The 72,089-nt window shown below is 40.5% G+C and overlaps 1 protein-coding gene, 1 long non-coding RNA gene and 1 other non-coding gene across 4 annotated transcripts; 2 read left to right on the top strand and 1 right to left on the bottom strand.

Annotated features, from left to right (window-relative positions):
* Nucleotides 1-38,483: 38,483 nt before the first annotated feature.
* On the bottom strand, nt 38,484-39,632 carry LOC145626949 (uncharacterized). Its single transcript, XR_014111205.1, has 2 exons — nt 39,303-39,632; nt 38,484-38,645 (listed from the first exon to the last, which is right to left on the bottom strand). It is a non-coding gene; the product is annotated as an uncharacterized LOC145626949 (long non-coding RNA).
* Nucleotides 39,633-41,527: 1,895 nt separating this feature from the next.
* LOC145626948 (uncharacterized) lies at nt 41,528-54,411 on the top strand. 2 transcript variants are annotated; one of them, XM_081679387.1, is made up of 3 exons: nt 41,528-41,974; nt 44,221-44,499; nt 53,155-54,411. In XM_081679387.1, the coding sequence occupies exons 1-3, from the start codon at nt 41,648-41,650 to the stop codon at nt 54,262-54,264; spliced, it is 1,716 nt and encodes a 571-aa protein (XP_081535513.1). In that variant the 5' UTR covers nt 41,528-41,647; the 3' UTR covers nt 54,265-54,411. The 2 variants fall into 2 exon arrangements, with proteins under 2 accessions (XP_081535513.1, XP_081535514.1); XM_081679388.1 differs by lacking the exon at nt 44,221-44,499 and having other exon boundaries at nt 41,529-41,974.
* Nucleotides 54,412-63,504: 9,093 nt separating this feature from the next.
* Nucleotides 63,505-63,610, top strand: LOC145629612 (small nucleolar RNA R71). The gene has a single exon (XR_014111776.1). It is a non-coding gene; the product is annotated as a small nucleolar RNA R71 (small nucleolar RNA).
* Nucleotides 63,611-72,089: the final 8,479 nt, after the last annotated feature.

The following is a 72,089-nucleotide window of genomic DNA, read 5'->3' as shown; positions in this document are numbered from 1 at the left end:
AGAATTATTAGTCCTCCTGACAATATTGAAAAATATACTCCAAATTGCTTTGTGAGGCGAAAGAAACGCTTCTCTAAGATGGGACGCCATGAGTGGAATAGAGTCTTTGCCTCTTGCAATTTTGCTATCAAGTTGGTAATCCCTTGGTGGAAAATAGAGAAGATGGTTAGTGTCAACAAGCAATCTTTCTGTCGTCTTCCAAGCTTAACCAATATGACTTTTTATTATCCCTGCAGGGTAAAAAGGCAATACGGTCTACTTCAAATAATTCCTTCTGGGGATCTTCGTCGTCCCTATGAATTCCCTGTTTCACAAGAAGTAGAAAAATTTGACACATATTGGAGTGCTAGGCCTCTAAAGTAAGTGATTACCCAAAAGCTTCCTCCTTCCTAGCCCAATGATGTGAAGATATGGCTTCTTAATTAGCCTTCAAAGGACATGAAGAAAAATCAGAGTAAAACCGATGTGAAGAATCGTCTAGGTGACAAAGTGATTCCTGTTAAGGAACGTTTGGGTGAAAAGATTGAATTCAAAACACCTGTGATGCCTAAGAAGAAAGACTCTACAAAGGATAAAGGGAAAAGAAAAGCTGACACTTCAGAAAAGAAGGTTTGGGTGGAAAAGAAACATGGAGTCCTAGCTAAGGGAGAAACCATTTACTCTAAAATTGAATGTAGGTCCTCTAAAGGATGCCTACTAGGTAAGTCATGGATGATGAAGAGGATGTAGATAAAAATTGGAAAAGGGCAAATAAAGAGAAGAAAGATTGAAGCATTGCTTAACTTCCAATTTATTAGACTTAGTTTTAAATTTAAAGTTAATTTGTTTTATTAAGCTTTTATTTAAATTCCATCAATAATATAATTTTAATTTTATTTTATTAATGAAATTTAAGTTTTTTAATTAAAATTTCCCGAAAAACACCAAAATTTGCCCAAATACTCCCAGAAGAGCGGCGCCGCCGTTTTACAGCTGTCGTTAGGCATTGTTGTCTGTCGGTCAGCGACAGGCGCTGTCGCTTTGCACTGCAGTCTGTTGTCCGGCGACAGACTTCTTAATGTGGCGTTGCTATTCTGTCGAATTTCTTTTTAATTCTGGGATGCAAGGTTTGCAAAAAGTAAAGTGGCCGCACCTTGTAAAGGGTTGCATACGTATCTTTCCTAAGGAATCAGGCCAAACGTAGCTCTCTAGAGTGTCCTACTCAAGTAATTATGGGTAGTACTTTTTAAGTTGGTTAAGGTTCGTCATGTTTGAGAATTCATTGCCATCCATGTCAGTTAATTTTGTTGCACCTCTTGATAGGATGGTTTTGACAATGTAGGGTCCGGACCAATTAGGCTTAAATTTGCCTCTTGGATCCAAGACATTTTCCTTAATACTTTTAACACCAAGTCTCCTAGTTTGATGTTTCTTGTCTTGACCTTCGTATTAAAATGCCTAGCCATACGGGTTTGATAGCATAGGATATGATGTAGATCTTCTAGTCGCTTTTCATCAAGTAGAATCAGCTCTTCATACCTTGCTCTAGTCCATTCGACTTCATCGAGTTTCCTTTCTAGTGCAATGCGTAGAGATGGTATCTCTAGCTCTACAGGTTGTACAACATCCATTCCATAAACTAAGGAGAATGGCTTATTTCCTGTTGATGTGCGAATTGACGTGCGATAACCCAAAAGTGCGCAATGGAGTTTGGCAGGCCAATCCTTGTAATTTTCTGTCATTTTCTCGATAATAGTCATTAGATTATTATTAGCTGCCTCAACTGATCCATTTGCTTGAGGTCTATAAGGGGAAGAATGATGGTGTTGAAATCCAAATTTTTGTAACAATTCTTCATATTTAGCTTGAAAGTGAGTTCCATTGTCACTTATCATCTCATGTGGGACTCCGTATTGACAAATGATATTCCTTTCGATAAAGAGTGCTACATGTTTCGTAGTGAGTTTAGCATATTGTAGGGAATATTTCAAGCATTACCCCAAACTTGAACCCCACTGTGATCATACACTAAAGTACGGTGGCGTCCAAAGGGAAAGAAGATAGAGCAAAAGAGTCACCAACAAGTTTTAGGAACTTGTAAACTGCTCACGAGGTAAAGGTTACACCCCTTAACGATCCAGGAGATCATCAACTCCAATAGGTCTAGAACTATGACTGGTAGTTCATAGTTCGGGGATGAAGGTACAAATCCAACCTAAAAGAGATTGAACATGCCCTAATAATAGGCCTCTACTTTATTCTGATCGTATTCATGTGCGCTTTCTGACTAACATGCAATCAATAGGATAGGATTAACCCTAAACCTGTTTATCTATGTTGGTTGAATATTAATGCACAAATAAATCTATTATTGGCAATCACTTGAATTATAATCAAATTAACCTTAAACAAGATTATTAATTATCTTATTAAGCGTGATTACAAGTACAAATTCCCTTTAAACATGCAATTAAAGGGGTGATCAAGCAATAACAATAAATATAATAAAGCAACATAATTATCACAATAATCATAATAAAAATCATAATAATAATAACAATCATAATCAAGTTAAAGCATAATAATAATAATAATAATAATAATAATAATAATAATAATAATAATAATAATAATAATAATAATAATAATAATAATAATAATAATAATAATAATAATAATAATAATAATAATAATAATAATAATAATAATAATAATAATAATAATAATAATAATAATAATAATAATAATAATAATAATAATAATAATAATAATAATAATAATAATAATAATAATAATAATAATAATAATAATAATAATAATAATAATAATAATAATAATAGCAAGATCCTAGGCATGATACTAACAATATTAATAACAAACCCTAGCATGTCACTAAACACCAAAAATCAAATATATAGCCCTAACATGATACTAACATGAATATTAGGAAGAGAATAGGAAGCATCGCAGGAATCACAATTGTCATATTTGATATTAGAAATTATAGTTGTTACCCTAAACATTATACTAGGAAGATCAAAACACCCTAACATGACTTCTATATCACAATATCAATAAATCAATTAAAGCACTTACTTGGATGCCTCGTATCTCTTTCTAATAACAAAATACACGTGTTAGTAATTTCAAAGAAAATAATAATCAAACAATTAAATTAAATAATTGAAAAAGAGATTAGGGACCAAACCCTCATAAATTAAAACCTTTCACGTCTAGGGCAAATGCAACTTCGAACTTGGCTAGGTGTTTCCAGATCTTGTGAATGTGGAATTTTGTATGCAAAAAGCTAGTTTAGAAAAGAGAGAGAGAGTAACCAAGAAATTCTTGACGAGAATTGGTGATTGAAAACGGAGGTTTTAGGAGGCTACTTATAGAGAAAATCAGCCGAATATAATAAAATAAAATGAATCAGAGTTTTGAAGCGAATAAAACACGACCGTAGCGCCAAACACACGCGTGGCGCCAAATGCTGGAGTGCAGCGCCAAACGCTGGAAATAAATTTCCACGCGTTTTATTTTTTTGATAAAATTTAGCCGTACGAGAGGGCAAAATCGTATTTTGCTTAAAAACACTTCTTTTATTTTAATTAAAACTCTAAAAAGTCAACTAAAGTCAATTTATCAATGCTAATTAAATTAGGAATGAAAAGAACCTTCTAGAAGAATCTAGAAGACTATAATCAATTCTAATTGCATTAGGAATGATAAATCAATATTAGGCCCTCCTCTAGATCATTGGGCCGCATATAAATATCAAACCGGGCTTAGTTTAGTAATTTGGTCATAACTTCCTCATTATTCATCGGAATTGGGCTTATTATATATCGTTGGAAAGCTCTTTTCGAACCTGACCCAACTACACTATTATTGAACTCATATCATGGACCAAACTAAACTGTATTGGCTGTTTTCTTAAAATAGGTAAGAAAATAAATATTTTCAAAAACATAAAGAAGAGATATTTTAATAAAAAATCCTCATCTCTAGACATTTCACACTTTCGCTTTATTCGAAATCAAATGACGTGAAAGGTATTCATCACTGGGTTTGGTTTTGGGGAGACACATTTGGGTGTCTACACATATGATTGTGCTTTAACCCACTTTGTGAAGTAATCAATTGCTACTAGGATGTATTTGAGACCTCCTGTCCCATGAGGAGTAATTTTACAAATAATATCAATTCCCCATGTAGAGAACGGCCAGGGTGAGGTGTAGGTGTAAAGTAGAGATGGAAGAACATGTTGTAAATTGGCATAAGTTTGACATTTAGGGCATCTTTTTATATATTGGTGACAATCCCTATTCATGGTAGTCCAATAGTACCCTTCTCGCGTTATCTTTTGGGCTAGCATCTTGCCATTAACATGGGTTCCACAAATGCCTTCGTGGACTATCCTCGTAGCTCTTTAGGCATCCTTCTTCCCTACACATAAGAGAGCTCATCCCTTAGCTACCCTTTTATGTAACTCGTTGTCTATTAGTACGTAATGGGAAGCCAAGAGTCTTAATGCTCGTTTTGCTCTTTTGTCAGCATGAGGATATTATCCTTTGGTGACGTAATTAAGTATATCCGTATACCACGGTTCTTCTTCTTCTTTATCTTGGACTACTTCGACATCTTCGATGGCTTGAATATAAGTCGGTTTATGCCTTTTCTCTATGGTTAAAGGCATTTGCTCAATTTCCGTAGGAATCCTAACAATTGAGGCTAGTCTTGCCAAGGCATCAGCAAATTGGTTTTCCTCTCTAGGTAGATAGGTGTATTCTACCTTTTCCAACTTATTGGTGAGAGTTTCCAGATAAGTTTGGTAAGGGGCTAGACTTTCACTCCTTACTTTCCATCTTTTAGAAATCCTGTTGATGATTAATGAAGAGTCTCCGAATATTCGTAATTTCTTAACTCCCAATGCCAAAGTTGTTTCAAGGCCTACCACGCATGCTTCATATTCAAAAGCGTTGTTGGTAACGTTGAAATCTTGCTTTATAGAGATTGGAACGTGCTCTTCTTTAGGTGATACTAATAATACTCCAACGCCACATCCCTTTTGGTTTGAGGCTCCATCAAAGTATAGAGTCCAAGTATCATCTTCTGTGACCATCAAGTCTTCGTCTGAAAATTCATTGTCATGCATCGGCGTCGAATCTTCTATTGGGAAATCCGCTAGGAAATCCGAGACAACAAATCCTTTGATAGCCTTTTGAGGCATGAATCTTACATCGAACTGGGCTAAATTGACTATCCACCTTGATATGCGCCCATTGAGTGTATATTTTTCGAATAGATACTTAAGTGGATCCATTTGAGAAACTACAAAGACTGTATGCACGAGCATGTAATGTCTTAACTTGGATGTGGCCCACACCAATGCGAGGCACAATTTCTTAAGCGGTGTGTAGCGTACTTCCTACTCGAGCATATTTTTTCTTAGATAGTAGATTGCATTTTCTTTACCTTCTACTTCTTGTGCAAGAATAGCCCCCATTGTCTCCTTGGTGACTGTTATGTACAACCTAAGAGGGATCCTTGGAAGTGCTGGTGCTAACACGGGAGGATTTGCGAGATAGGCTTTTATCTTCTCAAAGGCTTTTTGACACTCATCGTCCCATATAACTAGCACATTCTTTTTGAGTTTCTTGAATATTGGTTCGCATATCGTTGTTAGCTTCGATATGAACCTACTTATATATTGCAACCGGCCAATAAACCCTCGAATTTGTTTTTCGGTTTTGAGCGGTGGCATTGACATGATCGTCTTGATCTTGGTTGAGTCTATCTCTATTCCCCTAGAGCTTATGACATATCCCAAGAGCTTGCCTGAGGTGACTCCAAAAGCACACTTTGATGGATTCAACCTCATGTTGTATTTTCTTAACCTTTCGAAGAATTTTGTCAAGGCTATTTGATGTCCTGAGCGATCTTTTGATTTCACAATCATGTCGTCTACATATACTTCAACCTCCTTGTGCATCATGTCATGGAGTAGAGCGGTCGCTGCTCGTTGGTAAGTAGCATCCGCGTTTTTCAACCCGAATGGCATTATCGTGTAACATAAGTACCCCATGGTGTTATAAATGTTGTTTTCTCCATGTCTTCTTCTGCCATGAGAATTTGATTGTATCCCGCGTATCCATCCATAAATGAGAGAAGCGCGTGATTTACTGTATAATCTACCAAAATATCGATGTGTGGTAAAGGGAAGTCGTCCTTTGGACTTGCCTTATTTAAATCTTGATAGTCGACACACATTCTTACCCTTCCATCCTTCTTTGGAACTGGGACCACGTTGGCTACCCATTCGGGGTATTTAGATACCTTAATAAAACCTGCAGTTATTTATTTTTGAACTTCTTCTATTATTTTAAGAGCAACGTCGGGTTTCATTCGACGCAACTTTTGTTTTACAGGTTTCATTCCTGGAATTAACGGTATGGTGTGTTGAGTTGTTTCTCTATTAATGCCTGCCATATCTTCATATAAACAAGCAAATACATCAATATATTCTTTAAGTAGATTAATTAAATCGGTTCTTTCTTGTTCATTAAGTGTTAATCTGATTTTAACTTCTCTTTTAATGGTTGAATCATTTGAGATATCAACCGTCTCAGTATCCTCAATTATCGGTGTTTTCTTTTCAAGTGTTTCCATTGCTTTAATAATTTCTTTGTCATTTTCATTGTTAGTTAAGAAATGCTCGTCATCTTGGGTTAATGAAAAACACAAGGAGTAAGCGGAAGAAGACATATTATTGAATTCTGAAATCATTACATCGAAAAGGAAAATGACCTCCGGGACTTGATTACTAACTATCCTAGGAGTAGAAATAAAAGAAATAGGAGGTGCTACAGCTAAAGACTTGGAAGACTCTACAGGAAAAGACTCTGACTCTGACTCTGACTCAAACGACTATTCAAACATCGGTCCTTGCCGTGTTGTTATGGAGATTTTCCTTCCACTTGGAGTAGTCACCTTGACCGTCTTGCGCCATCCTTATACTAATCCTTCCGCTGGAGTGATGAACTTTGAAGGGTCAAAGTTCTCGCTTTGTAGGACCGTTTGGATGAGCAAGGAATTATCCTCTACATATCTCGGTTCATCTTTTTCTCGCCCAAATAGTAATCCCATGACATTAAAGTCAAAGCATGGGGGTGTTTTCTCCTTGTGAATAGGAGTTGGGATCTCATCTAAAAAGTAGCAATCCAGAAAGATTTCGAACCCCGGTTGCCTTATGCCATTTACAACAAAAGGTTTGGGAAATTCATAGCATGGATAGTCCTCTCCTTCTCTTATAAACTGTCCATTGAGAGTAAGAGAATACTGATCCATTGAGATTGCTTTCTTTTGGGTGCGAGCGTTCCTACGCGCCTTAGACCTTTCCTGGGCTCGCTTAAGATCTTCCCGAGTCAGTTCGAAACCAATTCCGAAAGTATCAAACTTTGGGAGGCCAGGTAATTCCATTTGTTTTGCTATTTCCTTTTTCTTTCCTAGAGTTATTCTAGGAAAGTTCCCCTGTCTCTTAAGAATAGCATTTACAGTCATATTGAAGTGGGGGTCGTGACAAAGAAGGGTCCTTTCATCCTCCTCGATTAAGGAAACCTCTTCATTAAAGCCCCACAAGTCTTCATCATCCTCATCGTGCTCCACATTAATGATCGGATTTTCAACAGCTTTAATCCTCATAGGTGAAGCATCGATTGTGATAGGGATTCCTCCAACTATGGCTTTTACCAGCTGGTGAAGAAATGAAGGGACGTCCTTGAGGTCATGAAGCCAATGGCGTCCCAACAATAAGTTGAATGAAGCTTTAATATCTACCACTTGGAAGATGGTGGCATGTTCTATTGCTCCTGCCGTTACATTCATAGTGATTTTACCAAGAGCTTGGCAACGAGTATTGTCGTAGGCTCTTATTCCTTGTGTTGACGGGGTTAAGTCTTCATCCCTTATGCCTAACATCCTTGCAGTTCTGAGTGGACAGACATTAATTGCTGATCCATTGTCTACAAGAGTCATTGGGATGTTCATCCTCTTGCAGGCTACTGTGAGATTTAGTGCCTTGTAATGCTTGTCACCTTCTGGAGGTAAATCTTTGTCAGAAAAAGTGATCAAGTTGATAGGACTAGGGAGATCACTCATAAGGAAGTTAGCCAACCCCTCGGGAGTGGTGTCGGAATCTATCCCTATCTTATCCAAGTCATTCATTACTGCCAACCTATGTTCTCGAGACATAGCTAGAAGTTTCCATACGTTCATTTCGGCCTTGGTCTTTTTGAATTTCTTGACAATGTTGTTGTCTTCTATAATAGGTATGGGAACTTGTTGCACGGTAGGCATGGGTTGTGTAGAGATGGGAGGTTGCATTCTCCCAGATCTTGTGAGGACGTCTATGGGTGAGTCCTCTTCATCCCAAAAATCACCTATTGAATATGACATTGAAAGTAGAGGTTCTTCCATGTCCTTAAGGTAGACATCTTCATCATCGCTGTCCCAAACCCCATTAATGATTATGTCTTGTTCTTATGGGATTTGAACTAGCTTTTTATCATCAATCATCTTCTGAATTAAATCTTTGAATTTAAAACAGTTTTTAATGGTATGTCCCCCTGATTGATGGTATGGAAAGTAGAACCTCTCTGTCCTCTTTAGAGATTCAAATGGTCTCGGTTCGAGAGGTTTGACCTTACCATTCTCGGAAAGAATTTTGAACATTTTAGCGTAGGAGGTCCCAATTGGAGTATAAAGTTTATTACTCTTCTTGGGTGTGTCAATTACTTGGAGAGGGAATGCTTTTTTCTTCATAGGTGGAACTTTAGCATACTTGCTCTGAAGTTCCTCTCCTTGTTTCTTTGCTAATTCAATAGCTTCACGTAGTAAGTCTATTCCCTCCCACATTGACCATATAAGAATTCACACTTCTTCCTTAGTTGCTAATTCTGGAAAGTCATCCATGGCATCGAAAAAGGTTTCCTCCTCTTCTTCGATAGCATGAATCTCTTCGATAGGTTTGATGAGAGATGAGGGATTAACATGGTTTTCCTCATCAGAGATGGCCAAGGAATTAGAGAGAGGTGCATTGTTGATGCTTGGCTTCTTACTTGCAGGAGGAAATGGTAGTTTGTTGTTATCAATAAAATCTTAGATAGCTTCCTTGAGCTTCTAACAATTCTTAGTGAGATGGCCCCTACCTTGGTGATATTTACAGTGTGCATTGGGGTTCCAATTAGCTGTCCTCTTTTGTCTTTTCAACTGGTGGGTCTCCAAATAGTTCAATAGGAGTTATAAGACCTTTTGCATTCAGTCGATCGAATGCGATGTCATAACTCATACCAATAGGTGTAAAGTTCCTCCTAAATGGTTTCTTTTGTCCTTGGTTATTCATAGCAAGGACTTCACTCAAATTAAAGGTGCTAACATTATTTGAGTGGGTGGTTTTGGAAGAAGAAGGATTGTCGTTCTTCTTGCCTTTCCCGCCACTGTTGGAGTTATTGTTAGCAGCTTTTTGTTTGGCAAGGTCATCTTCTATGTTATACCAATATCATAGACGGTCTTGAAGGTGTGTAGATTGTTTTGATATTTTAGATGCTTGGTGTTTGGGGTAATTTTACCCTGCCACGTGGTCAAACCAGAAAGTGACACGTGTCACCCTAGGATTAGTCCAAAATGGACCAAGCCCTATTTAACACGTGTCATTCCAAAGAAATGGGAAAAAGGCGGCCTTCATGGCCCAAATCCCGAGAAAGATGCAATGCGGCGGAGCCCACCAATGATTAGGGCTTGATGACCTAATCAGGGGCACAATTCCCGAGGACCCTATAAATAGGGATATTTCCTCCATTTAGAGGCACGATTTACCATTTATTAGACACTTACTCTTTGAAAGAGACATCTTGAGCTTGGAATCCGAGCAGATACCCATCTAAATTTCCACACCTTTTTACTCCTATTCAATTTACTAACATTCGTTATTAGACACTTACTCTTTGAAAGAGACTTTGAGACGTAACTCTCCCGAGAGACAAAAACACCCAAAACATTTGGCGCCGTCTGTGGGGAGAATACCTCAAATATGGTTCAAGAGTCTGTACCACCTCCTGATTCAAACAATCCCCAACCTATTACCCGACCGCGTAATACAAGCATTCCTCAACCGGGTAGTTCAAGCATTCCTCAACCGGTACATCAGCCGGAGGTCTTTACTAACCAAGATGATGAGGATGAGGATGATGATGTGGAGACGTATGTGGCTAAAGATGGCTCATTCATTTCATAGTACACCTGTTTTGGGTGTTTTTGTCCCTCGGGAGAGTTACGTCACGAAGTCTGATCCGGCTGAGCTGCACCTGCAAAATAACGGAGACTCCGGGTGGTTGGAGCTCCGCCTCCGATGGTCAAGTTAGTAACTTGAAACGGAATAAAGAGAACGGAAATTTAGGGGGGTATTTGCTCGGATTCCAAGCTCAGGTGTTTCTCTGATGTGAGAGAATGCTAGTGTAATAAATGGTAAAACGTGCCCTCAAAAAGAGGGACATCTCCCTATTTATAGGGTCCTTGGGAATTGTGCCCCTGATTAGGTCACTGTACCCTAATCAGTGGTGGGCTGCGCCGCTTTGCGGCTTTCTCGGGATTTGGGCCTGAAGGCCGCCTTTTTCCCTTAATTTCTAGAGTGACACGTGTCAAGCAGGGATTGGTCCACTTTGGGCCATCCTGAGGCTGACACGTGTCATCCTCTGATTGGACCACGTGGCGGGGTAAAATTACCCTAAACATTTGCCCCTCACAGATGTGACGTGGCACGCCACGTGGCATCTATGACACATGTCACGCTCCGGTTGGTGGTAATTTTACCATTAAAGAGTAACCGTTCACCTTCCGAGTAAATTACGGAAATGCCCCCGTATTTACCCTCTATATATAGCCGTTTTACCCTCATGATTTTGTACGTTTACAAAAACTTTCTAGAGAGAAAAACTTTGAGAGAGCAGAAGTCATCCGTTTGAGTCAGACACGAGTAAGAAAGTTTGTTCTTCAACGACCCAACCGGACCCGCCTACCTTCAGATATCAAATCCAAAGGTACCGTCTCTGTCTCTCTCATCTCTTTTCTTTTTTCACCGCTTGTACATATTTCTTGCAATAAATGGATGCATCACCAACACACACGGCACAGCCTAGGTTAGAATCCAGCCGGTCACCAGGGACGGCTGAGTCTAGGACTGGGAGTGCCGTCTCGGGGTGTTGGGACCACCCTTTGCCTTGGATTCCGACCAGTTATGTGTCTGTGCAGGATATCATGGCTCGGACAATGCAGACGGAAACTAATCAAAATTACAAGAGCGAAGGCTCAGGCGGCCAAACGCCTGAGGGAGAAACGTCCGGTCAGGGTGACCAGACGGCTCTGGAGAGATCCCCTCCGCGCGCCCCTTCAACCCCTGCTGACTTTTTTTTGGAAGAGTGCGACCAAGGCGGCGACGAGGCCGTCTCTGCCCCCTTGGGCTAAAGTGAGGAGGAGACGGAGAGCGACAGCTCCGCCTCTACCTCTGAGAGTAGTGACGATTTACCCCCGCTTTCGGATAGCGAGGAGGAAGAAAGGAAAAGGTGGAACGAGAAGGATGATCCCTTCAGCATCCACGTCTCCTCCAAAGACCGGATCCAAATGGAGGAGAACTTAAAGAATTTTACCCAAATACACCCACTAGGAGACGGGTATAGAATCCGGGTGCCGCCTGAGAATGGCACCATCGCCTGGGAGAACGATGAACAGAACGCCAACAGCTATTTTGGCTGTTATGAGGCGGCATTCAAGGCTGGTCTCCGCTTTCCCCTTCACCAGGCGGTGAAGGCAATTTTGAGAGGCTACGGCCTTGGAGTCTGGCAACTTACCCCCAACTCTTGGACAAACATTCTGGGGTATGTTGCCGCCTGCGAGTTCCAGGGGCTTAACCCCGGCTGGGAGGCTTTTGCTAGTATGCACTATCTTAGCAGAAGCCCAGGCGGCTGGAGGGCGTGGTACACTCTAACCACGCAGCCTTAGTATATGATGACCATGGACAAGGTCTCAAAGTTCGATGGCTGGAAGCACAGGTTCTACCTGATGTCAGCCCCAACCAGACGGGAGAATTATGAATTCTGTCTGTACAATAAGAAGCCCGACTTGTTGGGCAGGAAGTGCGCTCTTCCCCGGATCCCAGAGGAAGATTTTGACAATATAATTGAGGTACACTTTTTCGGCCTCACAGACGCAACTCTATCAACCGGGGAAACAATAAAAGTCCCCAAGAACTGGATCCCCAAGAGCGCCTGGTTCAGGGATGAGTGTTTCCTAGCCGCCTGCGGGCTAGGGCACATGTTTAAAAAACGTATGCGCCTGAGTTTATATCCGTCTGTAGTATTTTTCTATCGAAATTGATTTATGATATTGACCAATTTCTTTCTTTTTACAAAAGAAGCATTAAACATGTTGCAGTCGGAGAAAACACCCAAGCGGTCTTCTGCAACCATCCGCAAAGATCTTGCGGAGAAAGCTGCGGCTGAGGTCAAGGCCAAGGTATTAAGCGCCTGACCCTTTCTTAAATTGATTTTAAAAGCTATTTTGCCCGGATGCTAACTTTGACTTTGGTTATTTTTCGCAGGGGGGAGAGGTTGGGAAGACGTTTGAGAAACAACTCAAACGGGCTAGGGAGAAGACCCCAGCCGTTCTCAACAAGATCAAAAAGTCCACCTCTGCGTCAACTCCTGGCGCCTTAGCCGGGCATCAAAAGATGCGGATAGCGGGGCGTAACGAGAAGATAGGCGGCAACTTGTGCCTTAATCTCGTCAACCCCTTATCAGCAGCCGCGGGGTTCACCACGCCTGCAAGCGGTTCCCGCTTGGCTGGATCTGAAGGTAAGAACCCTTTTGAATCCCCGCTTGAGCTGGGGTGGCCTTTACGGGTGAAATCCCACTCTCAACAGACGTCATCTTCAGACGGCCGGCAACAAATAGGTGCTGCTTTAGTTTCGCACTCATCACGTATTGATTGTGGTGCAGATCAATCTCCCCGCTGGCCAGACGTCCAGAAGCATGCCAAGGCCATGCTGGAAGCCGTCCAGAAGAGGGATAAGGACAATATCCCTGGGATAGAGACGTTCAATCTTGAACGCATTCTGTCCCTTCTGGCTGAGGTAAGAAACTTGTCAATTCAATTTTATTTTTTCCAAGTGTTTTATCCCGCCTGCAATACTTATGCCGCCTGACTTTTTGCAGGCCATGCTGCGGGTGGACGGGCTCAAACGTCCTTATTCCCGCAAACGGGAAGAGGTAAAAAGGGCCAAGAAGTCCGCCATAGACGCTGATAATATTGCTTTACACTCGACTATCGTAAATGAACTTGAAACTAAAGCAATAATTATGACACAGGCGTCTAGAATCCAGCAGTTGGAGTCAGATCTGAAGACGGCCAATCAGCGGGCGACGGATGCTGAGACGGCTAAGAAGGAGGCGGAGGAGGCCCAGAGGAAGGCGGACGAGAGCGCCAAGAAGGCTGATGAGGCGCTCAAGAAGGCCTAGACGGACCTTGGCACACTTAAAGGTGTTTCTGAAGAGAACACCAAACTGAAGACCAATGTTCAAAGGCTGGAGAAGGAGGCTGCTCAGGCTCAGATAAACTTTGCAGCAACCCTGAAGGCGGAGAAAAACCGCCTTGTTGCTGAGAGTGATGCTGACAATGACGCCCGTATGAAGATTGCCTGGGCTGCCTTGTACCCAGACGCGGATTATAGCATCTGGGCACTGGCGCATAGCTATGCCGAGTAAGTGGTGTACTTGAGAGAACAAGGCGAGCCAGAGCCTGCCTCTTTCGAAGCCTGGGTCAACTCCAACAACGAGCCGTCCGCGCTTGAGCTTCCTGGTCCTGGTGAAGCACAAGAGATACCCTCAGATGATGAGGAGAAGGAGGAGGACCAGGAGGCACCGTCTGCAGGCCAAAAGTGACCATTCAGTGGCAGTATGCCAATCTCAGCTTTTTTTTTTTTTTCTTTTATTCAGCGGCTGTATGCCAAAACTTGCTTTTTCCGGCCTGCGTGCCGAGTATCCTTGTATTTACTGGCTAAGGAGCCGAGTTAATTAACAATTTCTTTCTCCCGGACGGGGTCCGGTTAACATTTGATCCACTACAACCGTTTGGTTGGGTGGACTTTTATGAAATGCACCGACTGAGTCGGTTTTTATCATTTTGCATTTGAATTTTTATTTTGTGCAAATTTTAACTTTCATTTTTTCCTAACTTATCAAAAGCATGCGGCGATTTTTTGCCTAACTAACCAATAGTCTGGCTGTCCTTGCCCCTGGACGGCTGTGTGATTGGTTTCAAGTGGAGTTGGTTGATTGACTTGAAAACGTCTGATGCTGCAAAGAGCATGATATGTTTGTAAGTCAATCAATCACAGTAGTGATTTCCCCAAACCAAGTGCACAGCCGTACACCGACAGGCGTTCCAGTTACTACCCAGACGGTGCTTATCCGTCTTGGTAGAGATTTCATAGCCATTGCACGACTCATTTGCCCCAATTGAGGTAGGAATTGCAATTTTGAAATAAATAACGTAAGTGAGTTCTTCAGTCGATAACCGACTGATGCCCCAGGGCATCCGGTATTCGGCAACTTGACCATTCTTTACAGGTCATTTTGGTCAGACGGCTATGAGTTGACCAATTTGGTCGTTCAATTTTTGCCGTCTGCATTGGTACGTAGAACCGACAAATAGTCTGTTCTCTGCGACGATTGCACCCGGAGGGGTGTCGCCGGACGCCTTTGTCCATGTTGGGACAGGCGATTTTATAAAATGAGCAACCATCCGGCCATTTTAGCCTCTGGTCTTGTTTGAGACCGGTTGTATAGCCACTAAACGTTTTTGTGCTTAGTTTTTAGTCGAAGTATTGAATTTACACTAAGTATCGAACTTAGTTGTTTAAACAAACGAGTCTGTCTGGGTATTACCCAGACGGACAGGCAATTATTTAATCTTACCAGGTATCAAACTTGGTTTGGTAAAAGAAAAATTCGTCTGAGTATTACCCAGGCGGATAATCAAACTTAGTTAAAAGAACAAAGTATCAAACTTAAATAGACAAGAAATCCGAATATCCGAGTATTACCCAGGCGGTCAAACAAATGTAACCTTTACTAAGTATCGAACTTAGTTAGGTAAATGAAAAATCCGTCTGGGTATTATCCGGACGGGTAATCAAACAATAACTCAATTTTGCAAACAAAGCCTGAATCTTCATTAATTGACTCATTGTTTACAAAAAGTTTACATTCTCAGAAGTAGTACTTTTTTAGATTGTCTACATTCCAAGTTCTAGGCAGGCGCCTGCCGTCTGGAGTTTCCAGACGGTAGGTGCCATCTCTCACTTCCTCATAGATCCGGTAGGGGCCTTCCCAATTTGGGGTTAGCTTTCCCAGCTCATTTGCCCTACCGGTTGCCTCCATTTTTCATAACACTAAGTCGTCAACTTTCAAGGGACGCTTGTGTACTTTTTTATTGTAGGCCCTAGTCATTCTCAGACGGTAAATCTCATGACGCAAGGCGGCATTGCCCCTGCGTTCTAGGAGTGAATCCAATGCCAGGCGCATTGCTTCCCAGTTTGCCTCTTCATCATATAGCATGACTCTGAGAGTCGGCTTGTAATGTTCGATGGGCAAGACGGCTTTAGCACCATAAACCATGAGAAATGGGGTTTCACCGGTTGCCCCTTTTGCTGTTGTCTGGATGGCCCATAGGACATGAATTAACTCTTCTGCCCATAGGCCACCGGCTCTTTCTATTTTCTTCTTAATGCCATCTGAGATGAGTTTGTTGAAGGCTTCAACTTGGTCGTTTGCTTGGGGCCGGCCAACAGATGCAAAATAGCTTGAGATCCCCTGATCTCCCAACCAAGTTTTTAGCTGAGGCGTCTCAAACTGAGGACCATTATCAAACACCATAGACATAGGTACCCCATACCGGGTGATAATGTTCTTCCAAATGAAGGAAATTACATCTAAGGTCTTGATGTTTTTAACCGCCTCAGCCTCCACCCACTTGGTGAAATAATCCACAACCACCAAGATGTAGCGTTTTCCGCCTGGAGCAGGCGTGTAAGGACCTAGAATGTCCATGCCCCATTTTGCAAACGGGATTGGGCTGTGGATGGCCGTCAGATCAGTAGCCGGACGGTGAATAAGCTTGCCAAATTTTTGGCATTTGTCACATTTCTTCACCAATTCCTTGGCGTCTGCCTCAAGAGTGGGCCAAAATAATGTCGTCTGGCTCTGACGGCTAGGGACCTGCCGCCTATATGAGAGGCGCAGAATCCCGAGTGCAAGTCTTCGAGAACTTCTTTCCCCTTTTCTGGGGTGACACACTTCAACAAAGGCTTCAGAAACCCCACCTTGAAGAGTTCTCCATTTTTCAACTCGAAGCTTGCAGCTCGCTTTTTCAGGACGGCTGCTTCCTGTGGCGAATCAGGAAGTGTTCCGTCTGAAAGATAAGCCCGGATGCCATCCATCCAGGTAGAACTTCGGTCCAGAATTCCAATGGGATCCTCATAGATGCTTCTCTTTTTAAGAACTTCCCAAAAGACTGACCGAGGCGTATCATGGCAGGCGGAAGACGCCAGCTTTGACAATGCATCCGCCTGGTTGTTTTCCGACCTAGGCACTTGACTCAGACGGAATTCCTCAAGTGCCTTGGTCTCTTCTTTGACTGCCTGAAGATATTTAATCATAGTCGGATGAGTAGCCTCGTAGCTTCCCTCATACTAGCTAACGACCAATTAAGAATCAGAGTAGGCGTCAATTTTCATGGCCCCTGCCGCCTTACACATGCGAATGCCGGCTAGCAGGGCTTCATATTCCGCCTCAGTGTTAGAGGCTTGAAATTTGAAGCGTAGTGCATACTCAAATTTGTCCCCTTCAGGAGACTCGTAAATTACGCCTGCACCACAGCCATTCTTAGTAGAGCTCCCGTCTACATACACTTTCCAAACCTGATCAAGATTATCTGGAACCACTGGACGGGTCATTTCAACAATGAAGTCGGCAAACGCCTGACCTTTCACTGCCTTTCTTGGTTCGTAAATGATTTCAAGACTTTGCATTTCAATAGCCCATTTCAACATTCTCCCGGATGAGTCCAAGGTAGACATTGGCCGCTTGAGTGGCTGGTCGGTGTAAATCACCACCGGGTGTGCCAGAAAGTAGGGCTTCAATTTTTTGAAAGCCATATACAGAGAAAGGCCAAATTTTTCAACCATGGGATACCGGAGTTCAGCATTTTTAAGAACATGGCTAATGAAGTAAACCGGGAGCTGCACGCCGTCTCGCTCAGCAAGGAGAACAGCACTGAGGGCATGATCTGAGACGGCTAAGTACATGTACAACGTCTCCCTAGGTAAAGGACTGACCAACCTAGGTAGAGAATGTAAATGCTCTTTCAACCTCTCGAATGCCGCCTCAGCATCCTCCCCCCATTCAAATCTGGTTTTCTTCCTGATTGCTTGGAAGAAGTAGAGGCACTTGTCGCCTGACCAGCTGAGGAACCTCCCCAGGGCGGCCAGACAGCCGGTGAGTCTCTGCACTTCCTTGACAGAACGGGGTGACTTCATGTCTATCATCGCCTGTATCTTTTCAGGGTTAGCCTCTATCCCCCTTTGATCAATCAGGAATCCGAGAAACTTCCCAGACTCAACACCAAAGATGCATTTCTTAGGATTTAACATAACCCTATGCCGCCTGAGGGTGGTGAATGTTTCTCGGAGATCAGCAAGGTGATCCGTCTGTAGCTTGGATTTGACTATCATGTCATCAATGTACGCCTCCACATTCCTCCCAATCTGATTAATTAAGACCGTATTAATCATCCGTTGGAAAGTGGCAGGCGCATTTTTCAAGCCAAACGGCATCACAGTATAACAGAATAACCCCTGATCAGTGACGAAGGCCGTCTTCTCTTGATCTTTCTTCAACAGGGGTATCTGATGGAAGCCGGAGTAGGCATCCATAAAGCTCATCAAGGCGTGACCGGCTGTAGAGTCGACTAGACTGTCAATCTTTGGAAGCGGGTAACTGTCCTTTGGACACGCCTTGTTGAGGTCTGTGTAATCAACACACATGCGCCAGGTCCAATTCGGTTTCTTAACAAGGACCACATTGGCCACCCAGTCGGGAAAATTACAGGGCCGGATGAACCTGGCGTCTAGCAGCTTTTTGACTTCGGCAGCTGCCGCCTGACTTCTTTCCTCGCCGTGGTTTCTTTTCTTTTGCCGGATGGGCTTCTTTTTGGGGTCCACGACGAGTTTGTGGACAGCGAGATCCGGGCTGACGCCTGGCATCTCTTCTACTTCAAAGGCAAAAATGTCTTTGAATTCCTTCAGCAGAAGGTGCAAGCTTGCACCCAAAGTAGCTTGAGCAACCGTCCCAACCTTTACAGTACATTCTGGACGGCTTTCATCCAGAACGAGATCAATACTTTCACCAGCCGGTTGAGGGCGGAGCTCCTCTGACCGTTCACCGGTCAGTGATTGCTATTTTTTCTCTTTCTTCACCTCCACCAGCAGAGGTGCCTTTCTTTTCTTCCCGGCTGCTGGTGGGACAGGCGTAGGGTCGGCATCCTTGACATTGTCAAGGTCTATTGGTTCCTGGCCGTCTGGGGCCATAGTGTCTCTGACGGCTGAGAGATAACACTCTCGGGCCGTCTTCTGATCCCCATTCAGGGAACCCACAGTGCCGTCATCCCTCTCATACTTGATGAGCATGAGAGATGGGATGATTACTGCATTGGCTACGTTGAGGGTCGGCCGGCCAAGGATAATGTTGTAGGCGGTCAACTCCTCAACAACCAAGAATCTGACGACAATATGTCGTCCTTGGCCCTTCTCTCCCAGCCGGATGGGTAAGTCAATTCTTCCGGCTGGGTAGACTATCCCACCCCCGAAACCAACCAAGGGGTGGGTGACCGGATGCATGCTGTTGACGTTATATTTCAGCTTTTGCAAGCACCGGAGGCTGATGATGTCTGAAGAGCTGCCGGTGTCAATAAGGATTCTTCCAACCAGTTGGTTGGCAACCTTACATTCAATGACAACCGGGTCATCATGCGGACGGTGGACACTGCCCCTATCCTTCTCAGTAATCAGGACGTCTGGGAAGGAGGTGCTTGCAGACGCCTGCTCGTCGTCATCCTTGTCCATCTTCCGAAGATGGCTCTTGGTGCCCCGGATGGTAGGGCCACCACAGGAGAACCCGCCTGCTATTGTGTAGACCGGCTCCTTATCGATATCCGAGCTACTAGCAGGCTGGGGGGTAGTCTTGGAGGACTGACCCTTGTTTTTCTTTTTTGCCCCGCCTGGGGACTTAGAAATGTAGGACTTCAACAGCCCTTTGTCAGCCAGACGGTCCAACGCCCACTGAAGACTGAAGCAGTCATTGGTGTCATGGCCGACCTCCTCATGGAACTGACAGAATTTATTTTTGTTCCGTGACTGGACAGAACTCTTCATAGGATTCGGATTCTCAATGGACAGCCGGTCCTTTACCTCCATGAGGATGGAGTTGCAGTCTTTATTAAACTCGTACTTTGGGACGTACGGTTTAAACTCTTTCTTTTTCTTCTGGGACGGCTGGTCAGAGTCAGTAACCGCCCAGACTTCTTTTCTTTTCTTGCTCTCTTCTTTGTTTTTGGCCGGCTGAGCAGACCGTCTGTCTTTCTGTTTGTCGGACTTCTTAGAGTCCGACTGGTTACCAGGCGAGCAGAGGTCGGTAGCTTGGATGTAGCTTTCCGCCTCCCTCAGGGCCGCCTGTAAGGTGAAAGCCCCTTTTCTGACTAGGTCGAACTTAAAAGTCGACCCATCTCTCAGACCCTTGAAGAAGTCTGTAAAAGCTACCTCGTCAGACAGTCCTTGAATCTGAATTCTGATCAGATTGAACCGCTTGACATAGGAGCGCAACCCTTCTCTCTCTCCCTACCTAACAGTGCTCAAATCAAGGCTTGTTTTCTTAGCAGGGATGTTCATTGAGAAGTTGGAAGCAAACAGGAAGGCGAGCTTCCTAAAGCTATCGATGGACCCGGCCGGCAAGTTGCCAAACCATTGTTGGGCAATGCCCTTCAATGTAGCCGGGAAGCACCGACACCAAATGGCATCATCCAACCCCTGCAGATACATGAGGTTGGTGTAAGCCATAAGGTGGTCTTCCGGGTTGGTGGTACCATCATAGGTACCGACCAACACATTCTTAACCTAGGCCGGCTGGGCCGCCTCGGTTATCTCCCGGGTGAACGCAGAGGGCTGTTCACCCAGGCACAGCAGACGAAGCTGCCAGTCCAATGGCTGGACATTTGGATATGCCGCCTGACCTCCAAAGAAGGCCGGCTGCATGAAGTGAGGAGGATACTGTCCGTAAGCCTGAGTAGGCACATACGGTACAGCTCCAATCATGTGAGGGCCAGAATGGACGGTATTACCGCCGGTCTGGCTCTCATGCAAGGAGGGTGCACTCCCTGCAGAAATGTTGTTGAAGCTGTCTGGAAAGTTCGACGTTGAAGCCGACTCAGACAGCGATTGGTTTCTCTTCCGGTTAATGATCTCCCGGGCATCAAGAGTTGATTTTTTACTTCTCACCGGCTGCTGAGTCCGGCGAGTGTTATTGGTGTTCTTCCCAGGAAGGAGAATTTTTTACTAATCAATGGTCCCGGCTGCCTTCTCCTTTGGATGAGGAGTAGGCTGCCGATCTCTGACTGACTTCCCCTTCTCTGGAGGAGTCTTCTTCGCCGACTGACCTTTACTTGGGCCAGCCCGGCTTTTGGTGATCAGCTCTTTAATTTCACCCTTGAAACTTGTCATGAATCTCATGAGTTCGTCTCGGGTGACAGGGGCTGATCCAGCTGCCGTTTGGGTTTCCCCTTCCGGCTGCCCAGTGGGTCTGCTCGGACCCGCCTGGGAGGCACCCCGCTCCAGAGTCTCTCTGGGTCGGATGCGCTTGATTCTGAGGGAGCCGTCTTCGGCTGTAAAGGTTTCGACCTGAGGATCTTCATCCTCCTGGTCTGTAAAAACTTCTGGATCATCGTCCAGACGGTTAGGGGGTGGTACAGACTCTTGAACCATCTTCGAGGTACTCTCCCCACAGACGGCGCTAAATGTTTTGGGTGTTTTTGTCCCTCGGGAGAGTTACGTCACGAAGTCTGATCCGGCTGAGCTGTACCTGCAAAATAACGGAGACTCCGGGTGGTTGAAGCTCCGCTTCCGACGGTCAAGTTAGTAACTTAAAACGGAATAAAGAGAACGGAAATTTAGGGGGGTATCTGCTCGGATTCCAAGCTCAGGTGTTTCTCTGGTGTGAGAGAATGCTAGTGTAATAAATGGTAAAACGTGCCCTCAAAAAGAGGGACATCTCCTTATTTATAGGGTCTTTGGGAATTGTGCCCCTGATTAGGTCACTGTACCCTAATCAGTGGTGGGTTGCGCCGCTTTGCGGCTTTCTCGGGATTTGGGCCTGAAGGCCGCCTTTTTCCCTTAATTTCTGGAGTGACACGTGTCAAGCAGGGATTGGTCCACTTTGGGTCATCCTGAGGTTGACACGTGTCATCCTCTGATTGGACCACATGGCGGGGTAAAATTACCCTAAACAACACCCGTTCCAGAGATCAGCTAGAACGTGATGCAAACTAGGCGGGTCGAATCAGGCCCACTGGGAGGCCAAAAGAGGAAACCCAGAAGGCCAGAGGATCAGCTCCGATCACCCGGGACGAGCTTATGACTTTTATGAACTCCTTCAAGGGTGAAATTAAGGAGATGATGAACAAAAACAAGGCTGGCCCCAGCAAGGGACAGCCGGCTAAAAAGAAACCTCCATCTGGGAGGAAGAAGTCGTTCAAGGACAAGCAACCTACTCCTCACCCTAAGGAGAAGGAGAAGACAGCCGCAAGACTTGACTGGACCAAGATCCTTTTGCCAAAGGGTCCTTAGAGGCACGCCCGGCACGAGCAGCCGGAAGCCATAAAGAAAACTGTTTCCGACGCTCGACAAATCATTGAGCGGAGGAGACACCAGTAGCTATCTGAGTCAGCCTCAACCTCGAGCTTTCCAGACAACTTCAAACAAACTTCTGTAAGGAACTCACTGTCCTTACGTGAGAGTCAGACAGGCTGCAAGTCCGTCCACACCGACCCTCAGATGATGATAGGGTCTGTCCCATTTGCACCTCAGGCACAATATGGGCAATATGGCTTTCCATTTATGCAGCCACCTCCCTTCGGAGGTCAGGTAGAATTCAACAACGTCCAACCTTTGGACTAGCAGCTCCGACTGCTCAAACTTTGTGAACAACCTTCTGCGTTCACCAGGAATATAACCGAGGCGGCACAGCCGGCCAAGGTTAAGAATGTGTTGGTAGGTACTTATGACGGTACCTCCAACCTAGAAGACCACCTAATGGCATACACCAACCTCATGTGTTTACAGGGGTGGGACGATGCCACTTGGTGTCGATGTTTCCCGGCTACATTGAAAGGCATTGCCCAACAATGGTTTGGCAACTTGCCAACCGGCTCCATTGATTGCTTTAAGAAGCTAGCCTTCTTGTTTGCCACAAACCTCTCAATGAACATCCCTGCTAAGAAAACGAGCCTTGATTTGAGTACCGTTAAGCAGGGTGAGAGAGAAGAGATATGCTCATATGTCAGGCGGTTCAACCTGGTAAAAATCCAGATCCAGGGGTTGTCTGACGAGGTAGCATTCACAGACTGCTTCAAGGGTCTGAGAGACGGGTCGAACTTTAAGTTTGACCTCGTCAGAAAAGGGGCATTTACGCTGCAGGCGGCCCTGAGGGAGGCGGAAAGCTATATTCAAGCTACCGACCTTTGCACGCCTGGTAGCCAGTCAGACTCCAAGAAGTCTGACAAACAGAAAGAAAGTCGGTTTGCTTAGCCGACAAAAAAGAAAGAAGAGAGCAAGAAGAGAAAAGAAGTCTTGGCGGTTAGTTCTGACCAGCCGTCCTAGAAGAAAAAGAAAGAGTTTAAACCGTACATCCCCACGTACGAGTTTAACAAGGACTCTAACTCCACCCTCATGGAGATAAAGGACCAGCTGACTATTGAGAAGCCAAATCCAAAGAAAAGTTCCGTCCAGTCAAGGAACAAGAACAAATTCTGCCAGTACCAAGAAGAAGTTGCCCGTGACACCAACGACTACTTCAGCCTTCACAGGCGTTGGACCGTCTGGCTGACAAAGGGATGTTAAAGTCCTACATTTCTAAGTTCAAAGGGACTAATAAGCAGAACAAGGGGCAGTCGTCCAAGACTCCCCAGCCTACTAGTAGTTCGGACACCGATAAGGAGTCAGTCTACATCATAGCATGCGGGTTCTCATGTGGTGGCCCTACCATCCGGGGCACTAAAAGCCATCTTCGAAAGATGGACAAGGATGATGATGAGTAGGCGTCAGCTAGCTCCTCCTTCCCAGACGTTTTGATCACTAAGAAGGACATGGGCAGTGTCCGCCGTCCGCATGACGACACGGTCGTCATTGAATGTAAGGTCGCCAATCAACTGGTCGGGCGAATCCTTATTGACACCGACAGCTCGTCGGATATCATCAGTCTCCGATGCCTGCAAAAGCTGAAATACAAGCTCAGTAGCATGCATCCAGTTACCAACCCCTTGGTTGGTTTTTGGGGTAGGATGGTTCACCCAGTCGGTAGGATCGACTTACCTATCCGGCAAGGAGAAAAAGGAAAAGGACGACATCTGGTCGTCAAATTCTTAGTCGTTGAGGAACTAACCGCCCATAACATCATTTTAGGCCGTCCAACCCTCAACGAAGCCAAGGTTGTGATCATCCCTTCTTTCATGCTCATCAAGTATGAGAGGAATGATGATTCTGTTTGCTCCCTGAACAGGGATCAGAAGACGGCTCGGGAGTGTTACCTCTGTGCCGTCAAAGATATTGTGGCCCCAGACGGCAAAGGGGAGGAGCCAATAGACCTTGACAATGTCAAGGATGCCAGCCCAACCCCACCAGCAGCCGAAAAGAAAAGAAAAGTTGCTCAGCTGGTGGAGGTGAAGAAAGAAAAAAATAGCAATCACTGACCGGAGAACGGTCAGATGAGCTCCGTCTCCAGCCAGCCGGAGAGCACATTGATCTCGTTCTGGACGACAACCGTCCAGAGCGTACTGTTAAGGTGGGGACAACTGCTTATGCTAAGTTGGGTGCAGACTTGCACCTCCTGCTAAAAGAATTCAAAGAAATTTTTGCCTTTGAAGTGGAAGAGATGCCAAGCGTCAGCCCGGATCTCGCTGTCCACAAACTCGCCGTGGATCCAAAAAAGAAGCCCATCCGGCAAAAGAAAAAAAATCACGGCAAGGAAAGAAGTCAGGCGGCAGCTGCCGAAGTCAGAAAGCTGCTGGACGCTGGGTTCATTCGGCCATGTAATTTCTCCGACTGGGTGGACAATGTTGTGCTTATAAAGAAGCCGAATGGTACCTGGTGTATGTGTGTTGATTACACAGACCTCAACATAGCGTGTCCTAAGGACAGTTATCCGCTTCCGAAGATCGATAGTCTGGTCGATTCTACAGTCGGCCACGCCTTGATGAGCTTCATGGATGCCTGCTCCGGCTTCCATCAGATACCCCTGTGGAAAAAAGATCAAGAGAAGACGGCCTTCGTCACTGATCAGGAGTTATTTTGTTATACGGTAATGTCGTTTGGCTTCAAGAATGCACCTGCCACTTTCCAACGGATGATTAATACGGTCTTCGTTAATCAAATTGGAAGGAATGTGGAGACATACATCAATGACATGATAGTCAAATCCAAGCTACAGACGGATCATCTTGCTGATCTCCGAGAAACATTCACCACCCTCAGGCGGCATAAGGTCATGTTGAATCTTAAGAAATGCGTCTTTGGTGTTGAGTTAAGGAAGTTTTTCAAATTCCTGATTGATCAAAGGGGGATAGAGGCTAACCCCAAAAAGATACAGGCGGTAATTGACATGAAGTCACCCCGTACTGTAAAAGAAGTTCAAAGATTAACTGGTTGTCTGGCGGCATTGGGGAGATTCCTCAGCCGGTTAGGTGGCAAATGCCTTTACTTCTTCCAAGCAATCAGGAAGAAGACTAGGTTTGAATGGGGGGTGATGTTAAGCGGCCTTTCAAAAGCTGAAAGAGCACTTGCACTCCTTGTCGAGGCTCATTAGTCCTCTGCCTAGAGAGACGCTGTACAAATACTTAGCCATCTCAGATCATGCTCTCAGTGCCGTTCTCCATGTTGAATGAGACGACGTTCAGCTCCCGGTCTATTTCATTAGTCATGTACTCAAAAATGCTGAAATCCGGTACCCAATGGTTGAAAATTTTTGTCTTGCTCTGTATATGGCATTCAAGAAGTTGAAGCCTTATTTTCTAGCACATCCGGTGGTGACATACACCGACCAGCCACTCAAGCGGCCAATGTCCACCTTGGAGTCATCCGAAAGAATGCTAAAATGGGCTATTGAAATGCAAAGTCTTGAAATCACTTACGAACCGAGAAAGGTAGTGAAAGGTCAGGCGTTTGCCGATTTCATTGTTGAAATGACCCGTCCGATGGCTCCGGATAATCTTGACCAGGTTTGGAAAGTGTATGTAGATGGGAGCTCTACAAAGAATGGATGTGGTGCATGCGTGATCTATGAATCTCTGGAAGGAGACAAATGTGAGTATGCACTATGGTTCAAGTTTCAGGCCTCAAAAAATGAGGCAGAGTACGAGGCCCTGCTAGCCGGATTCCGCATGTGTAAGGCAGCAGGGGCAGAAAAAATTGACGCCTATTCTGATTCCCAATTGGTCATTAGCTAGTATGAAGGTACATATGAATCTAACCATCCGGCAATGATCAGATATCTTCAGGCGGTCATAGAGGAGGCTGGGACCCTTGAAGGGTTCACCCTGAGCCAAGTGCCCATGTCCGGCAACAACCAAACGGATGCCTTGTCCAAATTGGCGTCTTCCGCCTTTTGTGATACGCCTCGGTCAGTCTTTTGGGAAGTTCTTAAAAAAAGAAGCATATATGAAGAGCCCATTGGAATTCTAGACCGAAGCTCTACCTGGATGGATGGCATTCGAGCTTTCTTAATAGACGGCACGCTCCCTGATTCGGCACAGGAGGCAGCCGTCATGAAGAAGCGAGCGGCAAACTTCGAGATGAGAAACAGAGAACTCTTCAAGGCGGGGTTTTTGAAGCCTCTTCTAAAGTGTGTTACCCCAGAAAAGGGGGAGGAAGTTCTTGAAGATTTGCATGTGGGATACTGCGCCTCCCATATAGGCGGCAGATCCCTAGCCGTCAGAGCCAGGCGACATTATTTTTGGCCTACCCTTGAGCTAGACGCCAAAGAGCTGGTGAAGAAATGTGATAAATGTCAGAGATTTGGCAAACTTATTCACCTCCTGGCTACTGATCTAATGGCAATCCACGACCTAGTCCCGTTTGCTAAATGGGGCATGGACATTTTAGGTACTTATATGCCTACACCAGGCGGAAAACGCTACATTCTAGTGGCTGTGGATTACTCCGCCAAATGGGTGGAGGTGGAGGCGGTCAGGAACATCAAGATTAAAGGATGTCATCTCTTTTATTTGGAAGAACATCATCACCCGGTTTGGGGTTCCTATGTCTATGGTGTTTGATAATGGCCCTCAATTTGAGACGTCTCAGCTCAAGACTTGGTTGGGAGATCAAGGGATCTCAAGCTATTTTGCATCAGTCGGCCGACCCCAAGCAAACGGCTAAGTTGAAGCCTACAACAAACTCATCTCAGACGGCATTCAGAAAAAGATTGAAAGAGCCGGGGGTTTATGGGCAGAAGAATTAATTCATGTCTTATGGGCCATCCCGACAACAGCAAAAGGGGCAACCGGTGAAACCCCATTTCTAATGGTTTACGGTGCTGAAGTCGTCTTGCCCATTGAACATTACGAGCCGACTCTCAGAGTCATGCTTTATGATGAATAAGCAAATTGGGAGGCCATGCGTCTAACATTGGACTCTCTCCTAGAGCGCAGGGGTAATGTCGCCTTGCGTCATGATATATACCGTCTGAGAAAGACAAGAGCCTACAACATTAAAGTGCACAAGCGCCCTTTGAAAGTTGGCGACTTCGTGTTACGGAAAATGGAGGCAATCGGTAGGGCCAATGAACTGGGAAAGTTAACTCCTAATTGGGAAGGTCCCTACCGGATCTATGAGGAAGTTAGAGATGACACCTACCGCCTAGAAACTCCAGACGGCAGACGCCTTCCTAGGACTTGGAATGTAGACAATTTGAAAAAGTACTATTTCTGAGTTGTAAATTTTTGTAAACAAGAAGTCTATTAATGAGAAATTGCCTTTTGTTTTCAATTATTATTTCCTTTTTTTAATTTTAAGACCGTCTGGGCATTACACAGACGGCCCAATTGTTGAACTCTCTAAGTTTGAAACTTAGTAGAAAATTCATCGCTCAATTTACATGAGGCCACTAGCCAGATAACTAAACAAGGCACAAAACCGCTTAGTGGCTATACAGCCGGTCTCAACCTAGACTAGAGGCCAATGGCCAGATGGTTGTTTGTTTTATAAAATTGCCTATCCTAACATGGAAAATGGCGTCCTGCGACACCCCTCCGGGTGCAATCGTCGCAGAGAGCAGCCTACCTGTTTGCTCTACATACCTATGCAGACGGCAAAGATTGAACGACCAAATTGGTCAACTCATAGCCGTCTGACTAGAACAATCTAAAGAACGATTAAGTTTTCAAAATACTGGATGTCCTAAAACATCAGCCGGTGACCGACCGAAGTTCTTAGGCTTTTCATTCCAAATATGCATAGACTTTCCCGTTGGGGCAAAAAGAGTTGTGCAATGGCTATACAACCGTCTTGGAAAAGACATGAGGCTCCAGATGGTTATACATTTTTACAAAATTCGCCTGCTCCAATGAAAAATAAGGCATCCGGTAACACCCCTCCGGGTGCAATCGTCACACAAAAGCACTCTATCAAAGAGTTCATGTACGCATTCAGGCGGCAAAAAATGGACGACCTCATTGGTCAACTCATAGCCGCCTGACTTGGGTAATCTAAGGAGCGACCAAGTCTTCGGGAATCGGGTGTCCAAAAAGACACCAGCCGGGGACCAAGTCTTCGGGAACCGGGTGTCCAAAAAGACACCGGCCGGTGACCAACCTAAGTTCTAACCTAGATTACCTTCCGAAATTATACAAGTCCTCCCAATGGGGTAAAGGACATGGAAAGTATAATTGGATTGCAAACCCCCCAGGCGGCCACCTGCCTCCTGTCCTATGAAGGGACAAGCGGCTATTCGCCTCCTGCAATTTTCTCAAACGGTCTTTTTCAGTCTGGTTGGAAGGCTGGAACGCCTGTCGTTTGGACGGCTGTGTACTTGGTTTGGGGAAATCACTATTGTGATTAAATGACTTGCAAACATATTGTAATCCCCCGTATTTTTAAATATTTTATAAATGAAATTTTATTTTATTTATAATATTTATTTGTACTTTTCCGGAATTTAATTACAAAAGTTTCAAATTATTAATATTGGTCAAAAATTATTTTAGCACAAACTATTTTATGAACCTATGTTCTACAATTCATGATCATACAAACAAAGCCTAGTCCATTTCATTTACCTAATTGGCCCAATAATTTTATGAGGCCCAATCTTCTTACTTACCCTACAACATTCTCTCCTATAAATACCCCATTAATCCCCAAAAATTTCCCACACCAAAAGGTTAGTCTTATTTTCTCTCTCCTTTGTTTTATTAATTTGTATAATTATAATTATTGATTTATGGATTTTGATTTTATTGTTTGAAAGTAATTTAATTAGTATCAAGTTGTATTTTGATGACTAAACTTTATAATTTCAGATTTTATAAGTATCATAATTTTCAGATTTTGTAAATTTTATAATCTAGGGTTTTTAATTATTGAAAATCATGATTTTAGGGTTTTTATGAACAATTGATTTAGGGCTTTTATAGTAATGATGTTTTGAAATTTTGGTGATTATAAATAATGATTAGTTTAACTTAATTCCAGATTATTTTGAACATGTAAATTCGTGTTTTAGTTTTTAGATTTTCGTTCGTTAATATTAATCCCGTTTTAATCCCGATCAGATTCTGAACTCATCCGATTTTGATAAAAAAAAAATAGTGTTTTACATGTGAAAACAACGTTTTAAGAAAGACTCACTACCTTTGGTAGTGAGCACCACCCTCTCATGGCCAAATTCAGCCTCTAAATATGATTTTCGGGCAGTTTTTGATTTTAACGAAGTTTTTTTTTTACTTAAAATATTATCCTTGAGTTTGATTAATAAAATTAATTATGTTTAAAGTTAATTAAACATAAATATATGTTTTTATTGAAGTTTTAAGTGTTGGAAATAGTTTCTAAGTACTACTTTTAATGTTTTATAAAGAGGGTTTAATCACCCATTAAAAAGGGAGATTTTTAGGGGTTTTTATATAATTTTCAGATTTTTATTAGACTTTAAACTTGCTGTAATTTCATGTATAAGAGTGTATTTTAAGGTTTTTATGAAGAAAATTTAAAGAACTATATATAAGCCTTTAATTTTAACTAAAGGGAAGATTTTAAAGTGTTGTTTGATTTGGATTTTGAAGGTTTTAAAGTAAGTTAGTATTGCTGTAAATTTGATTGATTGGGTATTGATTGAGATGTTATTATTTGGCTTAGGAGAGGAGTTTATTGAAGGTGATTTTTAGTTAGTAAAGTGGCATACCAATTCGTTTGCTCTAGGTACGTACAAGTTACGAAACCTTTCTTTTAGGTGCATGTTTAAGGACGACGGATCGAGAACTTAGTATCATGTATAGGGATGACTGAGTTAAATTGTTTGGTTATACATTGTGAATTTCGTATAACGTGCACTATTTTATATTGCAAGTATTATTTGTGCTCTAATTATGCAAGGTGCGCTTAGAGGCAAAGGTATATTATTGGTGTAATGATTAATTTATTACTCATTCATGATTATGCAAGCAGGATGAGTAAAGGAAGAATTTAAGTCTTCTAAGACGAGGTTAAGGTTTTGGGGTGCCTTATGCACTCAAGGTGTTTATACACCGAGGTAGTAAAGGAATAAATAATAAATGTTGCTTGCCACTAATAAATCAAGAATTGAAATTGAAAAGTTGTTTTACTTGATTGAATTGATATTGGATTGATTGTATTGCTATGCATATGAGTCATCACCAAGTCTAAACCTGTAAATCACATAAAGTGCAAGATGGATGAGCAATAAAACTCTGGATTGGTGCACTTCTGGAGTAATGACAATCAGGGGTTGGGGTACATGGGGTATTAGCCGTGTACTTTTCTCGAGGCCGTCTGATCTACGAGTCTCTTATTTCAAATATTTTTCAAAACTAGGAGTTAGGTGAGATCTCATACTAACTACGGTCACGGAGTCGCGCCCGTGGTCGTTGGATGTTTATTGATGTTTCCGAAAGGAGACATGGGGTTTTTCTTTTATTGATGTTCCAAATGGAGCATGGGTTGGACAACCTTGTCTATTGCGTAATCCAATGAATAAAAATAATGATTTACCTATTATTAATTAATGGAGTCTTAGTAATATAAATAGTTGAGTCGTGTGTTGAGTCTATAATTTAATGATGCATGATGATTGATTATTAGTAGCATGTTATGGATTTCTTAATTTATTTTGCAGCTTGTATGTACTCAGCTTTGCTGATTGCGTGCTTTGTGTGTCTTTCTTTGGTCATGGCCTTCGCATTTCAATGACCCTGTGACGATCCAATTTTTACACTTGTAATATTGGGGAGCAGAATTACCACAGGTTCTTACACATGCAGCATTCATCAGGGTTGTGGGATCTTGAGTAGAGAGTTGATTGTTTGCATTTTATTTCTTTTGCAAGTTTGAATTTATTTTAATTCGATTTTATTTGACACTAATTCTTTTGGGTTTGAATTTATTCGAACACTGGAATTAATCACTTACTACTTTTATTGGGTTTTGAATAAGGGCTTTAATGGTTCCAAGTTGTATGAATTAATTTGGTTTCATTCGTTGGTTTTGAAACTTATTTATAACTGATTTAGTTTTTCCGCTGCTATTTTCTGATAAAGCCTTAACGTTTGAACACGTGGCGGTAGCACGCCAGTAATTCTCTTGAATGTTGTTTAGGGTCCTCACAAGTTTAAAGAGAGAATTATTGGGGTGTTACACATATCATGCTCTTTAAAGCATCAGATGTTTCCAAGCCAATCAATCGACTTAAAGTTGAAACCAACCACACAGCCGTCCACGGGCAAGAACAACCGGATTATCAATTGTCGCATGCTTTTCATAAGTTAGGCAAAAATATCAAGTATACATGCAAAACTAAAAATGCAAAATTCAAACGCAAAATGATCAAAACTGACTCAGTCGGCACATTCATTAAAATCTACCCAACCAAACGGTTGTGGTAGAGCATTGTTAACTGGACCTCGTCTAGGAAGTGAAGCAAATTATCAATTAACCCGGATCCTCAGCCGGTAAAAACAACAAATACTCAGCACGCAAGCCGGAGAGAAAGTAATTTGACATACAGCCACTGAACAAGAAAAAATAAAAATGGCATACTGCTGCAGAAAATCATTGTTAAGCTACACACGGGTCCTCATGGTCGTTATTCTCTTCTTCTTCAGAAGGAATTTCATGCGCTTGACCTTGGACGGGATTCTCAGGCTTTGGCAGCTCAGTATTGGCCCAAACTTCAAAGGAATCCGGCTCTGGCTCACCCTTCTCTTTCAAGTATACAACCTCCTCAGCATACTTGTGAGCAAGTGCCCAGACGCCGTACTCCTTGTTTGGGTACAAGGCCTTCCAGGTAATCCTTATTTGGGCATCGTTATCAGCCTCACTCTCGCCAACCAGGTGCTCTTGTTCCACCTGCAATGTTGCCGCAAAGTTAAGCTGCGCCTAAGCTACCGCGTCCTCTAGCTCTTTCACCTTGGCCTTGAGATCGGTGTTCTCTTGGGAAACACCCTTGAGCTTGTCCAGCTCCGCCTGAGCCTTGCCAAGTTCATCTTGAGCTTTTTTTAGCATCGTCTCAGCATCGCCGCCCTTTTGCTTGGCTGCCCCCAAGTCCGTCGCAAGCTGCTCAATCCTCGCCGCCTGTTTCATTATCGTGGCTTTAGTCTCAAGTTCATTTATTGTATAGGAGTATAGAGCAACGTTGTCAGCGTCTCTGGCTGACTTATTAGCTCTCTTTACCTCTTCTCGCTTGCGGGAGTAAGGACGTTTGAGATCGTCTACCCGCAACAGAGCCTGCAAGTACAAATCACGTTAGATATGCAAGCGGAATAAAGCTTGAAGTTTAACTTCTTTACATCTCACCTCAGCCAGAATGGACAAAATGCGTTCCAGATTGAACGTCTCTATCCTAGGGATATTGTCTTTGTCCCTCTTGCGGACGGCATCAAGCATGGCCTTGGTATGCTTCTGGATGTCTGGTCAGCGGGGAGAGTGATCTACACCACAATCAACATTTGATGAGTGCAAAATATAGGCGGCACCAATCTGTTGTCGACCGTTTGAGGAAGAAGTCTGTTGGGTGTGGGATTTCACACGCAAAGGCCACCCTAACTCAAGCGGGACTCAAATGGGTTTGCCTTACCTTCGGGGGGGTCGTGGCAGGAGCCACCCACAGGCGCTGTAAAACCTCCGCCTGCGGACAGAGGGTTGGCAAGGTCAAGACCCAGGCTTCCGCCTATCTCCTGAGTCTTCCACCCAATGGAAGAGTGACACGTGTCAAAGATGCCACGTGGAATGCCACGTCACATCTGTGAGGGGCAAATGTTTAGGGTCATTTTACTCTGCCACGTGGTCCAACCAGAAAGTAACACGTGTCACCCTAGGGTTAGTCCAAAATGGACCAAGCCCTGTTTGACACGTGTCATTCTAAAGAAATGGGAAAAAGGCGGCCTTCATGGCCCAAATCCCGAGAAAGCCGCAATGCGGCATAGCCCACCAATGATTAGGGCTTGATGACCTAATCAGGGGCACAATTCCCAATGACCCTATATATAGGGAGATTTCCTCCATTTGGAGGCACGGTTTACCATTTATTATACACTTACTCTTTGAAAGAGACATCTCGAGCTTGGAATCCGAGCAGATACCCATCTAAATTTCCGCACCTTTTTACTCCTATTCAAGTTACTAACTTGATCGTCAGAGGCGGAGCTCCAACCAACCGGAGTCTCCGTTGTTTTGCAGGTACAGCTCACGCCAGACTAAACTTTGAGACGTAACTCTCCCGAGGGACAAAAACACCCAAAACACTTGAGTACTTTTCTTGGAGGTTTCTGATGAATAACCTCACAGATTCCTTTTCACTTGGTACTTCAATCATCCTAGCAGAGGTTTCTCTCCATTTATTGAAGAAAGAAGTGAAACCTTCATTTTCTTTTTGTTTAAGTATTTCAAGTTCCCTATGATCAGTTTCAACTTGAATATTGCATTTATACCTATCAATGAAAGAGTTTACAATTGATTCCCAAGTAGAAGTTTTCTCTTTGTCAAGGGAGAAGAACCATTGTTGGCAAACGGTTTCAAGAGATAAGGAAAGTAGAGAATGAAATACTTTTCTATCAATACCCTTAATATTCATTATTGTCTCAAAAGCTCTTAAATGAAAGTAAGGGTTATCAGTTGCCTTGAATTTCGGGAAGTCGTTGGCATTGAACTTTTGCGGAAGAAGGTCCTTGTCCACCGAGACCCCTTGTGAACTAATGCCCTGGAACCTGTAATCATTAGATATCTTGCTCAAGCTTTCTTGCATGAGCTCTATTTGTTGTTGCTTCACAGGGTCATTAATTTGGAGGGTTAAGGTTTTTAGCTGTTCAATAACATCAGCCATTTGCTTCTTGAGCTCATTAACTTCTTCTTGACTCGTCATTATCTTCTTGGCTTTCCTTTTTCGAGCGATTGGTTTGTCAAAAAGTTGTACTTGAAAGAAAAGGTTGTCTCTGATCAAACTCCCTTCCTTTTTTGACCACGCGCTGTACATTAAACCATTTTTATTTTAATGACTTGACTCAAATTGACTTTGACTTTATGGGTTTATAAAGAAAAAGAAAAAAGCAAAAATAGGGTGTATATTTTTGGGAATCAAGTATATGGGCTTAATTGGAGGATTAATATCCTACTTACCCCCCTAAAAAAATGATGGAAAACACGCACATACAAGACTCTCTTAGACATGGTCAAAGTGTACATACATATTAGTGTGTGCTTTATTTGTGAGTGCAAGTGACATGCTTTGACTCTTATGTAAGACCATGGGACTTAGTGTCTAGACTCAATTAAGGACTAAACAAAGGTACTGTTATTAAAAAAAAATCGAACTGATTAGAAAATTGTTTAATTAGACGCGTCGTGACAACTCGAGAAAAATGCTGAACTGTCGCCAAAGCAACAAGACTATCGCCGCACACTGCAGTGCAGCGCCAGACGACAGGGTTGTCGCTCGGCGTTGCAGCCTAAATTTTTGCGCCATTACTAGAGCATTAATCTGGGACTGCTTTCAGTATTTTTACCCTACGGGACATGCCTAAAGTCATACTAAGTCAATTCTGATTAAATTATTATACTCTAATTACTGAAATTAATTAATTAGGCAAAGTCCTTTTAGTCATTAATTAGTTTATTTAAGGCTTAAACACAAGTCAAACAAACGGTAAGGAAAAACACATAGAGTATGCACAACAAATAATGCACAATTAGGCAAGTAAGCACAATATGATGCAATGAGTTTGCAACCTAACCATGGCTCTAGTTCTCTAAAGTTCAGGATATGGGTTAGTCAAAGAGAGTCCGGATGCACCACGCGGAAGCCTTACCTTTGGAAGGGTTGGCTCGAGTGGATGGGACCCCGCGAGTTAAAACTCGATTCCATGGTTTGGTGAATTCAACATTCTCGGATGTACCCTTTATTGCATAGAGCGTTCAATCAGGTAGATGGAGCATGAATTCCCAAAGGGTTATGTCCATATGTAGAACACATATGGGTTTCAGAAAAGTGAGAAAAACTCAATTAGGAAGTAGAATCGAGCCAACAGTGCTAAAAATGGTCAAAATTAGAACTCATATTTCTGGCTCGGTATTGGAAGAACGCAGCGCCAGCCAACAGAGACTGTCGCCGCAATATAGCCCTGTCGCCTGGCGACAGAGCCATATTATCGGCGACATGCTCTGTTTGCTAGACGCCAGTTCCTACATGCCTCAGGAGCTTTATGTGTTCGATAAAATTTTCCAGTTTTTCGCAGCATTTTTTCGATCCTAGTTGTGAAAGATATTCCTCAAATTTCCTACGTGTAAAAATCCTATGTTTTTAACTCATTACGGATGGTCTTTCCAATGAGATCTTTTTTATGCATATGACAATAATGTTAATCAAAATTACGCACATGAAATACTTATAACTTTTCGAGTCTCATCCACTCATTCTAAATCATTGCCGAAATAAATTTCAAGAATTAAAATAGAATTCCTCCCCAGCAGAGTCGCCAAAAATTGTAAGGTATATTTCAAGCATTACCCCAAACTTGAACCCCACTGTGATCATACACTTAAGCATGGTGGCGTCCAAAGGGAAGGAAGCTAGAGTAAAAGAGTCACCAATAAGTTTTAGGAACTTGTAAACCGTTCACAGGGTGAGGGTTACACCCCTTAACGATACAAGAGAGCGTTAATTCCAATAGGTCTGGAACCAAGACTGAAAGTTCGGGGATGAAGGTACAAATTCAATCTAAAAGAGAAAGAACCTGCCCTAATAATAGGCCTCTACTTTATTCTTCTCGTAATCATGTGCGCTTTCTGACTAACATACAATCAATAGATTTACCCTAAACCTGTTTAATCTATGTTGTTTGAATTTTGATGCACAAATAAATCTATTATTGGCGATCACTTAGATTATAATCATATTAACCCTAAACAAGATTATTGATTGTCTTATTAAGCGTGATTACAAGTACCAATTCCCTTTAAACATGCATAAAAGGCGTGATCAAGCAATAACAATAAACATCAAGCAACATAATAATAACAATAATAATTACAATAATCATGAATCATAAAAATAATCATAATCATGTTAAAGCATAATAATAGCAAGACCCTAGGCATGATACTAACAAGATTAATACCAAACCCTAGCATGTCACTAAACAATAAAGATCAAAGTTTTAGCCCTAACATGATACTAATATGATATTAGGAAAGAATAGGAAGCATCACAGAAATCATAATTGATATAAGCAAATCACCCTAAATATAATACTAGGAAGCAATAAAACATCCTAACATGATACTAGGAATCAAAATAACAACCTAAGCATGATTTTTATATCAAAATATCAATTAAACAATTAAAGCACTTACTTAGATGCCTCGTATCTCTTTCTAATAACAAAATACACACGTTAGTAACTTCAAGGAAAATATAAAATTAAACAATTAAATTAAATAAAGATTAAGAAAGTTTAGACTAGATTTGGGACCAAACCCTCAGAAATCAAACCTTTCACGTCTAGGGCGAAGGCAACTTCAAACTATGCTAGGTGTGTCTAGATCTTGTGAATGCGGAATTTTGTATTTGAGAAAAGGCTAGTTTAGAAAAGAGAGAGAGAGAGTATCAAGAATTTCTTGATGAGAGTTGGTGATTGAAAACGGAGGTTTTAGGAGGCTATTTATAAAGAAAATCAGCCGGATTATGATAAAAAAGAATCAGAGTTTTGAAAAGAATAAAACACGACGCTGTCGCCAAACACGCCCCTATAGCCAGATGACAGAGCCTGTCGCCAAGCGACAGACGTGTCGCCACGACGCCAATCCTTTCGTCAGGCAACAGACTGTAGTGCCGCGCTGCAATCAGTCGCGTTTTCTTATTTTGATAAAATTTAAGCATACGAGGGGTAAAACTGTAATTTCCTTAAAAAACTTCTTTTATTCTAAATAAAACTCTTAAAACTCAATTATCAATGCTAATTATATTAGGAATCAAAAGAACCTTCTAGAAGATTCTAGAAGACCAAAATCAATCCTAATTGCATTAGGAATGATTAATCATAATAGGCTCTCCATTAGATAATTGGGCCGCATATAAAAATCAAACCGGGCCCAGTTTAGTAATTTGGCCATAACTTCCTCATTATTCATCGAAATTGAGCTTATAATATATCGTTGGAAAGGTCTTTTTGAGCCCAATCCAACTACACTATTATTGGACCCTTGATATGGACCAAAATAAACTGGATTGGCTATTTTCATGAAATAGGTTTTCAAAAACATAGAGAAAGAAAAGAATTAAAAACTAACCGCAACACTAGACTTTCCACACTTTCACTTCATTCAATTATGATTCGACGTGAAAGGTACTCATCACTGGGTTTGGTTTGGGGGAGACACAAATGGGTGTCTACAATAGCAAGGATGGAAAGAAGAGTGAACGAATAGGCACGTTCATTGGGATTCTTTGGAGTCTCTGGTTAACTAGAAATGGGAGGGTCTTTAGTAATGAAGGAGGATATCTTGCGGATTTGTTCAGAAACTACAATATAGCAATGCAGAACTTATCTGTCTGGCAAAGGGTGGACGGCAGTGAGCCTTTAAGGTAAAGGAGACAACGTATAATGGGGCACCACCTGGCTTTGAAAGAGTAAACATTGGCTGCGAGAGGGAGGATATTAATCACCCAACAGATGATAGATTAGAGGTGACTAGTATGGTGGATGGCTCTTAGCACAAGATAAGTAGAAATGCAGGAACGGGATGGGCATACTCGGTGGACCAACTAACCTATATGGAAGGTGGTGGTAACTATGGAAAAGCACTTTCTTCTTTCACGCGGAACTTTTGGCATGTGTGGCTGCTCTGAAGTAGGCAAGAATGAAAGGTTATCAACGAATTGTTTTGTGTACTGAGTCACTTGTCCTTGTTCAATTAATTCAACATCCGAAAAGGAGGAAAGTTCGGTTACTATGGACAATACAAGATATGCTACAAGAAGCACTACTACAAAAAGTAGCAAAGAGACCCGTTGAAAAATGCTTTACAAACCTCCAAACAATGGGTCTCTAGCTAAGGGGTGTGTCAGATAAACAAACCGCCTCTTTGGAGGGGTCTGTTTAAAAAACATAAAAGACCCGTTAATTAAGAAGTTAGGTTTGTCAGACTAGTACTTTGAAAAATTATTTAGAAGGATAAGAGACCCGTTATTGAACATAATAGGTCTTTTCGGTGGGGTATCAAACAGACCCCATATGCTACATAACGAGTCTCTTTCTTCTTCTTTTTTTTTAAAAAAAAATTCTCGTATTTTGAAATTTGAATTTCATTGCTTTATTGAATTGGCGGAAACTGAAAATGCATTTTGAATATGTAATTCAACAAACCACATACATTAATTATTGAAATTTACAAAATAATTACTAGAATTTACAAGTGGTAGCTTATTGAAAAATTTACAAGTATATACTCCATACAACTATACATTAACAGTGTATCTTGTACTCCGTATTCCTTCCAAGATTATCAATAGCATTACCTTTACAATGATATAAACAATATTAGGAATAATTATGCCCAATAATATAACAATAGCAGGAACAATTATGCAAAATGTTATGTAGTTATATGAAATTAAATATATCTTGCTAAATTATGAGCAAATAAACAAGTCAATATTAAGTTAAATGAAGAGCAATAATCTAATTTAACATTTAAACTTAAAAAATCAGATAAAGAAAATAATCTTTTGCTTGATAATTGCAAGGCTGCTTCTGAGCAAATACAGCAAGAAGTCTCCACACCTAGCATCATTCAAACAGCACATCCACAATGAGAGATTGCTCCACATCCGCAACGTTGCCTTTGTAAAGCAAACCTCCTAAATATATACCCTAGCCGCCGCCACTGCCTCACAGCCAAAAACAATCTAAAGCTACACCCCAACAACCCCCCTAAAACCATACTCACCCACGAAAAAATCTAAAATTAAAACAACCACCATGAAAAAACTTGTTTTTAATCTTCGGACCTTTCTCCTATAGATTTTCAGACCTTTTCTCGAAAAATCTGGATCTATCTCAATGATTAGAGCGCAAATTACAAAATCACATAATCTTTCAATAGATCTAACAAAAGGATTATAATCAATATAATGTAAAGAAGAAAATTCGAGAGTATAAATAGAATAAAAAACCTGTTTTCATTGTTACCAGCATCTCCATCTTTGGAGTTGTTTCTGGGTTGTAAAGAATCCTCATCTACTGTTTGAAAGGTGCTTGAGTTGTTCTAAGAGCTCTCAATCTCTCTCTCTCGCTTCTTAATTACTGCTTAAACAATTGAATCTTCTTCCGTCACCATTAAAGCATGCTCAATTGAATCTTCTTCTGTCACCATTAAAGCATATTTACAAATTAAGGTAATGAAGATAGCTAGAATAATTAAGAGAATTTCAATATATGGGTTTTAGAGTGGGGCGTTAATAACTATGATGACATTATAGAGAAGGGAAGAGATAAGGGTTAGGTATGGGAATAGAGGAAATAAAGGCTCGAATTACTTACTAAATACTAATATAAATTAAAACAATTAATAAGGTAAGAAACCCGTTCAGTCTCACAACGGGTCTCTTATATTTCTATTGTTTTTTCCATCCCAATATTAGTGGACCCTACTGCATTGAAGAGACCCGTTAGGTTCCACAATGGGTCTCTTATCTCTCCTCTAAATAAATTGGTGGGACCTATTGCACATAAAAGACTCGTTATCTCTTAAAGTAGATCTCCTACATCAAATAGACCCATTATTAAGATGCTGGGTCTTTTATTAAGGGTCTTTAATTTTTTCAAGATTTTGTAGTAGTGAAGGAAGGCTATTTAAAACATGCATCATTTGGAAAGTTGGAAGGGACCAAGTTGCTAAAGGCCATGACATTGCTAATAGATGTAGAGTCGGTTTAATTAGTTTTACTAGTTAGTGTTGGTTTAGTTTGTTGTTGTCCAAAAAAAAAAAAAAAAGGAAACAAATATTCAAATAACAGTAAAATAGTTCAACCTTGACTCCTTGAGTGAGAGATGAAGCTTAAATTTCTCCACTATTTTCACATACACATACCACAACACTCATAATTCAATACTCCTACCACCACACCCAAAACAATTCCGCTTGTTCATTACGTTTCAACGATAGAGGGTCGCATATTTTAGTGGCTAACAAACCATTACATAATCTAAATCATCGTAACAACAAATTCATCCCAAGTATGGGTTTTAAAACCTCAAATTAATTCCAAATTATAAAAATGAACAACAAAAGAAATCCTAATTTGTTAATTCCACTTAATAACCGTAAATCACATAAACTAAAACATCATAACAAGAAATTCATTCCAATTAAGGGTTTTAGAACAACACCAACAAAAAATTTTCCCAATTATACATATAAACAACACAAGAATCCTTAAATCGCTAAATTCACTGTAAAACCCTAAATTACATAATTTAAAACTTCATAACAACAAACAAAAAGTCACAAATACAACATTTACACATAAATACATGATTAACACCAAACAACCATTAAACATAATTCGAGAAAATGATTTGCGCCCATACCTTCAATCAAATGACGACGCTTGCAGCAGCTACCCAAAACTTACGCACCCATTACACCGCCCCAAACTTCGACTCTTGCTTCGCCAGGAAACACCATCCTCACGTCTTTGTTAGAACAGAGCACAATACCTTATGAGAGGAGAGAAAAACAAGAACACGAGGAGAGAGAATAAGATTTACAGGAAATGAAATTGTTTTTCGAAAAACAATCTTTTCAATTTAAAAATTTCGACCCACCATTACAAAAAAAAAATAAAAATAAATAAAAATAAAAAAATAATGGGATCTCAAAAGTCACTTTTTAAATCTAAGGCCTAGTAAATGATGCTTCTACCCTCCTATACACTTTCTAAGTACATAGGTGTTATGATGCTATGCACTGATATGGACTCAATGTTTGAAAACTCGATGATATTTGGTGAATTATGAAAAATGCGATGGCATTTGGTGAATTAAAATTTATATGTAGAAATGTCAATTTGGGTGATTGAAGTATCCATACGAGTTAAAAATCTGAAACTAGTTATTTTAGGTCTAGTTAGGTCGGGTTAGTTTTTGGGGGCAAGTATTAAAATCACATCTAATCCGAAAACCTACCCAAAAAATATTCAAATCAAATTAAGATTACGACTCGCCTTAACACAATAATTAAGCATTACTCAAGTTTAAAAACAGACCTGACCCACCTATCTCACTAAACCGATTCAAATACCTAAATTGACACTCCTAAACAGGACCTATTTTCACAAAAAAGTGTAAAACAAGCCTCCTATGCCAGGCCAAACTTCCCTTAAAAAGAATTCATTCACTTGTCGATTATTCTCTTTCCCACTTTGATTAAACAAATATTCCACCATTGTTTCATTGTTTGTATCTTCCAAGCTCATCCATCTAAATTCACACTTTCTCTACTTAACGCTTGTGTTCAATGAATGCGTCAAACTTCATGGACAAACAGATTATGGACTTATCTCGATCAAAGAGCACTGACCTCAACAACAACAACAACAACAACAACAACGATAATGATTCCAATTCCCACGATTTCGTAGATCTGATGAATCCACAATCTGAAGAAGAGGGTACCAACGATATTCGACTATCTTCGTTGAACAATACCAATGATGAGATTTTACCCAACTACGATTTCCAGCCAATTCATCGCTCCGCCGTCGCTGATCCCTCGCCTGTTACCGCTACTGGCACTAAGTCTTGGAATTCCCTCGATTCTAAGTCCAATTCTACCCCTCTTAGAGTATGATTTCTCTCTTTATTCTCTTGTTCTGTTGATTGATTGACGCATTTGTATGATGAATTTAGACTTTTTTTTTTTTTTTTTTTTTTTTTTTTTTTTTTTTTTTTTTTCTGGTGAGTTTCTTGTATGTTTGACAATGTATTGTTATCTGAATTTTAGGATGAATGGTGAAACTATGCGATTTTTTTATTTTTTCATTTTTGTTTGTGGGTGTTTTTTGTTCAATGGGGTTTGGGAATTTAGTGAGTGCTTATGAAGTTTGATATGTGTAATCTCTAAGTTATGTGCGGAATCAATCATAGTTTAGAGGTTTGCAACGAAGAAACTATCCCCCTCCCGAATTTGGGGATTTACTGCAATTTTTGATGTGTTGGTTGATATAATTTAGCTTCTGTATTCTGTGGGGATATATAAGTTAGGAATTTCAGCTTTCTTGCAATTTGTAAATTTACATTTACAACGAGTTTGAAAATTATTGAGCATTGAAGCGTGGGATGACTATGCGTAATAATCATTTTTGGTTCATGTAGCCGACTCCACTTATGGGATTAAGATTGATTGATTGAAGTGTGGGACGGTGATATATACATATCATATGGAAAAATTGCATGAATTGGTTGTAGATGGTGGGTAGAAAAATTGATTATATTGTGTGCCTTATCGCTATGCTTTGGAGATTTTTAATTTCTTCTTTTGCCAAACAAGTTATGTTTATGGTTATTGCTGAACACATATTTAGTGAAAAAAAAGATTCAATGAACTGACTGTATATGAAATGGTAATAGGTAGTTTAGGGACCGAAAGACAAATTTCATGCTTCTTCTTCTTTGCTTTTACTCTCTCTGTTTCAAAATGATGTTTCTGTTTCGTAAATCGATGCAAATTTTTACCCATCTTTAACCGCAAATATCTTTAATCTCACACTAGCAAAAATTATAAAAAGTTAGATATTAGTAATCTACTTACCAAGATGAATTAAACTAGATTCCACATGACTATATTTGCTCTTATAGATTAACACTTTGTTTGGATAGGAAGAAATGGATGGAAAAGAAGAGAAGAGAAATGGAGGGGGGCAAAATCTCTTGTTTGGGTAAAAGATTGGGGGGAGGAAGGGGAAGGAGAGGGAGAGATCCATTTTTCCTCTCTCTATAATAACCATAATCTCTCCAAAATTGGAGATATTTGGAGGGAAAATGAAGCTCACCTCCCCCTCCCTTTCTTTTTCCTTCCCTTCCTCCATTTCCCCTCCCCTTCTTTTCCTTCCTTCTTTGCTATCCAAACAATGCGTAAGAGAAATTTAGAAGATTCTCTCTTTTTTAAAAATGTCAAAGATTCCAAACAAGAACATCATTGTGGAACGGAGGGAGTAACTGCCATGCATATCATGTAGTCATGTAACCACTTTTGTCATTTTGTGTGCAATTAAGGATTTTTATTGAACCAATGTATTTTATTTTTTAAATAGAAAAATTCAGGGTGGAGGATATGAGATGTGTTAATAAGGAATTTTAAGGTTTATATATCAATAAATTTAATTTGTCCAATTGCAGACCAGCAACCTTGAAGTTACTTGCTTAAATGAAGCTTTGTTTTATGAAAAATAACCGGATAGGTTCATTGAATAAAGAGTAACAAAATGTAATGGTTTTATTTTAAAATACACTGCTGCTGCTCCTCCACCCCCTCCAGCCATCTCCTTTGTACAAGCACCCCAACAGTTTTCCCTCTGTTTGAACACTGGCACACGGCTGGCCTCCACCAATGCTTACCCCCTTCTGACTGTCTGACTACCCCTTCCCTTATCCACTGTTGCTGCCCCTCGCAGCCCTGACCTTAGTGAAACAAAATAGCAGGTCTTGGCCACTCATGGGGGGCAATGTATGGTAAACTACAGCAGCTGCTCTATGGCTGGGCTGCATGCCTGTGGGTTGTTAGATATAAGCATCAAAGGTTGGGCGTTGAATGTGAGGAGGGAGAATGGGTAATGGATAAGGAGTTTTAAAAAAGCAATATTACATTAAGGCATTTGAGTATTGCCTCTTGAGAAATTGGGAGCTTATAAACAATGACAATGGGTTATTTATGAAATTTTGAAATATCTGGTCTCCCAAGAAGAATGTGCTTAATTTGAGCTGTTGTATGTAGAAAATATCGAATTTTATTTCTTTTTGTTTTTTTTCCTCAACTTGAGAATGTTAGTAGCCCTTCCTTTTGCTGACTTTTTGCCGTTATGAATAATTCAGAGCTACAATTCCGTGGATCATGTTGAACCTGACAGAATAATTTGTGAGAAATCTCAGAAAGTAACTGATTCAGCAATTGTATCTGAGATTGATCAAACAATGAAAAGATATATAGACAGTGTCCTGAATGCCATTAATGGTCTAAGTGCGCGGCTGTCCCAGCTGGAGAGTAGAACACGCCATCTCGAACACTCTGTTGATGAGTTCAAGGTATCAGTTAGCAATAGTCATGGAAGCAGTGATGGGAAAATGAGACAACTGGAAAACATCCTTTTAGAGGTATTTACTGCCTTCAATCAATCAATCAATCAATCAAAGCCTTAATCCCAAAAGTGGGGTCGGCTAACATGAACCAAATTTGATTATTCCGTGTAGTCATCAACATAAATCTTTCTCCTCCATCCCTTACGATCCAAAACTTCATCCTCACGTAAATCCATGCACTTCATATCCTTCCTCACTCCTTCCAACCAAGTCATCTTTGGTCTCCCTCTTCCTCGTTTAATCCCTCCATGGTCCCACTCTTCCACTCTTCGCACCGGTGCACCCTCGGGTCTCCGTCTTACATGTCCAAACCAACGCAGACGATTTTCCCTTAATTTATCTACAATGCCCGCCACACCTACTTTCTTGCGAATAACCTCATTTCTGATTCTATCTCTTAAAGTGTTTCCACACATCCACCTTAACATGCGCATTTCCGTAACCTCCATCTTTTTAATATGCTCTTTCTTAGAAGCCCAACATTCTGTACCATAGAGCAACACTGGTCTTATGGCAGTCCTGTAGAATTTTCCCTTCAACTTTAAGGGAATGCTGCGGTCGCATAGCACTCCCGTGGCCGCTCTCCATTTAAGCCACCCTGACTTAATCCTGTGGGTCACGTCTTGATCAATGTCACCATTCTTCTGGATGATCGACCCTAGGTACTTAAAACATTCACTCATGGTCAAATCCTTTCCATCCAAACTCACCACTTCATTGCTTGTCCCCCTCTGAGTGCCAAAACGACATACCAAATATTCAGTCTTACTCCGACTTAGCTTAAACCCTCTAGATTCCAACCTTTGCCTCCATTGCTCCAACTTGACATTAACCCCATCCTTAGTCTCATCCATCAAAACGATATCATCTGCGAACAGCATACACCATGGAACCTCATCTTGAATTGGTCTAGTTAATTCGTCTAGAACCGTTGCAAAAAGAAAAGGGCTTAATGCAGACCCTTGATGCAATCCGATTGTAATAGGGAAATCTTTTGTCAACCCTCCGCATGTCCTCACATTTGTTGACACATCCCGATACATATCCTTAACTAGGTCTACATACCTTCGTGGGATACCTTTCTTCAACATTGCCCACCAAAGTATCTCTCTTGGCACCTTGTCATATGCCTTCTCTAAATCAATAAAGACCATATGAAGATCTTTCTTCTTTACCCTATAAAACTCCATCATTTGTCTTATCAAATGGATTGCCTCCATAGTAGATCTCCCAGGCATAAAACCAAATTGGTTATCTGAAATGCTTGTGCATGCCCTCAACCTTTGTTCAATCACCCTTTCCCACAACTTCATAGTATGGCTCATAAGCTTAATTCCTCGATAGTTAGAACAATCTTGAGCGTCTCCTTTGTTTTTATAAACCGGGACCAAGGTGCTCTTCCTCCAATCTTGTGGGATCCTTGTAGCCGTCCATATCTTGTTGAAAAGGTTTGTTAACCAATCAATACCAATCTTACCCAAACACCTCCACACCTCTATCGGTACCCCATCAGGGCCAACCGCCTTCTTAGGTTTCATCTTCCTCAGTGCAATCTCCACCTCTACTCTCCTAATCCTTCGCACATACTCCATGTTGATTTCTTCATCACTCATAGAGGTATCTCCTATCACAACTCCATTACTTCCATTAAATAATTCATCGAAGTACCCCTTCCACCTGTCCTTGATGCCCTCCTCTTGCACTAGGACCATTTGGTTCTTATCTTTGACACACTTCACCATGCCAATATCCTTCCTTGCCTCTTGTCTTCTCTTTGCCATCTTATAAATGATCCTTTCTCCCTCCTTGGAATCAAGCTTTTCATAAACCTCCTGATATGCCTTTTCTTTTGCTTGGCGAACAGCTGCCTTTGCCTTACTCTTAGCCTCCTTATACGCTGCAAAGGTTTCATCACTCCTACATTTTCCTAAGGCTTGATAGCATTCCCTTTTTTGCTTAATTACTGCTTTCACCTCTTCATTCCACCACGAAGTATCTCTCTGTACCGAAGTTCTTCCCCTTACTTCCCCTAAGACCTCTTTGGCCACTCTTAGGAAACAGTTCTTCATTCGTAACCAGGTCATGTCCGGATCCACCTCTCCATCCCAATCCGCTTCTTCAATTACCTTTTCTGTAAAAACCTTAGCTTTTGCATCCCTTAGGGTCCACCATCTTATCCTTGGTTCTTCTTGTCTAACTTTTTTCTTCGCCTTCTCTTTCAGACGAATAGTCATTACCAATAGCCGGTGTTGGGTGACCACACTCTCCCCTGGGATAACCTTACAGTTTATGCAACTTTGTCTATCTATGCTCCTTGTGAGCAGGAAGTCTATTTGAGTTGCATTTGCTCCATTCCGAAAAGTTATCAAGTGTGAATCCCTCTTCTAAAACCAAGTATTAGCCAAAATTAAATCATATGATTGGGCAAAATCCATAATAGCTTCACCACCGGCGTCCCTCTGCCCATACCCAAAGCCTCCATGGACACTCTCATAGCCATCTCGGCTCGCCCCAACGTGCCCATTTAGATCCCCTCCAATATATAACTTCTCTGAGTGGTGGACACCCTGCACCACCTCGTCTAGGTCCTCCCAAAATTGTCGTTTCTCTTCTGCATCTAAACCCACTTGGGGAGCATAAGCACTGATAACATTCACAATCTCCTTGCCACATAGCAACTTCAGCCTTATCAACCTATCGTTCTTCCGATAGACCTCGATCACCTCTTTTGCCAACCTCTCATCGAGAACCACACCAACTCCGTTCCTAGCTCCACCATTCCTTGTTCTGTGGCTCGTTTCTTGCCCAACATACCATACCTTATACCCCAAAACCAAGCCTCGAGCTCCTTCTCCTGTCCATCTTGTCTCTTGGAGGCACATGATGTTCACGCGTCGTCTTTTCATTACTTCTACCAATTCTGCTGATTTTCCCGTAAGAGACCCCACATTCCAAGAACCAATCCGCAAACTAAATTCTTTTCTCCCACGCTCCCTCCTGATCCCAACTCCAAGTCCTTGATTATTTGACACCACAATTGGGCAATATGGCGCGTCGCTTCTGGGCGACGACCTAGCAACCCTTACATACTTATCACTGCACCCGGGTCTGGGAAGTGCTTATGTTAAAGAAGGTATTTACTGCCTTCTTTAACATAATTTCTTTGTTTTTAGGCCATTGTTGTTTGGATTAATGTTGTCGGTACAGCTGTAAAAAACCTGACCTAAGAACCCGACCTGTTGATCTGAACCCAATCTACCCGAACAATGGGGTGAAATTAGTGACTTGTAACTCGACCTGAACGTGACGTGATCTTAACCGACGACTAATTTGACCGATACTTTATGACCTGAACTCGAACTTGTACCCGACCTGATAGTAACCGTCAATCGATTTAATCCGACCCGACAACAACCCGCACCCGAACTAGTACCCGACCCAATCAAAATCTGTACTCGAGTCATGGAAGGTTTAATAAAATTTTATACCTTTTGTCCATACATTTACTGGTACAATTTTGTAAACCCTCAATCTGATTCAGCTTATATACCCTTTGTTCTCTATTACTCGTATATGCGTTTAATAAAATCTTGATAATGCTTGATCAAATTAAGGAAGGCGTAATTATATAGGTTTAACTTAACCATATCGATATTTATTAGAATTGAACTTGAACCAAAACCCGACTTTAAACTAACCCGAACCCGAATGTACCATCTTATTAACCCACCCAAACCCGACTCAACACAACCTGAACTGAAATTAAACTCGATCTCATTTTGACTCGAATCGAATCCGACCTATATCCGAAAAGGCGAACGAACCGGAATAACCTAAACCAAAATTGACTCGAATCGAACCTGAACGTGATCTGAATCTTGATTGACTCGACATAACATGAACCTGATTTAACTGAGACTTGATTTCACCCGACTTGAATACCAGGATTAGCTCTTGTTGTCGGTCACAATACATGGATTGCTATCGTATTAGTAGTGTAGAATTTTTTCGTGTCTTAGTATATACAATAATGCTTCTTAATCTCTGCAAATTGTAATTTTTTCGTCATTAAATATAATTTAGATTTTCCTTTATTATTGTAACATTTACATATTAGGAAGTTTCACAAATATTGCAATATGCCCCCTCCTTTTTTTCATTGTAATGTACTCATTTTAGGATAATACAAATTTTTATATAAGACCACTTTACCATGATATGAACACCTTCTAGTTATGTTGGGCGAAGGAAAGAGAAAAATTGGGATACGGTCACATGCTTGTAGTGACTAACAATAGTCTTATGACGATAAGACATTTTCACACAAATGTTTCTTGAATATATAAATACTTCCTTTGTTCTTTTAATATCACACCATAGGGGTTGGACACACTTTTTTTTGGTAGTGGAGGAAAGAAAGAGAGAAAGATAAAAATACAAAATTATCCATCTAATGTAAACATAAAGTAAAGATTCAAGTGTTAAAACAACGGTTATTGAGTATTTCAGTGTAAACAGAGATATATTGTTTCCTAAGATGGATATGGTGCAGTATTTGTGAAACTTTCTTAAAAGACAAGTGGTGTAATATTTATGAAACTTTTTTAAAAGGCAAGTGGTGCAAGATTTAAAAAACGAAGGAAGTATATCTTCCTTCACTCTTCAAATATAATACTCCCCTTTTGTGAAACTAGTTGCTTTGTATTATACTTACAATCATATTGACAACTATGTAATTTTTCCTCTCTTTTCTATCCCTTCGTTTTCCCAAGTACTACACACTTTTCGTTTTTTTTAAGCTATAAAGACTTTTCGTTTTCCTTTTTTAAGCTATACTCACTTTTTTTTTTTTCATCTACAACCCCACATTTTTTGGCCTAATTTTATTTAATAACTCACATACTCTTGTTTCTCTCTCCACTTTAATATAAAATATAAAAGTACCCACATGCATTGTCCCCATTTCCACTTTTCTTTGGTTTGCGTAATTACAATAACTTAGTATATATTCTGCTAAATGTTGGGAGTATTTTCAAACTAATTAAAATCTTGTGCGCTCTCGTTACCTAATACGTAGTATGTCTTAGTACAAAGATCGAGTGTGTAATCGCACTATGCTAGGTAGGAAAATTTTAAATATATATATACAAGGAGAGGCTCATATGAGAACACCTCTCTTATGTGAGAAAACTTTATATGTGAGAACACATCTATCTTCTAATATGTTAAGGTAAATGTTTTGAAAATAAATTAAAGGAGATTTTGCAAAAAACCACTTTTTAAATCTTGTTTTTTTGCATTTAATCACCTTTAAAAAAAATGTTGCAAATAACCACCAATTTTAAAATTTTTGTTGCAACTTACTACCAATTCAATGTAAAACAATTGATAAATTTGGCTAAAAAAGTGATAATTTGCAACAAAATTTTTAAAATTGGTGGTTTTTTGCAACATTTTTTTTAAAAGGTGGTTATGTGCAAAAAACAAAATTTAAAAGGTGGTTTTTTGCAAAATTTTCCTAAATTAAACCCATCATCTTCAATCTCAATATTCTCTCTCCTCTCCTCACCAACATTATCCAATCTCTAGTTCCTCCATCACCACCACCGCCTGTTCCATAGCCTTTATGCCGTCACCTCCACCACTATCACTCTTTTTCTTCCCAGACATCATGGCCAACACTCTCTCTCCTCTCCACGACGACCACCATCACCACATGCTCAAGAATTTCATGTGTTTTGTATCAACTTTTGAACAATTGTAGTCAAGAATTCAAGTTGTGAAGCTTAATCAAAGGTAAACTAAGCTTAGTTGATAGTTTAATATGTGAAATCAAAAATTTTCATCCAAATCAATCAAATTGGGCAATTTATAGAGTTAGAAATTTCAGGGAATTTCAATTGAATATAAAAAACTAAACAACAATTCATATGTTTTTGTTACCTTGGAAATCAAGAATAAACTGATTTCAAATCAATTCGTTGCAGAAATCGAATTTCAATTCGTGTTTAATATTAACGAATTATGTTCTAAAAAATTTAAGTATGTTAAAAAAACTATTACATATGTTCTAAAATATGTTGCATATGTTCTAAAAAATATTGCATACATGTTAAGATTTGTTTTTGAGTTCAAGGTTTTAAAATTTAAGTATCATGTTCCAATTAAAACTATATTTTGAAAAGCTAATTTTATTCTTCTAAAAACTATTACATATGTTAAGAATCATTGAGTCTAGGTTCTAAATTTCTAGGCATTTTGTTCTAAACGCTATGCTACAGAAAGTTAAGTATGATGTTCTCGGATGTTCTAAATTATTACTGATATTTTCTAAATTTGAGGCACATGTTCTAAATATGAACTAGATTAGACTCGTACGATGCACGAATTACAAAAATAATTGAAATGAAATAGCTTATTTCTATTATTTATTTTCTCGTATATACTTATAAGTTAAATCATAAAAAATATACAGCTATCATTATAAATTACATGGGTATCAAAATATAAAATTGAAAGCCAATTTTTAGATATCAATTTATTTTTTCCAATCAAAAATAAAACTTATTTATATATTTATTGACACAGTCAAAAGATTGAAATGTAAATTATTAAAAATGAAAAATAAATAAATTACCAATTTCTAAAATAAAAAAAAAAAACAAAAAAAAAAAAACATATATGACATCATAAGTGCATTTGGCGGGAAATTTTTTTTTTTCATGAGAAAGTGACACATATACATTTGAAAAAGATGATGATGTCAGCATATTTCTGTTTTAGTAATGGTTAATAGATTCTCACATATGGGCCTATTCTCATCGGATCCCTCCCCTATATATATATATATATATATATATATATATATGTGTGTGTGTGTGTGTGTGTGTGTAATACGATTTTTAAGAATTATTAATTTGTGGGCTTTAAGTATTATTATTTGTGGGTTTTTATTCCTAATAGCCGAGTCGGACGCTTGGACACGCACCCAATTCGGACATGGGGGCTCGAGTCCAAGTAACATAGCTTATAAGTTATGTTATCTATAATTTAAAATATCATTGGTCAAAGTTTCGTCTCTTCATAAATATGCTGTTGACTTGGGCACTTAAAAAAACTCACAAGGTGTAACACTTTTTTGTTTCCAAATAATGTATGTCTTAACAAATAAATAAAAGGTTGTGTGCGGAGAGAGAGAACAAAAGAGAATGAGTGGCATACTTGCCCATAGCTGAAAAAGGTTGCAAGAGAAGACTACCGGCAAAAGCAACATCCATGGCTTCAACTCTCCTTAAGCCTTGTGACATAAAGCCCCATCATTTCACTTTTTTTTTTTTGGTTAATATATTTGCCCTCAATATTAGATCTAGGTCTTCTCTATCCATCTTTAGTACGCTGTTAAGTATGCTAAATTGGACGAATATGAGCAGTTGGAGTCTGTCTTTAGTTTTTTCTATTATTTGTTGGTTTGTTAGGAAAAAGTGAGTGGGTGTAATCGTGTCAGATAATGGTGTGGTTAAAGAACGACAATGGAGTAAAAGTTTGGTTGATATTTTTAGCTAATATTACACTTGTATTACTCTAAAACATAATGGTTGTCTCCGGAGTCTAAGACTCCAATACATACCACACACACGGGATATCTTAATACCCACAAACTATTGTTTAAATCTGATTTACATAAATATTAGTGTGCCTTGAATAGTTTTATGGTAAACTTTTGCCAATTTGGTATAGCTTTTAAACTTGTTTGGGCTGACATATAATTTGCAGGGATAATTATAAATTAAAATAGCAATGGGATAAGTTTTGTAACAGTATTATAGTTACACACTGAGATTTGATTTTTACTTATTTAAAGTAAATGACTTTTGATGAAGCATAGATACCTTTATTTATATAAAGCTAACTTTTTACTTATATTGGGGTAACTTTTGATCATTTTAGGACAACTATTGTTGCAAATAGTTCTCTTACAAGTCTTAACCAAGTTACTTCCCTTTTGAAAAATACTCTTTAATTCTTTTCCTAAACTCCTAATGTCTAAAGAGACGCTTTGTCCTTGTACTAATTTTTGCGAATCTTTAGTGAAGTTCTAATTGTACCCTATAATAGACTAATAGAATTTTTCCAAGTTGTGACAAGTTGTACTACGAAGAAGGTAGTTATTATTTTTTTTTGCCAAGTTTATGTTAACCTTATGCAATTTTACCTATTCGGTGACTCCATCTTCTGTCCTCTCTAATTTCGTACTCGTAAATTGGAACGCTAGGAACAAAAATTGAAACCAGATATGTGCTCATTTAATTTCAGTTAAATGTGTAGCATGTGTAGTAATATTTACATCTCAGGTGCACAGTTTGATCACTCTGAAATTGGCGTTGAAAGAGTTGGGGAATGAACAGAGACTGCATAACTATTTCTTAAGTCTCGAGTGTTTCTGACTATTTCTAAATTTGAGGATGTAGAAAATGCCAAATTCTACAGCATAGGTTTTTTTTGACACTTTTTTTTTTTTTTTTGGTAAAATTATCTATTGTTGGCTGCATGCAATTTTATTTCCCTGCTCGATGGACATTACATCCCTTACCCCATTGATATTGGAGATTTATTGTCACAAGACCTTGCTAGATTTCCTCATGATTGTTTTTTGTTTGTTTATGTTTGCAGGTGCAAAATGGTGTGCATGATTTGAAGGACAAGCAAGAAGTCATGGAAGGTCATATGCAGTTAGCAAAAATGCAAATTTCTAAGGCAGAGCAGTCACCTGAATTTCCGAAGGCCTTCCATCCAGATCCTGTGCAGCAAATAGCAGCCTCTGCTCCTCCTCAGCAATCTGGTCTCCCACAATTTTCTGCTGCTGCTCCTCAGCAAGCTCCTCTCCCTTCTAATGCACCTCCACCATCTCAGCAACACAGTCATCCTCCCCCTGGGACCACTCAATTTCCTTCAGGCCACATTCCACCAGGTCACATCTCGCCTGGGCCTCAGCGAGATGCCTATTTCTCACCACCTAGCCAGACTCAAGAAGCACCAAGCCAACAATATCAAATGCTGCCTCCAGCTCAGCACCAGCAACAATCCCTTGCACTTGCTCCACCGCCTCAACAATATCTATCAACCCTTACCCCACCGTATCCCCAGCCTCCCCAGCCTCCTCAACAACAGCATTCTACTGGTGTGGGTGCTAGCACTCCTCACATTTCACCTCCATTGGGACATCGTCCAGAGGATAGTCCATTTGTGCCATCTCAGACTTACCCACCGAATCTCCATCAGTCAGCATCCCAACCAAGCAGTACACCACCTCACTCCCAGCCATACTATGGAAGCCCTACTTCTATGTATGAGCCACCACCAACTGGCAGATCCAATTCTGGTATTCCATCTGCTTATGTTCCACCATCAGGGCCTGGTGAACAGTACCCGTATGGTGGACCTGCTTCACATTATAGCAGTGGCTTATCCATTAAAGCACAACCACATTCTCCCGTTGGGAGTGGCAGCAATTATCCTCAGCTTCCCACTGCTAAAATTTTACCACAACCTATTCCTACTGCTGCTGGGCTTGGTGGTGGATCAAATTCTGGAGGAAGTGGTAACAGAGTTCCCATTGATGATGTTGTCGATAAGGTGACAAGTATGGGCTTTCCCAAGGACGTTGTTAGGGCAACAGTTCGCAAACTTACAGAAAATGGCCAGTCAGTTGACCTAAATGTTGTGTTAGACAAGTTAATGAATGATGGAGAAATACAGCAGAGGGCCTGGTTTGGCCGGTGACCTGGTAATGTTTGGATGATCCCTTTGTATAGACGGGTTTGATGAACATTTTTCTGTTACCTAGTTAAGTATTTATCGTGTTAATGTTCTTTAGTATTGCTTGTCATATTAATGGTTTTAATTCATTGCTGCTGTTTGATTTTATAAGCTTTAATAAGCTAAGGAGGGCAAAAAAAAAAAAAAAAAAAAAAAAAAATCTCTTTTCATATTGATTATAATTATGGTCCCATTGGTGTGATATTGTGTACTTCTGTGTGGATCGTTTGTTGTGGAATGTTCTCAACTCTCAAGTAGCACTACTACTGTAGTAACAATAGGTTTATAATTTGTGTGAAACAAAGAGGTTTTTGTTGCGTTAGGTGGTTCTTTGCTTCTCTCTTTGCAAGGAAGAACATAAGCATCATTCATCTAGTAATAAGGACGCACTTGCTATGTAATACTAATCTGAAATCTTTTCAACCTTTATAGTTACTCATAGCTAATGCGTTTATTTCACTAGGTCCTTGGGCTCGATTTCCATGAGTAAGAGTTATTGTGGTAGAGCAAGAGAAATAGTAGTGAGACGGAGGCACGAGCTGCAGTGGCAAAGCAGCAACAAATTACCACCAAAATTGTTTAATTGAATTACAATCTTTAAATATTTTTTTTAACACAAAGGTAGCATGCATTACTTGGGCAGAGCCCTTAAAACTATCACATCCTAAAGTTCAAAGAAGCGATTATATGCAAATATGCATTCTCTTGACATAGTCCAACACTAAACCAAATAACTAGAAACAAAGTCTTATAGAAACAATTTTTTTAACAAACCACTAGGAAAATATACAATACTGTAAAGCCAATAAGCTGGATGAGAAAGAGCCTTGAGATCAGCAACATAAGCTGTTGCAGCGCTTATTGAGCATACAAAATGATCAAGATGTCCTAAGCTCATATCTATAGCATACTTTGCCAGATAGTGAGCTTGGCTGCTCCTTCTTCGACTAAGTACTGGGCAAAAATCTGGTGTTTAAATGCTTTACCGAGAGTTAAGGTCTTTGCGTGGAGAGCTTACCAAGATGCTCTTCCTACTTGTGGAGGTTTTCACCATCGGATTAATAGCTTTGACCCGACTTGTGGTGTATGCAAAAAAAGTGAGGAGACGACCCTACATGCTATCAAGGAGTGCGAGTTGGCCAGAGAAATTTGGGGAAGGAGTGAGTTTCAACAATTTGATGCTGTAGAATTTAGGTGGATTTTTGACTGGTGGGAGTATGTTTTTGGGGAGCTTCAATAGGAGGAACATAAGGTAAAGTTTATTACCTTATGTTGGGCGATTTGGGGTGCTAGAAATAAGCTAGTTATTGAGAATGAAGTGCCAAATGCAGGGAAAGTGATACGGTATGCGGCATTGAGGGGTTGGGGGCGAGTTCTAAGGCTAAGGGGAGGCTGCAAGGGAGTGGGTGTTCGCTGCCATCATTCTGGAGTCCACCTAATGAAGGTTGGGTGAAAATCAATATGGATGCTGGTGCTTTGGGTGATGGGGGTTCTGGTTTGGGTATGGTCTGTAGAAATAGGGATGGGGAGGTCCTGTGGTGCGCCTCTAATTAAAGTGCAGGTAGATGGGAGACTCGGGTGGCTGAAGCTAAGGCGATCTTCTTCGGGATGAAGCTTGCAAAGGAGGCAGGTGTGAAGAAGGTTGTGATGGAAACAAATAGCATGGTGGTGTGCGAAGCTTTGAGAGCTAGAGCTGCTGGTTTTAGTCCTTTTCATTTAGTTTTAGATGACATTTTTGCTTTATGTTCTTTCTTTGATAATATTACTTGGTCTTTGTTAAGAGGGGAGGGAACAAGGTAGCTCATGAATTGGCCCATTTCCAACCTTGGAATTTTTGTCAACGTTTTTGGTCGGATGCTATTCCGCCTCGTATTGTTGATGTTTCGTCTAATGATTTAATAAATTAAGTCCCTCGTATGGGGTTTTCAGAAAAAAAAAAAAAGTCATGAGACATCGATGATAACAGCTGCAAGCTCATTGTGCATATGATCACATTCTCTGTTGAATAAAGTCCTGATAGCTTTCTGTTTCCACTTCTAGAAACTGAAGTGGCAATGCCCTCGCATAATTAAGGCCCTCCCTTAGGGCATACAGGTCTAAACCCAAAGCATTCGGGGAATTTTACTTGCTTGAATACCCAAAATGCCATTCTTCATCTTTCTTCCCAAAACAAGCTTCCTCTTCCTCTAATGAAATCACCACCGACACCTTTCTCCATCTTTCATTTGCTCACTAAAACCCATCAATGTCACCACCTACTTTCCCGTGCGCTAGCTCAATAATATCCATCATTACCACCATCAACCTTCATGGCATGGGGTAATGGACATCCTTACCCTTTAGGGTTAACCATGCTTTAAATTTACCCTTTTCATAGGGTTGTCGTTAAATTAAGCGTCAAAGCCACCAGAGATGGTGGGGTTGTCGGTGGAAGCGTTGCTGGAAGGTGGGTTGAGATCGAGGAGGGCAAAAGGTGGAAGCTTCAATGGTGGAGAAAGCTTAAATAGTGGAGGTGCGTTGATGGAACTCCAATCCATCTCAACACATTAGTCGAGCAAAGCATTACTGTAAACAAAACAAATTTAATTTGTATATTCCAAACCCCTCCTTTAATACCCCTCATGATTGCTTTAAAAGGTTTTTATATACTACTCATATCAACAAGATGTATCTTCTATTTTAGGATAATGATCTTTAGATTAGCTAAGACTTTCTATCTCATATTTTTAGCTTAGGTTAAGAGCTTCTCTCTCTAGATTTAGGTTAGTTTAGGAGTAGTTTTAGAGGGAGAAAGTGAGGGATTTCAATGGTTATTTGAGAGATTGAAGATTCAAGATAACAATTGTATTGAAGATCTCCATAATCAATCAATGAGGTTTTCTAACTCTATCTAATTTTATTGCTTTGTTTAATTTCATGTTTCTTTGATTTGATTTTGATGTTTGATTCTTGATTAGTGTAATTGTTCTTCATATTTTGTTTATTCTTGATTTCTGTAGTTGCTTGTTGATTAGATGATGATCTTTGAATAGTTGTTTGGCTAGAGATTGGGTGAAACTTGTATGATTGATTGATTGTGATTAATTTGGGAATTATGTTGATTGATTGTTGTGATTAAAGTGATTAATGTAGGCTAGCATGTGTGTAATTTGATTAGGCCTTGAGAATTATGATAGATTGCATTGTGATTTCTATTGATACACACCATTGATTTAGGAATTGCAATTATTGATTGGTTTGGATTGTGATTCTTCTAGTTTGTTATTTGTGGAGACCACTAGCTTAACAATTAGGAGATATCTCTTTGATTCCAATTAATAGATCTTATCATTAGTCTTCACAACCAATCATTGGCAGGTTCTTCCTAAGCTATTGCAATTGTCATTATTACTTGTTGATTCCCATTCCTAGTGTTTTACTTGTTTGTTTCTTTGTTCTGATAGTTGTTAGTGTTACATCTTCACCTTCGACCTAGCTTAGGTGCCCAATTGAAAGCACTTGAACATAACTATTCCTTTGGGTTCGATCCTGGACTTACCTTTATTTAGGTTTATTAAATGATTATCAATTTTTCTTTGGTTTATGAAGGATTAGTCAACGACCTAGTTTTTCCCCCTGTCAAAATGGCGCCATTGCTAGAGAACAGTGTCTATGTTTGAATGTTATTGATTTCTTGAGTCTAGGTCCTTGTGTATACTTTTCTTTTATTTGATTTTTATTTGTTTTGTGTAAAAAATGACATGTTTTTCTTTTCCTCAATATGATGGTGAGTCTTTCAATGTCTACTTCCATAGACTTATAGGGTTTTTGGACTATAATCGTTGTAGTCTTTGGGAAGCATGTGAGATTTGTTATTTTGGTTTTAATGAGCAAACTAGGGATGTAGTTGAAAGCATGTTGTTTAGGGTGTTTTTGTCCCTCAGAAGAGTTACAGCTCGAAGACTGGATGAACGCGGCCTGTACCTACAAAACAACGGAGACTCCGGGTGGTTGGAGCTCCGCCTCCGACGATCAAGTTATTACTTGAGTGAGAATAGGAAAAGGCGCGAAATTTAGGTAAGATCTTCTCAGATTATGAGATCAGGTGTTCTCTGATGTAAGAGAATGTAGGGTAAGTGTAATAAATGATTGAATGTATCCCAAAAATAGGGAAAAATTCTCCTTATTTATAGGGTCATTGGGAAAAGTTCCCTCTCTTAGGTCGTTTGACCTGGATTTGGTGGGTTGCGCCGTTTTGCGGCGTTTCTTGGAAATTAGGCCCCAAAGGCCGCAATTCAAGGAGGAATTTGAGGTTGATACGTGTCAGCTGCCTGGGCTGAACACATGGCCCTCTCTGATTGGTCCACATGAATAATGTATTTTTACCCCAAATATTTGCCCCTCACAGGTAGCACGTGGCGGGCCACGTGGTGCTTGTGATACGCGGCATTCTGGGGCTGGTGAACAGTAAAAACTGTTCACCTTCGGGGTATGAAGGGGATGCCCCCGTTTTACCCCTCTATAAATAGAGATTTTACCCCCTATCTCTTCTCATTTTCAACAGATCTTTTGACTTTTTAAAGAGAGAAAGAGAGAATTTCTAGTGAGAGAGACTCTGCATTCGTCTGCTGCGAATTTTAAGACTTCCGTCAGCGTTTCCAGGAGCGCATTTGGTCACCGCGTGTAGCAATTTTCAGATTTTCAAGAGCTATGTTCAAAGGTAATCGCCTCTACTCCCTTCAAGCTTTTTATACTTATCCACTTGTATAGTTAAGCTTCCAAAATAAAATGGACTCTCAATCGACACACACAACACCGCCTAGGTCTTTCAGCCGGTCTCTTGGTACAGTTGAATCTAGAACCCGGGGTGCCTTTTCTGGACATTTGGATCTGCTTTGATCATCCCTAAACTCCTCCGTCTCTATGTCTATGCAAGACACAACAACAAGAGTCAAACAAACGACTATCAAGCCTAGGAAGCGGCGCGCTCGGGAAGTGCCCGCTGATGAAGTTATTCCTGATGAGGAATACGAGGGTTCAGAGGAGGAGCAGGCGGAACGGGATGGTACTTACTTTCATACAGGTGCTGGGACTACATGTGCAGTCTGAGATGTAAAACCACCTGACCTTTTTGAGTCGCTTACTTCTTCCACGGATGGCACCCCCTCAACCCCAAGTGATAGAATCCTGGAAGAGGCAGACGACAAGGATGATGCCTATTCCCTAGGCTCTAACGAAGGGGAGTTAGGAGGTGAGGAAGACGTCGAGAGGTCCGGATCAGAGGCATCAGTCTCTGGTCAAGAGAACATGGCTGCTGACTACTATCACCCGCTTAAGGGGCCAGTTCAGCCTAATCCCTTGGAAACTACAATGCTTCCTAGAGACTTAGCGGTGGTTATGAGAAGCAGCTTCTGACCCTTTGCGGAGGCACATCCGGTTGGGGAAGGCTGGAGAATAGAGGTTCCGCCTCCTAAGGCAACAATTTCCTGGGAGGATTATCTTGAAAATGTCGACAACTTTTTCGGCTGCTACAAAGCCGTAATCAAAGCCGGCTTTCGCTTTCCCCTCCACAAAAGGGATTAAGAAAATTTTGAAGGGGTATGACCTGGGAGTCTAGCAGCTTACCCCCAACTCGTGGATAAACATATTGAGCTACATCGCCGCCTGCGAGTTTTAAAACATAGAACCAAGTTTTGCGGCGTTTGCTTATATGCATTACATGATCCGCGCTCCAGACGGGTATGGGGCGTGGTACACTCTAACCACACACTCGCAATACCTGATGTCTTTGGACAAGCCGTCTAAGTGGTCCGGCTGGAAGGAGAAGTTTTAATAGATCTCCACTCCAATGTTGGGACACAATCGGTTTCTAAGCCTATGCAATCAGGACCCGACTTTACTTGAGAAAAAATGTGCCCTTCCCCGAATTCCGTCTAGGGCCTACGAGCAAATAATGGGGCCCGACTTTTTAAAGACAAGGACTGAACCCTTGGAGGATGAGACCCAAATAATAGTCCCAATGAACTGGATACCCCATTCGGATTTTTTGAAGGATGATGCATTCCTTTCTGCCTGTGAGCTTAGCACCATGTTCCCACAGGGTAGACTTACTTCACATCTGGAAATTTTCCGTCTATATTAATGCCTTAACTGCTTTTGTTGATCTTTTTTAATCAACTATTTCCTTTCTTTTTGCAGAAGACGCAAAGAACATGGTGGCTTCAGAGAAGACGCCTGCTAAATCGGCTGCTCGGCTGAGAAAGGAGCAAATGCTTGAGAGGAGAGCCGCCTTGGAGGCCAAGGTGGCTAAGAAAGGAGGGGTGATCCTGCTTGCTATGCTTGCCCTAGCAACTTAATTTTTTACCGAATGTACCCCTTTCCCTTAATCTGAAAATTGACCGACTGTAACTTGATTCTCATTTGCAGGATAGTAGCAAGTAAATTCCCCGCTCCATTACGAAGCTATTCAAGCGGCCGGGGAATGAGCTGGCCAAAACCCCCTCTAAAACAGCAAGAAAGGACCTTCCCCGCTCAACTTCTTCAGCCAACCCTGACAGACCCACAACCAGGCGAAAAAGCCCGGCTGTGAGGAAAGCTCCGAGTGAAAGCTCAGAGCAAGGGAAAAAGCCGGATGCTTCTGAAGCATCAAAGAGTGGCGAGCCACTCACTGCTGAAGTCGGCTATGCAGCGGCTAAAGCGGAGTATTCTAAGCTCCAAGTCCAAGGTAAGACACGTATCGAACTCCCATGGCCGGTTTACTACATGCGAGTCAAGACTCGAGTCTACCCGTTTGAAGGTTCAATGAGCAGCCGGCATGAGTCGGGTGGCGCCTATGCTGCTTTCTCACCAAGTACTTCTTTTGGTGCAGATACCCCCTCAGGGCTGCCAGACATGTAGGCGTTTACCAAGAGGATGGTGCGGACCCTTACCAGGATAGAGAAACACTATGTGCCTGATTTGCAGGCGGTGGATTTTTACCGAATCCAAGGCCTGCTGGCTAAAGTAACTTAGCACCTACTTCGCACTTTATACTTTTTACTTTAAAATTTTCAAGTGTGCAGCTGATCGTCTGGCCCTACCTTTTTAGGTGATGTTGAGGGTAGACGGGCCCCTTCTGGTGGAAACAATAAGAGGTAAATGATGCTAAAAAGAGGGCCACCCAAGCTCATTACTCTGCTGAATTCAGTAAAAAAAAGTGTGATGTTGAAATTAAAGCAGTAGAGTTAAAACAGGAGGAGATGATAAAGAACTTGACAGATGCTAACGACGCCGCTAACGACCGGGTGGCCAAGCTTGAGCTGGATCTGAAGAATGCCCAATCTGACCTCACGGCCTTGGAGGGAGGTGATAAGGAGAACGCCCAACTAAGGGGAGACGTCCTCCGCCTAGGTGTCGAGCTCGTTCAGCAAAGGAACCAGCACCAAGATGAGATTGCTAAGGAGCAAAACCATATGGTAGTTGAAAATGAGCGGGACACTAAAGCCCGCTTGTGGATTGCATGGAGTCTGGTCCACCTAAACATTGAGTTTGAGGTGCTCAAGATGAGATATGATTACTCCACTACGGTGTATGATGCTCAGGTGCTAAATGTGCAAGCTCCACCTCTTTTCAAGGCATGAGCCCTGAAGTAAGGCTTTTAAGTTTCAGATGATGAGGAAGAGCAGGCTGCTAATCAATCGGATCAGGTCCAAACTAATGAAGTCCAGACTGATCAAGTCCAAGATGGCCAGGTCCTGGATAGGCAAAATGAAAGAAACATCCCAGCAAGCCAGGACCAGTCGGAGCAGACCCAACAGCCTTAGCTTAGCCTCCTTTCTTATTCTACGACAGTATGCCATTTTAGTCTTTCCGGCCCACAAGCCAGGTATCTTTGTCTTTTAACCGACTGAGGAGTCGAGTAATAATTTTTATTTTTCTTTTCTTCCGGATGTATATCTGGTTAACAATTTTATCAGTCCTTCACCGGTTTTGAATGATGTTCTGGGTATTTTACCCCCGTCCAAGTGGCCCAATCGGAAGCACCATTTCTCTCATCCTCTACCAAGACCTTGTTGGGGACCTCCCTAGTTCCACTCTTCCTAGGCAAACTCTCCTTAAGAATCTTACCACTCCTTGTAACAATAGCATTCACGGGTCTCTTGGGATCTAAGCCTTGGGAAGGTAAAGAAGAAGAACTAGCATGGTCTTTCAAAGCATTAGCAAGTTGAGAAATCTGGTTTTCAAGCATCTTATTATGAGTCATCATCTCATTAAATTTCTTATCACTTATAGCCATGTAAGTGTTTAACGATTTTGTTTGATTTTCAATGATTTCCTCCAAATTAGTCCTAGAAGAAGAGGATTGTGAATAGAATTATCAACATGAGTCTTTGGAGCAAATTCGGGTAGAGGGCCTCTTTGAGCATTATTTTGAAAATTGCCTCTCCCTTGATTGTTCCAATTACCCCTATTTTGATTTTGACCATAACCTTGATTATGGTTACCACCACCTTGATTATGATTTCCATAACCTTGGTTTTGATTACCATAATTTTGATTTTGATTTTGATTTTGGCTACTATAACCTTGATTGTTATAATTACCTCGAGAACCTTGGTTCCCTTGGTTCCTATAACCACCACCTTGGTTATAGTTGTCAAAATTACCTTGGTTTTGATAATTCCTATTCCATTGACCCCTTTGATTATCAAACCTTTGAACATTATTATTGTTTTACACATAGTTCACATGTTCACTCTCATTGTTATCAAAATAATCATTACCATCCACGATAAGCATGAGGGCAATTACTAGAATCATGATCATATGAACCACACACATCACAAAACAAACAACCACTAGGCATGTTACTAGAAGAAGGAGGGGAATGAGAGTTAGAAGGAGTACCTCTCCACTTAAATTGGGAGGGAAGAATTGGAGCTTGGGAAGAAGAACTCTCCAATTTTTCCTTAATTGCACTCACTTCCTTCCCCAAGTTTTTCATTTGTGAGGAGAGATTGTTGATTGCATTTAAATGATCAACCGAGTACACCAAAGAGCTACTCTTGCTAGTTGATTCTTTCACCATCTTGCTAATCTCTATAGTACCTCACAACATCCTCAATGATGTCCACAACTTCTTCTTCCATCCTATTCATGATGGGACCTCCGGCTCCTCCATCTAGGCATGACTTGCCTTGGGGACTTAGGCATCCATAGAAAATTTGAATAATTTGATAGGTTGGAATTCCATGGTGAGGACACTCCCTTTGACACTCCTTATATCTCTCCCACGCTTCATAGAGGCTCTCACTTGGCTTTTGTTTGAAGCCTTGAATCAAAGCTCTTGCCTCCGTCGTTTTCTTTTGTGGATAGAAACGGGTTAGAAATTCTTTTATAACCTCGACCCATGTCGTTAGAGAATTTGGCTTAACCTCCTTGTCAAGCCATTCCAAAGCACGCCCAATGAGAGAAAAGGGAAAGAGCTTGAGGCGGATGAATTCTTGGGAAACTCCGTTCACCTTGATAGTATTGCAATATTTTTCAAATTTCTTGAGATGATTTAGCGGGCTCTCATTCTTAGATCCACTAAATTGTCGCCTCTCTATCAAAGTGATCATAGCCGGCCTAATTTCAAAATCATTTACTAGTGTTGTAGGTGGAGCAATTCCACTCTCAAATCTATATGCACCAGGAATCCTCAATTCTTTCAATGCCACTCTCGGATTCTCTCCCATTCTTGCTTGTTCTTCTTATTGCGGTTCTTCCTCACTTGAAATGCTAGAGCTCAAAGATCGCCTAGCAACCCTTAATCTTGTAATAGTCCTCTCAATCTCCGGATCAAATGTCACTAGTAAATGATCACGTGTTCTATGCATACAACTCAAAGGAAATGATTAGTAGCACGGCTACAAGTGTAGCCTTAAAGAGAAAAATCTTTTTTGTTTTTTTTAGAATGAAATAGACTCAACAACTATAACAAAGCACCAATGTCATTCCCCAGAAACAGCGCCATTTTAACAAGGGGTTAAATTAGGTCGTCATCTAATTTTCCCTTGGTCAAACTAAATTTATAAACACTTAACAGACCGTATACAAGTATGCGGTATGTCAAGGGTCAAACCCAAAGGAATGAATAGGAACTATGCTATAGTCTATTGTCAAGCTAAATTGAAGAATATCAATGGTTGAGGTTGGTAACTAGGATATCAAGAATCAAGAAAAATCAAAGAATTCAATCAATATTGCTAAACACTAGGGATATAGGTTCCACATGCAAGCTCAACTATTATGCTAATTGATAGATTCACTCAATTGATTCAAACATTGCAAGGGGCAAACAATAGTTGCAATAAAAGGAAATTAACGGTTATCTCCTATAAACCAAGCAAGGGTTCACTATGAATGGCTAACAAGGAGAATCACAATCAAATTCAATCAATTAAAGCAATTCTTAAATTAAGGGTTCATGTCATTGAAATTTGCAATGCAATCTAGATTAATCTTATAGGTTGATCACTCCTAGTCTAATTAATCACATGCACAACTATGTCAACCAGTTTAATTGCATCTCCTTGCTTAGCTCTTTTTGCTCCTCTTGATTCCTTTGCGAAGCTAACTCCTTAAGCCCCTATAAAAGTAACCAAAGAGAGAAAATAGAAGAGAAAAAGAGCAATATAAAAGAAGAAACACGAAGAAAACCACATACATGAAAGTAAAACACGAAGAAAGAAGAAATAGAGAAACTAAAGGAGAAATGACCAAAATGATAAAAGAAAAGCAAGAAAAATAAGGTGAAAACATCCTAAAACACTACCCTATGAGTTCCATAAATGACACTCATAACTAGGTAGTTTCTATAAAACATGAAGTATTGAGTTGCGAACTCAAATTGTCAATATTGACAACCAAAATATCTTTTCGCTTAATACATAGATGAGTAGGACTCATTGATGTAGAAATTCAAGCGTGAATTAAAGGAAAGATGGAACTTTGTTTTACGGTGCACTAGGTGCTTAATTATGCCTAACAAAGTATAAAATTCAAAGACTCTTAAAGAAATGGTTCTTAAAGATTATGAGATACAGTACGATAAGAAATATAGGAAACAAGGAACAAAGAAAAGGAATGAGATTCCATTTTTACTAAAGAATTCATGTTATTGTAGTTAACTTAGCGACTCATTATCTTCACAAAGTATCGGATACTTCTTGAGTGTTCCACTTTGAAAGTGACCTCAAACCATTGAAGATAAGCTAAGTGATTGTCTTACAAGCTTAGAATGAAGCAAGTGGTGCTACATAAGTTGTAAGGTTACATGCTTTATTTAAAGACCTCTTGAGCTAAGGCTGGAACGAATAATGGTAATTATTATGTTCCATAATCAGCAATTGATCCGTTTACACATGGAAAGACTCACATTCAAAGCAATGAGCAATATTTGCAAATTTATTTGAATGGCATGGTTATCTAAATTATGAGTCGAGAATGTTTGATTATTAAAAAGCATTTTCTTAATATGATAAACTAGCAAAAGCTTAAAGTCATGGGCATGATTTGCGTTCCGAACATCTTTAGCAATGTCACGCCAACAAGAACGTACTCAAGGCTCTATTAGATAGGCTCTTGATAGTTGATCGATTTGGAATCGTTATAAGACAAACAAGTCTTACTTGTTGAAATCGACAAAGTAAAGAGCTATTTTTCTTGGTATAGATAATTGACTCCGAAAGCTAAAGAGGATTCATTTACTTCAATGTTTCTCAAAGAATTTGAAAGAATATGGTTATATTCATCAAATGTGAACAAACCTGACAAGGGAAGCTCAAGAATTCAAAGAAGTACATAATCGACTTGGCAAGATATCAAAACGTCAAGATTAGATCGAGCGATGTTTGCATAAGCCAAGTGTGACCATCACAAAGTTATGAAGTTGAAATTTTCATAAACAACTCCACAAAGAACATAGTATGTCTTCATGGAGACCTCGATGTCATTAGATGTAGGGAAAAATTTCAAACGTTAACCCCTATCCTGAACCCCACTGTGATCATACACTAAAGTACGGTGGCGTCCAAAAGTGAAGAAGATAGAGCAAAAGAGTCGCCAACAAGTTTTAGGAACTTGTAAACCGTTCATAGGATGAAGGTTACACTCCTTAACGATCCAAGAGATCGTCAACTCCATAAGGTCTAGAATCAAATAAGGGTTCGGGGATGAAGGTACAAATCCAACCTAAAAGAGATTGAACCTGCCCTAATAATAGGCCTCTACTTTATTCTGATCGTATTCATGTGCGCTTTTTAATTAACATGCAATCAATAGGATTAAACCTAAACCTGTTTAATCTATGTTGGTTGAATATAATGCACAAATAAAACTATTATTGGTGATCACTTGAAATTATAATCACATTAACCCTAAAAAAGATTATTAATTATCTTATTAAGCGTGATTACAAGTACCAAATTCCCTTTAAACATGCATAAAAAGGTGTGATCAAGCAATAACAATAAATATCAAGCAACATAATAAATAAAATCATAACAATAATTATAATTATAATAACAATAAAAATAATCATCATCACAATAATAATACTACCTCCGTTACATATTATTTGCAACGATTAGACATTTTCCCTCTCTACTTTATGTCAAATCGTTGCAAATAATGTGTAACGGAGGTAGTAATAATATTCATAATCATCACAAATTATAACAATTATAATCATACTCATGTTCATGTTAATATTAAAACATAATAGTAGCAAGATCCTAAGCATGATACTAACAAGATTAATAACAAACCCTAGCATGTTACTAAGCAATAAAAATCAAATCTTTAACCCTAACATGATACTAACATGAATAAATATTGGGAAGAAAATAATAAGCATCATAGCAATCATATTTAGTATTAAAATTACCCTAGACATGATACTAGGAATATCATAATAACAATTAAACATGATTTCTACATCATAATATCAATAAAAACCATTAGAGTACTTACTTTGATGCCTCGTACCTCTTTCTAATAACAAAATACACACGTTAGTAACTTAAAGGAAAATAATAAAACAACAATTAAATTAAATAATTGAAAGAGAGATTTTGGACCAAACCCTCAGAAATTAAACCTTTCACGTCCAGGGCGAAGGCAACTTCGAATATGGCTAGGTGTTTCTAGATCTTGTGAATGCGGAATTTTGTATGTAAAAGACTAATTTAAAAGAGAGAGATGAATGAATTAAGAGAGAATTAAAGAATTAATGATTGCGAATGAAAACTGATTGTAGGTGAGAATTCGTGAGAATTGGTGAATGAAAACGGAGTTTTTAATACGTTATTTATAGAGAAAATCAACTAAAAAGATAAAATAACAAAACAGAGCACTTGGCGCACGCAAAACGAGGTTGGCGCATGCAAAACAGAGCTGGCGCCAACCTTGGCTAATTGGCGCCAGGCGCTAATGGCTAGCACCAGGCGTCAAGCCTGGCTCCAGGCGCCAATGCTTGGAGTCAGGCGCCAGGCCTATTTTCAATGCGTTTTCGAAAATCAGATAAGTTTTTCCGTACTAGAGGATAAAATCGTATCTTTTCCTCGAAAATGCTTTTTGATTTTAATTAAAACTCTGAAAAGTCAACAAAAGTCAATTTATCAATGCTAATTGAATTAGGAATGAAAAGAACCTTCTAGAAGAATCTAGAAGACTAAAAGCATTCCTAATTGCATTAGGAATGATAAATCATATTAGGCCCTCCCCTAGATCATTGGGCCGCATATAAAGCTCAAACCGGGCCCAGTTTAGTAAATTGGCCATAACTTCCTCAATAGTCATCGAAATTGGGCTTATAATATATCGTTGGAAAGGTCTTTACAAGCCCCATCCAACTACACTACTATTGGACCCATATCATGGACCAACCAAACTGGATTGGCTATTTTTTTAAAATAAGTTTTCAAAAGCAGAGAGAAGAGAAAAGAAATTAAAACTATCCGCAACACTAAACTTTCCACACTTTCGCTTCATTCGATTATGATTCGAAGTGAAAGGTACTCATCACTGGGTTTGGTTTTGGGGAGACACAAATGGGTGTCTACAGAAGCCCCTACTTTGATTGAGTTTGGAGAAACGCAAGTTTCGAAAACAAAAGTCAAAGTATCGATAGGGACGGAGAATGATTCAGAACGTTCGGCGATCCTAAATCACTCTTGTAACGTCGATACCTGCAAAACTAGCGTTAGTTAAACAGATAAAAGAGTTATGAAACGCGTATCTTGCACCGTCGAGCACACGTCTCTGAAAGTAACCGATTTGCTGCCGTATCCTGTTGTTTTGATGACCTCCTGCAAGCTAAAGAATGCCATCTCGCTTGAAAACTGTTACGCCCGTAACTGCTTCCAATATAGAAGGCTGCTTCGCCTGAAACGATCCTCTTCCGCTTTGATAATATTCCACAACCAAGGGAATACTATCGAAGATTGCTTCTCTTGAAACAATCCCCAGTTGTTTGTGAAAAACTCTCCATAATCCAGGGAACGCCACCATCCTGTTTCGATGTTCACTCGTCTCTGAACAAAGAACTTCTTTTTGATATGACCCCAATTTCCGCTGTGATAGTCTTCGAAAAGATCACTGCTTTTTAATCCTTAATGCTGCCATGCCAGTACGTCGACGCTTTGCTACTTGTCGACAAGCCTCTTTTATTTGGGAATAGTTGCCAACACAACTCTTGTATGATGTATGACAATCCGATTTAGGGAAAGTTGTCAATGCTACGCAACAATCCATCCTTGGAAATGTTGCCATGATGAAGCGACAATCCGTACCTCGGAAAATTTGCCAAAATCCAATCTTTGGAAAAGTTGCCAATGCTTCGTAACAATCTTTCATAAGAACTTTGCTACGATCGACAATCCACATCTTGGAATATAACTCTTGGAAGCAATCCATCTTGGAAATTTGCCAATGCTTATGCGACAATCCTTTTAGGAAAATATTGCCACAATTGACAATCCGCGTCTTGGAAGATTTGCAAAAAAGAGTCGATCGACAATCCACTTCGGGAAAATTTGCCACTTAGCTTACTGAAATGAATGACAATCCACGTTGAGGAACCTTTGCCGAAATTTATGATGAATAGAGACCTACGACAATCCTTATGGAAATTTTGCCATAGGGAACTAGGTGTATGACAATCCAATCTCAGAAGACTTTCCAACGAGCCGATGAATGTATGACAATCTGAACTTGGAAAAACTTGCCAATAAAGAAGGAGCACGACAATCCACGCTTGGAAAATTTTCCAGAGATGACAATCCAATCTTGGAAAAATTGTCATTTAAGAAGAATGCGCGACAATCCATATTTGGAAATATTGTCGTTTAAGTGCTTGCTTTTAAACCGATTGTAATGAGCCAGTGTTTTAGGCTCTTAAGCTAAGTGAGACGATCTTTCGTCAGGTCGATCACTTAGACTATAATCAAACCGACTACTTAATCATGTCAAATTGCTTACAGGGGCTAACTGGCGTACCAAGGAACCCAAAATTGTTGCATGAGGTCGAAATCACCTTTTTGAGAGGCTTCGAGCTCTATCGTTACTGAAAAGATCTAGCGCCAGGCGCTAGAGTAGGGTCTTCCCTGTTCTGCTGCACATGTATTTATTTTGACTATAGAACTTTGCCAATCTTTTTAATTATCTTAGGTTTGACCTAAGGTTTAGCGTTGCTTGACTCATCGACTTGACACGACTCAAGGAATAAACTTGACTCGCTGTGATTGACTCGAGGTTGACTCGACTCAAAGTGTTTGACACATGTGAATCGTGACCCGTGTGTGCATATTATGATTGTGCGACTTGAAAATGAAAAAAAAACAAAAATTTTCCGTCATTTTTTGTGTGGAGGGTACCGACTTTCTTCCGAAAGAGAAAGACGCGAAAAAAGAATCGAAGATTTTTTGAAGGTGCATGTTGAATGAGCTTAATCAAATGTTGTTTGATACTATCTCTCAAGGTGCAAGGATTAATCCATCCTAGGCTATCTCAATGGTTGACTCCATGATGAAAGTATTTGGGTAACTTAGGCACAGAGGCTAAGCACTTCATACTTCGTGATGCAATGATGAGTGATGAGCGATGTTGATATGACAAGGCATGCTTCAGCGTTGTGTTAAGATTCCATGACAAAGGGTTCCTAAGGGAAGTATATTTGGTCATGTATCTGTGATGTGTGTGATAGTGACACTAAAGTTAGGCCGCAAGAGCTAAGTGTGTGGAAAATATATTGAAAAGAGTCAAATGGTGGTGACTCTTAGGCTAGGTAAGCTAATGATGTAGGGATCAAGCCCCCAAGTCTAGCTCTAAATGAATAGGGATGAGCATAGGATATCCCTTGAAACGATCATGGTGTAAGTGTGTGAATGTGAATATGAATGCATGTTTATTACGGCCGCACCTCGATGTGAAGTTGCCTACGTATCCGTTAGGAATCAGGCCGAACGTAGCTCTAGCCGAACCTCGCACAAGTGTGTGTATACCTCAAAAAGGTCTTTTTAAGGGTTGTAACGTGGTTAGGCTAAAGGTTATAGAAGAAGGGAATAAAGGCTCAAGACCCTAGATAAGCCCCCAAGGTGTGCAACCTCGCTTTTGAATCTTTATATTTTTATGCTTGAGTTTCTACTCTTTTTTAGCTCTCTTTTATTTCATTTTTATAAGTGTGGGCAATCCCGATCATGCGGTCTATCACTCACTTCGCATTCATGTTTCTCAGGCACGGTACCGAGCACTCGATAAGAGACGCAATCTGAGATGTGTTCATATCAAAGACATGTTTATGTCAATGACATTGGAACACTTACCCTTTTGTACACTTTTATTTATTTTTTGCTTATTTTTGCTATTTTAATGTTTTTTTTTTGAATTCACTCAAGACTTCTTGAAATTGCATAAGTTACACACCATCCTATCCCAAGTTTAGGTAGATGTAGGTTGAAAAAAGAAGGGTCTATCGTTAGACGAGGCTCAAAGAGGTTTATGAAGAAAGGATTGCAAATTTGAAAGGTGAAAGGGGATATGATGTGGCTACAAGGGGTGCCTCAAATCATTGGTATGCCTTGTGCTTAATTCGACATTTTTTTTAATGCAATGTAATGAAATGATCATATGCAAGGAAATAAATGCTCATTTTATTAAAAGGGAAAAAATAAATAGAGAATCTACAAAAGTAATCTTAAGGGAAAAGAAAGGTGCCTATGCTAGACTTATTGGGGAAAGGAAAAAATGAAAAAGAACTAGAAAAAAGAGGTCATGAAATCTTGTCATTGAAGCTCGCCTCTGTCTTGTGTTGTTTGCTCCGACATCATCCAGTCTTCTCGCTAACTAGAGGCAATGGAATCTTATTAGCCTCTATGAGATCTTGAATGAGGTTTTGAAACCTGTAGCATTCATCAGTAGTATGACCGCGCCCTTGATGGTACTTGCAATAGGAGTTTGGATTCCATCTCGAAGATCGATTTTCTGGTGTTGGATCCTCAGTAGGGCCAATAGGTTTGATTAATCCTTGATCATAGAGACGATCGAAAGAAGCATCATAGGTCATTCCAATGGGTGTGAACTCTCGCCTGGGTTTCCTTTTAGATCCTTGATTGTCCATGGCTAAGACACCATTATGGTCAAAGGTACTAACATTATTACTAGAGTGGGCGTTTTCGGAATAAGAAGGATTGACGTTTTTCTTTCCTTTCTAGCCACCGTGGTTACTATTGTTAGTAGCTTTTTGCTTTGCGAGGTCGTCTTCGATCTCGATACTTATGTCATAGACGGCT

Source organism: Chenopodium album, chromosome 4 (genome assembly GCF_948465745.1).
Source record: "Chenopodium album chromosome 4, dcCheAlbu1.1, whole genome shotgun sequence".
Classification (NCBI taxonomy): Eukaryota; Viridiplantae; Streptophyta; class Magnoliopsida; order Caryophyllales; family Amaranthaceae; genus Chenopodium; species Chenopodium album.
This window is presented reverse-complemented; position numbering and strand designations above follow the sequence as displayed.

Bases quoted from the DNA above. Each gene is read 5' to 3' on its own strand.
- LOC145626948 (XM_081679387.1), top strand. From the start codon at position 41,648: ATGAATGCGTCAAACTTCATGGACAAACAGATTATGGACTTATCTCGA. The intron at 41,975-44,220 runs GTATGATTTCTC...TGAATAATTCAG, and splicing joins CCAATTCTACCCCTCTTAGA to AGCTACAATTCCGTGGATCA. The intron at 44,500-53,154 runs GTATTTACTGCC...TTATGTTTGCAG, and splicing joins TGGAAAACATCCTTTTAGAG to GTGCAAAATGGTGTGCATGA.